We start from the raw sequence: 60,948 nt of genomic DNA, 5'->3' as shown, positions 1-60,948 counted from the left end.
ATTCACAACTCTGGGTGTAAAAATGTTTCCTCATCTCACTCCTAAATGGCCTACCCCTTATTCTTAAACTGTGACCCCTGGTTCTGGACTCCCCCAACATCGGGAACATTTTTCCTGCATCCAGCCTGTCCAATCCTTTATTTCTATAAGATCCCTGGATGGTGGTGGGAGTGGAGGTGCAGGGATGGGTGTTGCACTTCCTGCAGTTGCTGGGAAAAATGTCCAGGATGGGATGAGCGAACCAGCAAGTCATGGAGTGAGTGTTCCCTGTGGAAAGGGGTGGGTAATAATAATACTAATGGATGGGATATATATAGCGCCTTTCTAATACTCAAGGCACTTTACATCGCATTATTCGTTCACTCCTCAGTCACACTCGGTGGTGGTAAGCTACTTCTGTAGCCACAGCTGCCCTGGGGCAGACTGACGGAAGCGTGGCTGCCAATCTGCGCCTACGGCCCCTCCGACCACCACCAATCATTCACACACATTCACACACAGGCAAAGGTGGGTGAAGTGTCTTGCCCAAGGACACAACGACAGTATGCACTCCAAGCGGGATTCGAACCGGCTACCTTCCGGTTGCCAGCCGAACATTTAGCCCATTGTGCCATCTGTCGTCCCAATGGTAGGGGAGATGTGACTGGTGGTAAGATCAGATTGGAGCTGGCAGACATGTTGGTGAATGATGTGCCGGGTATGGAGGCTGACAGGTGAAAGGTACGGGTTGAGAGAGCTCTATCACTGTTCTGTCTGGGGGGAGGCGGGATGAAAGCAATAGTGCAGGATGTAGAGGGGATATTGGTGAAGGCTTGGTCAAGCAATTGATCAACCACAGTGGAGAGGAAACACACCTCCTAAAGACTTTTTTTTGATGCAGGGCCCCAATCTGAATTGCTGCCTGATCATTTGCCTTCACAGATAGTGTATGACCCCTCGGATTCCCCCAGCTGCTCCAAGGTGGCCATTCACAGGTCTGGGCAGCGGGCCATCAGGAGTTCCGTCCAAGCCCACCATCTGCCCTTTTCCTAGGATCCATCCATGGCCGGGTGCGCTGGAGAGGGAGCACACTCTGTCTACTGGTTCCTTGGAGGCAGTCTGAGAACGGTGGCAACTGCAGGGACTGGATGGCATCCTAGACAAAGATGATAATGTTTTAATTGTGTGTATGTTTGTAAAGAATGAACTGCAAATAATGTAAATACATTTAATTTGTAAATTGAACTATTTTTGTAAAATTAACTCTGCAGTAAGATCATTAATGTTTAATCATTGTGCAGAGACTGACCTTCAAGCCTCTTCTCTTGTGGACCTAATTACAAATACCTGTGAGCTAATGAACCCATTAATGTTTCTAGCTGTCCCTGAGAGCATACTGCATTTCACTAAGTATGGGCTTTACGCTGATAGAATCTAGAGACTAAGTTATCGAACTCTGTGCTCACTCACTCAAGGCTGTGATGGAGCCTGGTGATATACCCAGGGGACTTGTGCAAGATCTCTCGCTTTGTGTTATCTCCTTCCATTTCTATTTCAGGCAATTAGAATCATCTCCAGTATTCAAAGGCTTGGGAGCTAACCTCTCCCTCTCTGCTTCCCATTCTTTCAGTTACCAGTTGGCTCCTGCTGAATTCTGCAGTACCTCGGCCCTAATTTAGGAATGAGAGCCCACGGAAAGATCAGCTTGGATTCGAATGACAGCCACAAGGAGGGTTCAAGGGGTGGAAGCGTGAGTAGAACCCAGCACTTTCTCTCCGGCTCTTACCCTTCAAATCTTTAAGAACTTTGTTGACACATCGGGTTTTGTTGGGTTTTGAACGCAAACAGTTTCTTAATTTTAAAAGCTCAGATGGTTTTAGAATCACCCTTTGAAATACATTCTAGCTGCTGAGGGAGCAATTGTTACAGCAGCCCATGATTAGTCTGTGAATGGAGAGAGAGTTCACACGTTTGACTCTCAGTTTTCTCAGCTAGGCCACTGCCTCGGCCCCTGGTTTCCAGCAGTGCACCCCCATCTCCCTTACTGTGCTTCATAAACCCGTCCCAAACCCTCCTTCCCTGCTGGGTGTCCCGTTCAGTAGTTCCAGCAATGTTGGCACTGGCGCTGTGGAATTATTAGCCTCCTGTATTGTACAGTTCTGTGATTCAGGGTGATATTGAGTTTATTGTATGTGTACAGGTACAATAGAAATCTTACTTGCAGCAGCATCGCAGGCACATAGACTTAGATAATAACACACAACAACATAAATTACACATAAATGCTTCAAGATGGTAAGAAAAAGACTGACAAAAAAAACAAGAAATTGCAACAAAAATGCACAATTAGAAAACAAATCCACGGTAGTGTAAGAGGCGCTTCATAGTCTTCTGTTGCCGAGGTAGGAGTAAAGTTGTGCAGGTCAATTCAAGAATCGGATAGTTTTACAAAAGTAGCTGAACCTGGTGGTGTGGAACTCCTGTGCAACAATAGCAGGAAGAGGTGGGCATAATCCATATGGTGGCGATCCTTGATGGCAGATGCCACCTCCTCGAGGCAGAGCCTCATGTAGATTTGTTTGGTGGTGGGGAGGGCTGTGCCTGTGATGGACCAGTTTTATTTCCAAAACTTCCAGTGGATTGATTAAGAAAAATCCATTTAATTTCAGGTTCGAGCCCGTCCAGTTCCAGTGGCAGGCGTTTATCTGTTGATGGATTGTGGGTGTCACAGAAGTTGAGGAAGTGGTTAAAAAGATGCACGGGATCCTTGGGGCTTGATAACATGGAGGCTGAGAAAAGCATGGTGAATCTTTCTAAAAACTGGCCTGGGCACAGTTGGTGCATTGTATCCATTTCTGGGCATTCTCAAGAAGAGATGTAAAGCCTTTAGAGAGAGTGCAGAGGAGAGTTAAGAAATGATTCTGGGGTGATAGTCTCTAGTAATATGGACGGACAGGAGAAGCTTGGTTGGTCTCAGAACAAGGGAGGTCGAGAGGAGATCTAATGGAGGTATTTAAAATCAGGAGGAATATCGGTGAGAAATTGGATGGCAGTCAAGAGCATATGAAGGTGATTGGCAAATGAATGGAAAGTGACACGATGTAGCAAGTGGTTGAGGTCGCCAATTATCTGCTGTGGAGACCAGTAGAAGCAGATTTAATTATAGTGATCAAATGAGAGCTGGATACACAGGCCAGGCCAGAGGCCGGGTGTCCTGCAATGAGTGAGTCGTCTCCTAACTCCCCAGTGCCTTTCCATCATCTACAAGCCGCAAGGCAGGAATGTGATGGAACACCCTCCACTTGCCTGGACGAGTGCAGCTCCTTGAACTCTGAGGAAGCTCGACACCATCCAGGGGAAGGTTTAATTGGCACCACATCCATCACCTTAAATACTCCCTCCCTCCACCAAAGATGCACAATTGTTGCAGTGTGTACATGACGCACTGAGATTTTTGCCTGTCCTAGTTTTTTTTTTAGTTTTAAGTTACAGCATGAAGCAGACACTTCTACCACCAGGTCCACATTGACCATTGATTACCTGTATGCACTAGGTCAATCTAATGTCACTTTATCATCCATTCCCTGAATTTCAGGCACAATTTACAGAGACCAATTAACTTACATACCTACAGACTGGAATGTGGGAGGAAACTGGTCACCTGGAAGAAACCCGCGCAATTGCAGGGAGAACGTGCAAACTCCACATAGGCAGCCCCCGAGGTCAGGATCATACCCAGGTCTCTAGTTCTGGTCTCTACCAGCTGCCCCACTGTGCCACTACTCCAACAGCAGCTCCAAAAACCCTGATCTTGGCAACTAAGAAGGCCAAGCACACCAGCTGCAAGGGAACACTTCCACCCTTTTACCACACGCTGTCCTGACTTGGTAATATTTCCCTGGTCATGAAGTTCTCTCCTCAACAGCATGTGGGTGCACCTTCACCAGGGCAACAGCAGTTCAAACAGGCAGCTCACCCCCACCTTCTCCTGGACTGTAATTATCATTAACTGAAGGTTGTGAACGTTTAGAATTATCTCTTTCAGTAACAGGGGAATGTCAACAGTTTAAAGTGTTCATGTTTGAGAATAGCAACACACCAAGAGAACTATGAGACCTGAGTATCAATAGGAAAGCTGTAAAAATTCTGATAGGGCCAGCATAAAATAAAGACAGGTCAGGGGTCTAAATCCCCTGTTTGTGCTGTTGCATCTTATGCTACTTAGGGCAGGGCAGCTGCATTTCCCTTCTCCTCAAGTCCACCAGTGTGGTGACAAGCTACATTGTTCTTACTGTGCAATCACAGCACAACAGCCATCTTAACTGTGACGGGAAGAGGATAAGCAGGGTATTTGGAGGTTACATTTGAAAGCAATTTCCATCTAATTTAAGAATCTAGGGTCCAGGAAAGATCGATTAATGAGAAATACCAAGTCCCAAGGTAGCTTTACTGGTCTATCAGGATAATTGAGCCGTTACCATAATGCATTTAGTTTCTCACTCTGCAGCACTTAACGTCGTATCTTTATGCACTTTAATAATTAATCAGATCTGATTTGTGAGTGATGTTTGTGTGAGAGTATAGTTTCCATTGCCCCACTGTAGTTTTCTCCAGGGTTGTACTAGCTGGGGCTTTGCTCATCTCACTACATTCGGGAAGGCTGCAGTGGCCATCTGGCATCAACCTGCCCTCTACCCTGTGAGAAAGTTGCTACTATCTGGAATCACAGTTAGAGAAATCTTATTCTGCCCATTGGCCTGGTAACAGATCGTTGAAAGAGCTGGTTGGCTGGTTCCACTCTTCTAGGACTCTTCTCCCCAGAATTTCCACATCAGAGCCCAGCATTGTAGAGGTGTAGTGATGCCAGACAAGGCTAAAGTAGAGCATGATCAATGGGGATGATTTTGAAGTTACTCTTTTGAAAGTTCCTACTGAATCTGCCCCTTTCTGGTTATTAGATGCACATCACTACAAACCTTTCTCCTTGTCTCCTTGTCTCCTTGTCTCCTCTCCCATTTCCCTTCATTCTGTTTTCTCTGGTCACTAATGCTCCTGCTTTGGAATTAGACTCCCCTGATTGGCTCTGTCTAAGCCTTCCCTTTTCACAGGAGAACATAGTCTATCACAACTTATCTCGTCCAACCCTTCAATACCCTCTTGGCATTCATCGCAGTCAAGTCGGGGAGTGGGCTTGCTTGAATCAGCTACCCCCAGGAAACCACAACTCCTCCTTCCCCAGGACCTTCAGCTCATTGCCAGAGACCATGTAAGCAGGAGAGACATCACAAGTCACCTCACCAAACCTCAGTAAGTTGATGATCTCCGTCACCCATTTAGAATCCTAAAGGGATTCAATTCGTGAGCCAGTCAAATGCACAAGGCCAAGACCTTGTGGAAGTGACCTACCCCTGGTTATTTCAACACAAGACTTTCCTCTTTCAAACAGCTTGCCCTGCCAAACGTCAATCTTTACCCCATAAATATATATACATCAATCATTTTTACTTAAAACGGTGCTGCACAGGAACAGGACCTTCTGTGCCGGCCATGATGCCAATCTAACTGATCCCATCTGCTTTGGCCCGTATCCATTAATTCCCTGCCTTAGGCAGTCCCACAGCTTTGAGGAAGACTCCATTGTAAGGGCAGTAAAGTGGCTAGTGGACTCTCCCATTTGGACTTGGGGTGGTTAGTTTAGGTTTAGGAGACAGCACTTCATGTTTACACTGAGCTTTCATGTGTTTTCCCAACGGATGGACTCAATGTTCTTCATGCCATCACGGATGCTCCTTCTCCTACTCGAGTGACCACGTGGGCATCCTGAGGGGAGTCCACCCGATAATCCCTTCTTATGACAAATCCTGTTGTTATTCCCAAATTGGCCAGAGAAGAACTGTAGTAACAGATTCACAACTCGTCCCTCACATGTGGCATGTGGTGAGAGAGGACTTGCCAGACATGATGTAATTGTCATCATCTTCCCAAAAAGTTGAAACAGTATAAGGCAGGCAAACGTAATGCTAGCATTTATTTCAAGAGGACTAGAATACAAAAACAGGGGTGTAATGTTAAGGCTCTATAAGGCACTAGTCAGGCCGCAGTTGGAGTATTATGAGCAGTTTTGGGCCCCATATCTGAGGAAGAACGTACTTGCTCTGGAGAGAGCCCCGAGGAGGTTTACGAGAATGATCCTAGGAATGAGTGGGTTAACATATGATGAGCTATTGATGTCATGGGGCTCCACTCGCTGGACATTAGAAGGATCATAGAAACTTACCGAATAGTGAAAAACCTAGATAGAGTGGAGGTGGAGAGGATGTTTCCACTAGTTGGTGAGTCTAGGACCAGAGGTCATAGCCTCAGAATTAAAAGATGCTCCTTAGGATGAGGAGGAATTTCTTTAGTCAGACAGTGGTGAAACCGTGGAATTCATTGCCACAGACGGCTGTTGAGGCCATCAATGGAAATTTTTAAGGCAGAGATAAATAGATTCTTGATTAATACGGGTGTCAGGGGAAATGGGGAGAAGGCAGGAGAAGTAATGCCCTCTAGTCTTTTACATTTCCACCCTGGAAAAATTGTTCTGACTCTCTCTATGTATCTCATCATTTTATAGAACTGATTCCCTCTCTCTCTTTATGTTTAGAAATTGCTCTTTCCTGCCACTCGTGTGTGTTTTTGATGCCAGACATGCTGTGAAGGTACAGGCTTCACACTGTATTTTATGACTCACAAACACAATCGATTAAGGATGCCTGTAAAAACAGAACCCACTTGTTACCCAGGGACAGCCTGTAAATAATTCATGCCCGCTGCATTTGACCTCTCAAAGGGAAGTAGGTGCGTGGAGGCGCAAGAACTGCAAAGGCTGGAATCTTGAGCAAACTGCTGGAGGGAACTTAGTGAGTCAGGCAGCATCTGTGGAGAGAAATGGACAGAGAATATTTTGGGTCAGAACCCTTCTTTGGAGCGAGTTCTTTCTATCTATACAGTGTTGGACACCATCATTGTATACATCCCAATTGTCCTCCCTCAGTCCCCTTTGATGCAAAGAAAATTCATATTATCCAATATTTCCTCATGGCTAGGGCTTTCCAGTCTTGATAACATCCTAGTAAATCTCTTCCCCATCTCTAATATAATCACTTATTTCTACATTTACATAATATATAAGTACAAACAGTAAATGCTGAAAATCTTTGTCAGCTTACTTAGCAATGGAGACTGAACCAGAAATAACATTTTGGGGAAAAGACCTGGGAATGGATTTTGAATGTCTATGAGTTATTTTTGGCCTATTTTTGATGTTCTGCTTCTTCCTGCTTTTGGTGAAAAGAAACTGATTTCATCTCATGAGTGTGGTAGCTTTTTGGGTTGAGACATCACAAAGACAAGGGAAGTGGTTGTGGAGATGGTGCGCAGAGTCCTGGTGACAGGAGTTAGCAAAAGTACATTGATAATTGATTCATCACAGCAGCAGGACTGTGGCAAACGGAGGCTGATTAAAGGGGAGCAGAGGAGGCAGCTGTACCTAGTGCCTGGTTCAAACTGTTGATTGAGAATCAAATGGCCATCAGTACCACTCTGCCGATGAGGACAGGAGCGTTTTTCCTCAAGGTAGGAGAAACCAATTCTGTTTGTTAGAATTGTGCTTGAAAGAAAGCTGGACCTTTGGGAAGTGAGATCCATATCTGTGGCTGTGGATATTCCACATTACTGCGGCACAGACAGGGAGTCAGTCAGCACGGTATGGATAGATGGGGTCAGGCTTTCTCCAACAGCTGGAGAGTTAGTAACAAGAGGACACGGATTGGAAAGATTAACACTGGGGAGAGCAAGAGACAAGGAACTGCAGATGCTGGCTGCCTTTTTGAGGCAGCACCTCCTGTAGATCCCTTCGATGGTGGAGAGGTGATGAACTGGGCAGTATTCACCATTTTTTTGCATTCTTCTTCATTCCTGGGCATTTGAGTTGCCAAACCATGCTGTGACGCAACCAGTCAATAGGTTCTCTACCTGTAGAGGCCCAAGAGAATATTCGTCAACATACCCAATCTCCTTCGTCTTCTAATGAAGTAGAGGCGTTAATGGGCTTTCATTATGATTGCATCAATGTCCAGGACAGATCTTCAGAGATATGCACACGCAGGAATTTGTTGTTTTTGGACATTCTTCACCACCGTCCCGTCAATGAAAACAGGTTTGTGGATCCTCCACCTCCTCTTCCAAAGTCAACAATCAGTTCCTTGGTTTTACTTGCGTTGAGAGCAAGGTTGTTGTTCCGGCACCATTCGGTCAGTCGATCGACCTCCCTCCTATACTCTGACTCACCGTCATCTGTAATTTGTCCAATAATGGTGGTGTCATCGGCAAATTTGAAGATGGAGTTGGAACCATGTCCAGTTATGTAGTCATGAGTATTGTGTGGGTAGAGCAGGGGCCTGAGCACGCAGTCTTGTGGTGCTCCTGTGCTGATGGTTATCGAAGAGGAAGTATTGCTGCCACTTCATACTAATTGTGATCAGTTGATGAGGAAGCCGAGGATCCAGTTGAAGAGGAATGTGCAGAGACCAAGTTCTGTGAGCTTGGTAACTTCTTCTTTAGATTTCAGCTGGGTCTCTATCCCTTCCCCATCCCAGATGCTTCCTGACCCGCTGAGTTCAGCACTTTGTGTTTTGCTCAACATTCCAGCATCTGCAGCCTCTTGTGTCAGATTTATACATTTCTTTTTTTATAATGTGTTTTCTGAACTATTTTCTTGTTGGCTTCTTACATAACTCTGTTTTATATAAGCGGAGAAATCATGTATCAAAACAACCGTGAGAGAGTTTGACATAATTTATTTGTGAATAGTGAGTTATAAACAAGAATTAATGGGATACTGTTATAAGCTGGTTTGCTGAAGGGCATGTCACGAAACAAGCCTTTATACAAAAGCCATTATTCATCCAAATTACATCAATTTTCACACATTCAATATCACCATATAATTCCTTGCTGGATATTTGTCATGTCAAGTAGAGTTTATTGTCATATGTTCAAACGCGGTGAGGTACAGATATATTTGGCTGTGAACTGCTTTGCACATCCTGCAGTTATGAAAGGTGCTGCAGGATGGGTAAAGCAGGATCTCTTTTAATGCTTTCTGCTGGATTTGAACTCAGAGAATGACAATGAACTAAAGGTGATTGTATCCTGTGCAGGGAGGGTTTGTCAGGTGGAATTCTCTGCCTCAGAGGGAGGTGGAGGCAGGTTCTCTGGATGCTTTCAAGAGAGAGCTAGATAGGGCTCTTGAAAATTGCGGAGTCAGGGGATACGGGAAGAAGGCAGGAACGGGGTACTGATTGGGGATGATCAGCCATGATCACATTGAATGGAGGTGCTGGCTCGAAGGGCCAAATGGCCTACTTCTGCACCTATTGTCTATTGTCTATTGTCTTTGGCCTTCATAGAGTCACACAGCATGGAAACAAGCCCTTTGGCCCAACACATGCCTTCCCATCTAAGATAGTTCCATTTGCCTGTGTTTGATCCATATCCCTCTCAACGTTCCCTATGCATGTACATGTCCAAATGTTGTTTTAATGTTGTTATTGTACATGCCTCAACCACTTCCTCTGGAAGCTCAGTAAAATCAGCTGCAGTCCCTTTTTTATGGATACTGAAAGTCACTGAAAGTAAGCATGCAGGTACAGCAGGCAGTGAAGAAAGCTAATGGCATGTTGGCCTTCATAATAAATTGGAGTTGAGTATAGGAGCAAAGAGGTCCTCCTGCAGTTGTACAGGGCCCTAGTGAGACCACACCTGGAGTATTGTGTGCAGTTTTGGTCTCCAAATTTGAGGAAGGACATTCTTGCTATTGAGGGAGTGTAGCGTAGGTTCACAAGGTTAATTCCCGGGATGGCGGGACTGTCATATGTTGATATAATGGAGCGGTTGGGCTTGTATACTCTGGAATTAGGTAGGACAAGAGGGGGGCTTATTGAAACATGTTAGATTATTAAGGGATTGGACACACTAGAGGCAGGAAACATATTCAGGATGTTGGGGGAATCCAGAACCAGGGGCCACAGTTTAAGAATTAGGGGTAGGCCATTTAGAACGGAGATGAGGAAAAACTTTTTCACCCAGAGAGTTGTGAATCTGTGGAATTCTCTGCCTCAGAAGGCAGTGGAGGCCAATTCTCTGGATGTTTTCAAGAGAGAGTTAGATAGAGCTCTTAAAGATAGCGGAGTCAGGGGATATGGCGAGAAGGCAGGAATGGGGTACTGATTATTGATGATCAGCTGGCTCAAAGAGCCGAATGGCTTACTCCTGCACCTATTGTCTATTGTCTATTGATACATGGAGCCCTAGTTGTGGTATTAATGTGCATAATCCCTGCCCTGATTTAAGTTCCCACAAGATTGTATGTCTGTTTTATTTTGGACAGACTTACTAAATTCTACCAGCTTTATAGGACGATGCCTCAACCCTTTGGGGATTCTCACGGTGCCCGTTCTGCAATCAGTTTCTCATTGACTCAGAGCAACACGCAAAGAACAAAAGCTTCACTTATACCAGAATCACGAGTGCAACCTTCACCCTGCCATCTCTCACCACGGACTGCTCCTTTAAAACCCTCTGTTAAGCTCGCACTTGGACCAAGTTTCCGATGAGCACTGTTCCACCAAGTCTGACTGCTGCTCTCTCTTGCTGTTGACTGGATGTTATTGAAATACGGGGTATATTTGTCTAGATCTTGTTGTCTGTAATATGCGCCTCAGTGTTTGGGAGATTTGGTGACAACTTCAGCTCATTTAAAATAAAATGCACATGGGAGACGGAGAAGGTGTGTTGGCCCTGGAGGAATGAGGAACTGCAGATGCTGAAATGTTAAACAAAACCCAAAGTGCTGGAGGAACTCAGCGATCAGCATGTGTGGAAGGAACAAATGAGCAACATTTCGGGTTGGGACCCATCTGAAACAGGGTCAGACTGAAGAAGAGTCCCAACACAAAACACCACCTACCCATTCCCTCCACAGATGCTGCCTGACCACAGAATTCCTCCAGCACTTTGTGTTGTTAATGACATGGTGTAATGATAAATGCACATAAAGACATTCATAGATAAAATGTACTGTGTGTTGTTGAGTTTTAATTCTCCTTGATGGGTTATAATTGGATTTATTTTTCCCTTGCAGAACATTTGAGGTTTGCCACCACAGGTCTCCCTTACTCTCCCTTGAACAGTTCCATGCCTGGGTGGGCTTGCGGAGCAGAGATGAGACGGTTACCGAGTGAGGATGAGAGTCAGCTCGAGGTCACTGTTGAAGTTACCTTGAGTGCCGACACGGACGAGGTTTTCACTGAGGATGAGGACCTGGGCAATTACAACTGCACCCTTGGCCACTCTGTGCTGGCCAAGGGCCCTGCCCCTTCTACACCCAAACATCAGAAGAGGACACCGCATCAATATTACTTCCGCGAAGCCGACGGCTCGAAAAGCAAGGCGCCCATGGACACCTTCTACCCAAAAGGTTATCAACTGTCTCAGAATTCAAACACCCCATCGCCTAAGGAGAAGGAAAAGTAAGTGGACAGGTTGAGAGTGTGATGCAGCGGGTAGAGCTGCTGCCTCACTGCTCCAGAGACCCGGGTTCGAACCTGACCTCAGGTGCTGTCTGTATGGAGTTTGCACTTTCTCCCTGTGACCGCGTGAGTTTGAAGAGCCTGATAGTTGATGGGAAGAAGTTGTTCTTCAAACTGCTGGTCATGGTTTTCAGGTTCCTGTACCTTCTTCCTGGTGGTAAGATAGAGATGAGAGCGTGGCCGGGGTGGTGTGGGTCTTTGACGGCATTGGCTGCCTTTTTGAAGCAGCGCCTCCCGTAGATCCCTCCAATGGGGGGGGGGAGGTCAGTATCTGTGATCGACCGGGTAGCACCTAGCACTCTTGTAATCGCCTTCACGAATCCTGAATGCTCGAGGTGTATAAAGTTACTACAAGATGCAACAATTAATTAATTTCTCTGCTGTTTAACAAAAAAAAAACTATTGTAAAGCAAAAAGCTCCAGTGAATAATAGGGGTACTGTACACGGTAAGTCTCTGTCAGAGTGAGCGGGGGGGGGGGGGGGGGGGGGAAGAGAGAGAGAGAGAGAGAGAGAGAGCAAGAGACGGGGAGACCAGGCAGGGATTGAAAAGTGAGAGCAATATTTTAATAGCGGGGGGGCTGCAGGATTGGAGCCCAGTTTTGTAAAGAATCGCTTGTTGTTTCCAGGAGGCAGTCCCTGGATTCGTTTAGAAGCAGTGAGAAGAATTATCTGCCCCAGCTGTACGAGCGCCAGTGGCTGTTTGAGGTGGTGTCCAAAGGCAATGCGTGCAAGTTAGATGGATTCCTGCAGCACCTGATCCGGAGCAACAAACGCCTCACTGACTGGGAATTCAGAGGTATGCACCCCACCCACCTCCTCCCATGGCTACTCTTCCCGCCTGCGTACAGACCAAGTGTCAAGGTGAACAGTCTCTGCAACACAAATCTTCCTTTTATCTCCCACCTTTCACATCCTTAGAATCTCCCAAGTTGCTTCAACACCAATAAACTAAACTTCTGATGTTTGTTCTCTGATATGATGTGTCCACCATGTCCAGCTCCTCTGTCAGAGTGGAGTTTGCTCATCCCTGCTGCTCTCGACAGTGCAGAACTGTCACTCCCACAGTGCGGCGCTCCCTCACCGCCCCTCCCACACTACTGTACATAATGGTGATTGGCCAAGACCATGCAGTTGAAGTGTTAAATTTACAAATTTCGGAGCTGGGAGAGGTCCCACAGCGACCTGGATACCCTCTCTCCTTCCTTCACTGTGGAGAGCCTCACTGAAGGGCGGTGACTGTGTCAAGGACATGGAGACTGATGTGTAATGCCTGCAATGGGAAGTGGGTGGGTGGGGGTATGGGGGGGGGGGGGTGGTGTGGAACATGCTTTGTTAAGGACAATTGCTGCACCATGCAGACAATTTGTAGAGTTAGCTGTTGCTTAGTATAGCTCAGTGCACCAGGAATGGCAGTGCCTGAGTTGGCTCCTCTCGGTTTAATGGTGCCAGTCTCAAGCTCAGTCGGTCCACACTGGGAGGAACTAGTTGGTCTTTGGATCCTTTTTCTGAAGCTGTCAGTGTCTGGGAAGTAAGACCAGGGCCTCACACTGAGTAATGCTCCACAACTAAGCTCCACTGGAAGCCTCCCTTCTCCTGGGGCCTGTTCCCCTCGCCAGCTCCACCTCGATCAGCTTCCTGTTGATCCTGCAAGCCCTGTCTGTCACATGCCCTCACCGAGCAGTGGTCTGACCTCAAATCATCATCCTCACTCCTAGTTCTGCAGAGTTTGAGTTTCGTTATTAGTACAAACTGCTTCCAATCACGATAGCTGAAAGGAGGGCAAGTGTTCCAGTTGTCCATCGGGATACAATTAATCTGGACCTAAGTCTCCCCTCGCCCCTTCACCTCCCATCATAGATGGCCCATTCAACCTTAAAATATCGCAACAATTTCAAAATACAGTTCAAAAATAGGCCATTCTGTGATGCAGCCATCTCCATTGGAGCAGCCCTGATCTTCCTGAGGGGTGGGTCAAGCTCAAGGGGCTGAACCTTGAGCTTCTGGTTCTATATCCTAATAGATTATGTTCTCAGTGGTAAGAGTCAAGAGTGTTTCATTGTCATATGCACCAGCAACAAAGCAATGAAATTCTTACTTGCTGCAGCTCTTTACATCATTAAAGCAACAATACAACAAATACATATATAAAACAACAGTAAATTATCAGGTAAGCTAGCGAACCAGAGCATAAGCTGACGTGTGTAGCGCAATCTTACAGGCCATTGTAGTTTGGTGCTGAGATATGGTTGTGTAGGGTGGGTCAAGAACCTAATGGTTGTTGGGCAGAAGCTGGTCTTGAACCTGGATGTCATGGTTCTCAGGTTCTTGTACCTTCTGATGGGGGACAGGATTTCAGGGTGGCACAGCGGTAGAGTTGCTGCCTTACAACGGTAGCGACCAGGGTTTGATCCTAACTTGTCTTGTCTTGAACGGAGTTTGTACGTTCTCCCCGTGACCTTGCGTGGGTTTTCTCCAGGATCTCCGGTTGCCTCCCACACTCCAAAGACGTACAGGTTTGTAGGCTAATTAGCTTGGTATTGTTGTAAATATATCACTAGTGTGTGTAGGATAGTGTTAGTGTGCAGGGATCACTGGTCAGCACGGACTCGGTGGGCCGAAGGGCCTGTTTCCGCGCTGTATCTGTAAACTAAACTAAAGGATTGAATGTAACCAAGGAAAGAGCCGATGGGAATGGAAGAGAACTGTTTCCGTAGCCGGTTGAGTTACTGTAACTGCTACAGGATCCTTATGCAGATCATCTTGTGTGCTTCGCAGACCCTGACACAGGGAAAACCGCCTTGCTGAAGGCTCTGCTGAACTTGAGCAGCCATCGCAATGACACCATCCCTGTGCTGCTAGAAATTGCGGAGAAAACAGATGACCTGAAGCTGTTCATCAATGCAGCCTACATGGACAGTTACTACAAGGGTACGGACATGCAGGGACACACGGCAATGGTGCTCACCCTGCGGGTTACGCTGCAGCTTCAGGGAATTCCAGAGTCTGGGAGTAAAGCGAGGTGGGGTGGGATGGAGAGAGGTCAGTGGGATGGGATGGAGTCGGGTGGGATGGAATAGGGTGAGTGGGAGTGAAGTGTGGTGTGGTGGAATTTGGGGAGTGGGTTTGGAGCTGAGCGATGGGATGGGCAGGAGTTTGTGGATGGGGTGAGTGAAATGAGATAGACAGTTGGGGGAGATGGGGATTCGGGCAGCTGGGGTGTGGCAGAATTTAGGGAGGGGGATTGGAGGAAGGTGATGGGATGGGATGGGATGGGATACGTTGGGATTTGGGGAGGGATTCGGCACGCGATGGGATGGAGATGGTGGGATATATGGGGGTGCAGTGGGATCTGGGGAGTGGGTTTGGAGGAGAGCGATGGGGTGGGCTAGGTGGAATTCAGTGGAAGTTGGGCAGTTAGTCGGGGAGGGATTTGGATGGGATGGGGTTGGTGGAAGATGGTGGGTGCAGTGGGCTCGGTTGTAATGGCAACCTGTGCTGGCGGTGGGAGTTTCACTTTGTAGACTATCTGGAGGAAGCGGTGTGTGCCCTGGCCCAGCTTCTCATTCTGCCACCCATCTTGTCGTGCCTGGCTGATGACTAACCCTGTCTCCATCCCCCCCACCCCCAGGCCAAACGGCACTGCACATCGCCATCGAACGCCGCTGCCTGCACTACATGGCGCTCCTGATCCGTAACGGTGCCGACGTCCATGCCAAGGCCAACGGCTTGTTCTTCAAGGACAGAGAGGGGCAGCCCGGATTCTACTTCGGTAGGGAGAGCAGCGACTGTGGAAGTAGGGAATGAGGGAGCTGAGGAATGGGAGCACAGAGTGGAGGACACCAGTGGGAACTGTTACATGTGCACACGCACACACACAAACGCACGCGCCCACACACACACGTGCGCACACACACGCACACACGCGCACAAACACACACACGCACACACACACTCCCTCTCAGTTCTACCCACACACACACGCGCACGCACACACGCGCACAAACACACACACGCACACACACACTCACACGCACACTCCCTCTCAGTTCTACCCACACACACACACACACACTCTCAGCTACACACATTCTATAAGCTACACACACATCACACTGTGTCTCTAAGCCACATGCACACTCTCTACCTGCTACACATATAGACAGCGCCAACACAGTACGTTCCATGTGGTTTTTTAACTTAGCAGGGTTAGGTGAGGTATTTCCTCCCTGACCCCTCTGCACCACTATCCTGAGAAGGGTCTCAATCCGAAACGTCACCCATTCCTTCTCTGCAGATGCTGCCTGTCCCGCTGAGTTACTCCATCTTTTTGTGTCTATCTTCGGTTTAAACCAGCATCTGCAGTTCCTTCCTGCACCAGTGTAAGAGATGCCAGGTTGTAGCATACAGCTCTATGATCTTTGGGTTGTATAACGTGAGACCAGCAGAGTGTCATTAGTCAGAGTCTTGTGATGTGTGGTGAGTCTGCTGGCTGAGGGCCTTGGGTTACATGCAGCGTGGGAACAGCACCGAGGTTGTTCATGCCGTCCTGCCTGAGGCTACACCATCACACTCCGTCTGCACACTGGATAGTTGCCAAGGACCTTGTATTTTGGGGATCTGGATGTTCCTCTTGGGTAGAGAATGGGTGCGAGATCTGTTAACCTGCAGCCGCCGATCTCTGCGATCCATGTCTCTCCACTCCCTGTACATACATGTGCCTCCACTTCAACCTCTCCTTTCCATGTTTCTCCCCCCTACTACAATCTGTCTGAAAATGTCCAAAGGAAATGTGCGGGGCAGGTTTTTTCATAAAGAGGATGGTGTGTGCCTGGAACGTGCTGCCAGGGGTGGGGGATGGAGACAGACACAATGATGGCACACATAGAAGTGCAGAGAATGGTGGGATACTGATCACGTGCAGACGGAGGAGATTAGTTTTTCTTGGCATCATGTTCACGCAGACATTATTGGCCGAAGGGCCTGTTCCTGTGCTGTTCTATGCTCTAACTGCTTGTGGGAGTTAACATACTGGGCGGCACAGTGGCACAGCAGTAGAGTTGCTACCTTACAGCGCCAGAGACCCGGGTTTGATCCTGACTATGGTTGCTGTTTACATGGAGTTGTACGTTCTCCCTGTGACTCTGTGAGTTTTCTCAAGGTGCTCCAGTTTCTTCCCACACTCCAAAGACGTACAGGTTTGTAGGTTAATTTACTTTGGCTTATTGTAAATCCAACTTAAAGTGTAAGATAGTGCTAGTGTAGAATGATTACTGGTCGGCACAGACTCAATGGGCCGATGGGCCTGTTTTCATGCTGTATCTCTAACATGTAAAAGTTTCATCCTAACAGGGGAACTGCCTCTCTCACTCGCTGCCTGCACCAACCAGCCAGAGTTGGTGAACCATCTGCTGGAAAACCCCTACGAGCAGGCACAGATCGAGGCAGTGGATTCGAAGGGCAACAATGTGCTCCACGCACTGGTATCCATCTCCGACAACAGCCGGGAGAACACCAGGTTCGTCACCGAGATGTACGACCTTCTCCTCAGGCTCGGCGTGAAGCTCCAACCTCAACTCAGCCTGGAGAGCGTGCGGAATAAGAAGGGGCTCACTCCCCTCAAGCTGGCCGCCAAGATGGGAAAGATTGAGGTGGGTGCCAGGGCTGGGGATGGGAGGGCAGGTCCCCTGCTTGTGGGCTGCACACACTCCTCACCTCTGCCTTGCTGCCAGTAGCCAGGCTGCTCCTCCACTTTCACAGCCAGTCACCAGGAGCTCAGACAGATAGGGTTAAATGTGTTCTGTGCAGATAGGTTTGTGGAGGGAGAGTCTGACAGAGGTCAGGAGAGAGAGTAGCGGGTCAGAGAGGGAGGGTGACAGAGGGTAGAGTGTAACAGAGAGGGGTGTGTGATAGAGAGTAGTGGTGTGTGTGTGTGTGAGGACAGAACAGGGTGTGTGCCAAAAAATATAGAGATTTTTTTTAATTAATATTAAAAAAATATATAGATATAAAAAATATACCTATACTTTTGAACTGTTTTAATGATGTCATGTCTATGTCTGTAGTTAGCCAGTCCGCGTTGACCCTAGTTGGCCGCAGGGAGCCCGGCTGTTGTATATTCATTCTGATCAGCCAAACTGCACTTAGAGCATGGCACTCCCTCACCACCCCTCCCACAGCGCGGCGCTCGCTCACCGCCCCTCCCACAGCGCGGCGCTCCCTCAGCCTGGTGTGGGATGGATCCCGTTGCCCAGGTCTCTGGAGTAATGGGTTGAACACTGGCCTGAGTGACTGACACACCCCTCAACACCACAGACTACAAGCTTCTGTTCCTTGGGTGTAAATGCAGGGTGATGTCTCCTCAGGTGCTGAAATACATCATTGGGAGAGATATCCAGGAGGAGGGGTGCCGGCATCTGTCCAGGAAGTTCCGGGAGTGGGCCTACGGGCCGGTGCACTCCTCATTGTACGACCTCTCCGAACTGGACACGCACGAGAAAACCTCCGTGTTGGAGATCATCGCCTACAGCAGCCAGACTCCGGTAAGTACCTAGCCCAGGCCGGGCCCTGCACACAGAGGTCTCCCTCAGCCAGGGGAACCATCCCTCCGCACTGCCATCATCTAGGAATGGGCAGGCAACATGCCCCACCCCTCACCCCGCCTCTCACTCCCCAACCTTCACCCCCCCACTCACTCCTCACCCCAGTCCTAACTCCTCACCCCAGCCACCCACTCCCCACCACTCACTCCCCACTCCCCACCCCTCACACTCACACCCATCCTCACCCACACCCTCATTCTCACCCTCAGCCCATGCCTCCACTACCCACCCCAGCCCCATCACCCCTCCACCATTTTGCCCCTTAACCTTCACCCCTCGCACCTTTTCATCACCTCCCACCCCAACATCCCACCAGCCACCTCCACCACTCACTCTCAGCCCCCCATCCCAATCCCAGTGCTAGAAAACAGTCTTGTTTTTTTCATTACTCTGCGTTTGTAATTAGTTGAATAAAAGCTCCTTGTTAAAGTAAAAAAAAGGGTCAGATGCAGAGTGAAGCTCCCTCTACACCGTCCCATCACACATTCCCCAGGGTCAGACACAGAATGAAGCTCCAGATACAGGGTTGTGGTGTGTAATAAATATATGAGTTGGTTCACGGACTCGCCAGCCTCCTGTCATTTCTGCGGTGAGGAAGAGACCGTGTTCCACGTGTATATGGAGTGTGAGAGGTTGCAGCCCCTGTATGGATACCTGAAGGGGCTGCTCCTCACGTTTTGGTTGCATTTTTGTCCCACGATTCTGGTATTTGGGCACAAGGCAGGGAGTGGGGAGGGTCGATGGGGAGGGTGGGATTGTACTCCCTGTTGGTCTGCTCCTGGGCCTGGCCAAGATGGCCATTCGTGGGTCTGGGCAGCGGGTAGTCGATTACTGCACCAGGGTCGGCTGCCTGCCCCTTTTCCGGGCCTATGTCCGTGCCCGCGTGTCCTTGGAGAGGGAACACGCGGTGTCCACGGGGACTCTGGAGGCCTTTCCGTGAACGCTGGCTTGATAAAGTTGGCGATATATTAATTTGATGACTTTGTTTGTAAACTGCCAATATAGGCAACCTTTGATTGTGCTAATACTCTGTATATTTGTTTGTGTTTTCTGAATAAAAGTATTTGTAAAAAAAAAGGTTGTGTGTAGTCACTGTGGGCTGGAGCGCCCTCTGCTGTGCTCACGCGGTACCTTCGAGACCTGCAGGCGACACACTCTGTCTATTCCACCGCAGATTCTGCCTGACCTGCGGAGTTCCTCCAGCACTTTGTTTTACAATATATTCAAGATTCCCGCAGATGCTGTTTCTTGGTGTCTCCGTCAGCCCAGCCCTCTTAACACTGTGTTCACCCGTCAGAACCGACACGAGATGCTGCTGCTGGAGCCTCTCAACCATCTGCTGCAGGAGAAGTGGAACAGCTTTGCCAGGTTCATCTTCTACTTCAAGTTTATCGTCTACCTGTGCTATATGATTGTCTTCACCATCACCGCCTACAACAGGATCGAGGATAGGAAGGTGTGGCAGAGGTCTCTGTAATCAGCCGTTGGGTCACAGAAGTGGAGGAGTCACATAAGCTGTGGGAGGGGCGGTGAGGGAGCGCCGTGCTGTGGGGGGGGCGGTGAGGGAGCGCCGTGCTGTGGGGGGGGGGGCGGTGAGGGAGCGCCGTGCTGTGGGGGGGGGGGCGGTGAGGGAGCGCCGTGCTGTGGGAGGGGCGGTGAGGGAGCGCTGTGCTGTGGGAGGGGCGGTGAGGGAGTGCCGTGCTGTGGGAGGGGCGGTGAGGGAGTGCCGTGCTGTGGGTGGGGCGGTGAGGGATCGCCGTGCTGTGGGGGGGGGGGCGGTGCGGGCGCGCCGTGCTGTGGGTGGGGCGGTGAGGGAGCGCCGTGCTGTGGGGGGGGGGCGGTGAGGGAGTGCCGTGCTGTGGGTGGGGCGGTGAGGGAGCGCCGTGCTGTGGGGGGGGCGGTGAGGGAGCGCCGTGCTGTGGGAGGGGCGGTGAGGGAGCGCCGTGCTGTGGGAGGGGCTGTGAGGGAGCGCCGTGCTGTGGGAGGGGCGGTGAGGGAGCGCCGTGCTGTGGGAGGGGCGGTGAGGGAGCGCCGTGCTGTGGGGGGGGGGGCGGTGAGGGAGCGCCGTGCTGTGGGGGGGGCGGTGAGGGAGTGCCGTGCTGTGGGGGGGGCGGTGAGGGAGTGCCGTGCTGTGGGCGGGGCGGTGAGGGAACACCGCACTGTGGGAGGGGCGGTGAGGGAGCGCCGTGCTGTGAGAGGGGGCGGTGAGGGAACACCGCACTGTGGGGGGGGCATTGCCAAATAACGTAGCACCTTTACTCGGTGGTACGGAATGGGCTGGGGTGTGAGCTCCACTCCATTGTTTCACTGCAAACGCTTGTCCACTTTCTTCCCTCTTCAGCCTCCATTCGCACTGGAGTACACAGTGGCCGGCTACCTGCGTGTGGCCGGACAGAGCATTATGGTCCTCGGGGCCATCTACCTCTTCTTCCAGGGGGTGAGCATCTTCACTGTCACCTCTCCCACAGTCACCAAGGACAGCTAGAGGGGGGAGTGAGGCAAGCCATGCAGCCCCTCTCTAGCCTGCTATACTTGGCCAGCATCAGACTGTTCAGCCCCTCTCTGGTCTGCTACACTAGGCCAGCAGGCCTTACAGGCTCTCTCCTGTTGTACTGGACCTAGTCTCTCTCCCTCCGTTAAGCAGGAACAAGATCAGGCTGTTCCTCTCCCTAGCCTTTTACACATTGCCGTGAGTAGGCCATTCAGCCTCTCTAACTAGCCTGTTACACAGGGCCAGGAGCAGGACATTCAGCCACTCTATTTGCCCCTGTGCTGAATGGCAGGTTACTGAACTCAGAAGCGGAAGGCGGAGCAGACCACTCGGCCCATCGACACGACCCCACCATTCTCGCCCAGGACAGCAACCGTTTCACCCAGCATCTCTGCTCCGCGAGGTGTCTGGTTTAAGAGGAGGTGTGGGGGTTAAGTTGTGATGACTGGCTCACTGAGTGATGGTGTTTCCCTCCCCAGGTGCAAGAGGTTTTCCTGCGGCGGCAGCGCACTCCGAAGTCCATCTCCATCGATGGCTACTGTGACATCCTCTTGTGAGTCCCAAACCCACGTCACCTACAGCACTCTCGCTGCGCACCCAGAATAAGTGGCATTGGTTTATTGTCATGTACCGAGATACAGTGAAAAACAATCCAGGCAGATCATACTGTGGCATGTTGGCCTTCATAGCTAGAGTATAGAAGCAAGGATGTCTTACAGCGGTTGTACAGGGCCCAGGTGAGATCACATCTGGAATATTAAGTGCAGTTTTGGTCTCCTAATTGGAGGAAGGACATTCATGCTATTGAGGGAGTGCAGCGTAGGTTCGCCAGGTTAATTCCTGGGATGGCAGGACTGACATATGATGAAAGAATGCATCGACTGGGCTTGTATTCACTGGAATTTAGGATGAGAGGGGATCTAATAGAAGCATGTAAAATTCTTAAGGGATTAGACAGGCTAGGTGCAGGAAAAATGTTCTTGATGTTGGGGGACTCCAGAACCAGGGGTCACAGTCTAAGAATAAGCGGTAGTCCATTTAGGACTGAGATGAGGAAAAAACTTTTTTACCCAGAGAGTTGTGTATCTGTGGAATTCTCTGCCACCGAAGGAAGTGGAGACCAATTCACTGGATGTTTTCAAGAGATGTTTTCAAAAGAGGGCAAACAGAATCAAAGGACATGGGGAGAAAGCCAGTGGAGTAATGATTTTGGATGATCAGCTGTGATCATATTGAATGGCAGTGCTGGCTCGAAGGGCTGAATGGCCTTCTGCTGCACCTATTTTCTATGTTTCTGCATGAGTGCAACAGGTAGGGGAAAAGGAAACAGTGCAGACTTTCGTGTTACTGCGACAGCATAAGTACTTATTAAAAAAAAAAGGGCAGAGGCTACAACTAGATTCAGTTTAGAGATACAGCGTGGAAACAGGCCCGTCGGCTTACCGAGTCCGTACTGACCAGCGATCCCCGTACACTAGCACTATTCCACACACACACGGGACAATTTATAATTATACCAATCCAATTAGCCTACAAACCTGAACGTCTTTAGAGTGTGGGAGGAAACTGGAGATCCCGGAGAAAACCCTCGCAGGTCACAGAGAGAATGTACAAACTTCGTACTGACAAGCCCCCATAGTCAGGATCGAACCTGTGTCTAGGGCGCTGTAAGGCAGCAACTCTACCACTGCACCACCCATGCTGGTAGGTAGATCAGATAGATCGGGTAATTGGGAATACATCCTTAGCTTATGAGAGGCCCATTCAAGACTCTGATAATAGCGGGGAAGAAGCTGTTCCTGAATCTGGTGGTATGTGCTTTCCGGTTTTTATATATTCTGCCCAATGGGAGAAGGGAGAAGAGGGAATGACCGGGGTGTGAGTGGTCCTTGATCATGATGTTTCCCAAAGCAGCAGGAAGTGTAAATACTGATTAATAGGGAGGAGGTTGTGAAGGACTGGGCTGCGTTCACAATTACCTGCTACTTCTTGCTGTCTTGTGTAGAGCTGTTGCCAAACCAAGCTGTTATTCATTTCAATTTGGAGCTTTCCATGTTGCATCTGTAGGAATTGATAAGAGTCATTACAGACATGCTTCATTACCTGAGCCTTCTGAGGGGTTTCCTTAGTCTTCTGAAACAACAATAGAAACTCAGCAGGTAAGGCAGCCTCTGTGGAGAGAGAAACTCATCAAGCCCTGCAGCATGGAAACAGGCCATTCGGTCCACCACCTCTACAGCAGTGGGCACCCACCCACATTAGATCCTATCCTCCATCGATGATCTCCAGCCTTCTACACACCTGGGAGATACACAGGCGTCCAGACACATCCTAAACGCTGCTGGATGACTCTGCATCAACCACTTTTTCTGGCAGTGTATCCAGGTTCTGACAAACTGAAACACTATCTATCTATCTATCTATCTATCTATCTATCTATCTATCTATCTATCTATCTATCTGGAACGACCCAAGCAGTCGTTCCAGGTGCGACAAAGGTTCACCTGTATCTCCTCCAACCTCATCTACTGCATCCGCTGCTCTAGATGTCAGCTGATTTACATCGGGGAGACTAAGCGGATGTTGGGCGATCGTTTCGCCGAACACCTCCGCTCAGTCTGCAATAACCTACCTGAACTCCCGGTGGCTCAGCACTTCAACTCCCCCTCCCATTCCCAATCCGACCTCTCTGTCCTGGGTCTCCTCCATTGCCAGAGTGAGCAACACCGGAAATTGGAGGAACAGCACCTCATATTCCGCCTGGGTTGCTTGCGTCCGGTGGGCATGAACATTGAATTCTTCCAATTTTGCTAGCCCTTGCTGTCTCCTCCCCTTCCTTAACCCTCGAGCTGTCTCCTCCGACCCCCCTGCCCTCGGGCTCCTCCTCCTCCCTTTTTCCTTCCTTCTCCCCCCCACCCCCCATCAGTCTGAAGAAGGGTTTCGGCCCGAAACGTCGCCTATTTCCTTTGCTCCATAGATGCTGCTGCACCCGCTGAGTTTCTCCAGCATTTTTGTGTACCCACTATCTATCTATCTCTCTCTCTCTCTCCAGACACTGCCTGAGCTGCTGAGTATTTCCACCCATTTGCTGATTTTATCCCTGATTTCTAGCATCTGCAGGTATTTTTTAAACTTTCATTTCCTGTCGGTTTATTGCAGTTTTGTTCAGGCTTTGCTGCTCCTGTCATCAACCGCACTGTACGTTGCCGGACGGGAGGAGTATGTGGGCTTCATGGTGATTTCACTGGCGATTGGCTGGATCAATACACTGTACTACACCCGGGGCTTCCAGCAAATGGGCATCTACAGTGTGATGATGCAGAAAGTAAGTGGGCAAACGCAGCACGGCCCTCCCGCACACCTTACTGTAACCATGAACGGATCTGGGATGAGGGGATAATGGGCAGAGTATAGTGGGAGAAGGACAGTAAATGGAATAACATAGAACTAATGTGAATGGGTGATCGATGGCCGGCGTGGACTCGATGGGCTGAAGGGCCTGTTTCGATGCTGTATCTTTAAACTTAAACTAAACTAAGCACTCACCTCACCACTTTGGGGATTGAGCCTTTTACATGTTGCTTGCAGATCTTCCTGACGGATCTGATGAGCTTCCTTCTCGTCTACGCCGTGTTCCTCTTCGGATTCGGAGCTGGTGAGTTACATTGTATGCCTCACATGGACAAACGGAGCCATGAGACCCTTGAACCTGCTCACTCTTCATGACCCCACGGCAGACATGACCTCTCTCTGTCGATCTGCCTTTCTTAGTACCCATGAAGACATTGAGTCATACAGCAGTGAAACAGGCCCTTCCGCAACCCCATGTCCATTGTATTTACCCAAACATTCCCATTTACCCGCTTTGAGTCCACAAGGACGCCTAAATGGCACAAATCAAAGGTTGCCTCATCAATAGTCGTAAGAGACGTTTCAATCTCCACACCCTCTGCACCAACTTTCCCTTAGTTGGGAATGAAGCTACAGAGATGCCAACCACTTTCTGAGTGGAAAAACATTCCCCTTTTATCGTATCCAAACTTTGTTCCTCTCATGTTAAGTTACGCCTGCCAGGGGGAAAAGATTCTCACTGTCCACCCTATCAATGCCTCTATAATTTTATATACTTCTAACAGGCCTGCCCTCAGCTTCCTTTACTCCAGGGAAAACAAGCCAAGCCTGTCCAATCTCTTCCTATAACTAAGGACCCCAATCCAGGCAACATCTGAATGTCGGTGCCTGCATGTGCTGCCCTGGTTACAAAAGGACTCCGTCCCTGAGAACTGTTCGTGACCCGAACTGTTCACAGGTCGTAAATGAATGAGCACAGTATGCTGGCAAGGATCGCAGGTGAGGAGAGTAAAGGGCCTGTCCCACTGTCCCGAGCTGCTCACGAATTCTCCAGAGTTTTCCCATTGATTCAAACTCGGAGAATGTTCGTAACGGGGCCATAGGAAGCCGTAGGAGTCCGTAGATATATCGTAGCGGCTCGTTATGTCAGCCGTAGGTACTCGGGGCATCAGATAAGTCGGGACGTTTTTTCCAGCATGACAAAAATGTAGTCGGGAGAAAAATTGCAACATTTAATGCCCCGAGTACCTATGGCTGACATAACGAGCCGCTACGATATATCTATGGACTCCTACGGACCTGTTACGAACATTCTCCCAGCTCACCTCGGCTCCAGCCACTCCGGTTGTTGCTGCCCTGCAGTAGCTGGCAAATCCATCCCGCCAGCCTCCCAAACATTTGTTTCTATGTGTGGGCTGTCCATACTTCACCAACCCAGGGAGGAGTGTATACTGTGTAGGAAGAAACTGCAGATCGTGGTTTACACTGAAGATAGACACAAAATGCTTGAGTAACTCAACGGGCCAGGCAGCATCTCTGGAGAGAAGGAATAGATGACTTTGGGGCCAGTCTGATGAAGGATCTCAACCCGAAACATCATCCAGAGATGCTGCCTGTTCTGCTGAGTTACTCCAGCATTTTGTGTCTATCTTCTCAGGAGTGTATACTGTTATCCCAGGGAGGGGAAGTGGAGGTGAGGAGGAAATGGCATCAGTGGTACGGTTGTCTCAAGCGTGCCCTCACAACCCGCTGCCTTCCCTCTGCAGCGTTGGTGGTGCTAATTGAGGACGGTGTCTACAACAACACCAAACCTGGTTGCAAAAAGGACACCACCTACAAGAACTTTGGGACAACCTCCTTGGAGCTGTTCCGATTCACTATCGGCATGGGAGACCTGGAGTTCACCGAGAACTACAAATTCAAGAAGGTTTTCATCTTCCTGCTAATATCGTACGTCATCCTTACCTACATCCTTCTGCTCAACATGCTGATTGCCCGGATGAGTAAAACAGTGGAAGAGATTTCCAAGGACAGTAAAAGTCTCTGGAAACTTCAGGTAAATGTTCTTTAAGCTATCTGTCTGTTCTGCTTCATCCAGACACTCCATTGTCCTGTCAAACACAGGGCAGAATAGCATAGGTTGGACATAGAGTGAATCTCCCTCCACACTGCCCTGTCACACACTCCCAGGGCACGGGTTAGACCCAGAGTGAAGCTCCCTCTGTTGCTCCACACACTACCAGGGAAAGGACAGCACAGATTTGACAGTGGGGATATCTTATTTTACCTCAGTACCAATAAATGGAGAACCCCAATATACCTGCATTTATCAGGTAACATTTTATGGTCAAAGTTTGGCAATATTTATTTTAATTTATGATGCATTTTAGGAACATCAATAGGTTCAATATCAATTGTTCATCGTTCAATATGGTTGTGGTTGAAGTTAAATCTCAGGGCCACTTGCCTGCACTAACCCTTAATGTCCAAATATCTACAAATCACTATTGAATAAACTTGGCAACAAAGCTTCCAAGGAAGTAGGGAATTCCAAAGATTCACTCTCCTCTCCGTGAAGAAATCCTTTCCCTCTCTCCTGATTGGCAAACTCCTTGCTTTAAAACTATGATGTCTGGTTGCAGACAGTCATATCAACCTGTATGAACTTTGGCATTCTAATATTATTAATAATAATAATAATAATAATAACATAATATATCTTTATTGTCATTGTACACGAACAACGAGATTAAGATTGCAAAGTCTGTATCGATGCTGTAAAATAAATAACTAAAGTAAAAGTATAAATAGGCCCCTGTACACTGATAAAAATTTACAGCAGCTGTCACTGTTGAGATAAGTCAGTTGTGCCAGTTGATTATCGCGGCAAAGACAGATTAAGGGGGATGCTTAGCAGTCTGATTCAGTGCAGTTATAACTAGGTATATTCTGCTACACCATGGAGAGAATTGATAATTTATGTCATTATTGGAAAATCGTTTCCATCCCAGAATCCAACCAGTGAATCCTGCTGCACTCCCTCCATTACAGCACCTCGCCCGGATTTGAACGCCCGACTTATGAACGGCCTGTAAATACAGTACGAGCGAGCGTTTGGCACATACACAGGATGGACTGCAGGGATGCAGGCATCTCCTGCTGTGTGGGAACTCAGCTTACAATACTATCCAAATGGTTTAGTTAAACGCACAAGTTTATACACGTTGCCCTTGGTTGGCCAATGCTTTTATGTAAATACATGGATAGGTGGCTGCATTTCTGCCTTGCGAACTGTTCGGGTTACGAGCGGTTCTCGGGAAGATAACCCTGTCCTGATCTGAGGAGGACCTGTGCTCCCTCCTTGAGTTGAGAGGCCAGATGTAAGCATGTCTAGATCATTTCTCCCGGGGGTCCCACATCATTGCAGAAAGGTGTTGTTACCCTCCCCGTGGAGCCAGTGTACCGCTTGTTTCTGGTTTCCCCCTCTTCCCTGTCAGTCTGTAACGCCAGCTCTGTGTCTTTGCCAGCGAGCCATCACCATTCTGGACCTGGAGAAGAGCATCCCGCGATGCCTGAGAGCCAGGTTCCGGTCGGGAGAGCTTGTGATGGTCGGGCTTACATTTGATGGGCAGGAGGATCAAAGGTGGTGTTTCAGGTAAAGAGAAATCGGGCCAAGGAACACCTCTCCATCTCCCGCGTCCGACTTAGAGCGCGAAATGAGATACCGGGCTCGCTTCCCTGAGGTCAGCCATCCATCCATCTTTGGGATGTGGACGAGATACAGACATGGTCTCAGCACCAGTGGTCAGAATTGAAGCTGGTCCTCTGGCACTGTGAGGAAGTGGCTGTGTCACTGTGCTATGCCTTGTCCCTGAGTCGGGAGCCTCCCCGTGGAATGCAGGCTGGGACTTTGTGGATTGGAGGCTGGGGGAGGCTTCAGGAAGACAGTGTGTCTGGGGCGGGACACCGGGAGGAGCGGGTGGCAGGGAGTGGGGCTTCAGGGGGTGGGGATTGGGGTGTTGGAATAGTTGGATGTCCCAAGGGTTGGGATGTTTGACAGCACCCAGGACTCTGGTACCGAGGGGTAATGTACCTGTCCTGTGCCGTACCATGCCGTGCAGGGTGGATGAAGTTAACTGGAGCAGGTGGAACACTGACCTCGGCCTCATCAACGAGGAACCAGGAAACTCTGAGCTGCTGAGGAGGAACTCAACCTTTACCAGCAAGATAACCCGTGGAGGTAAGGGGCAACTAAGGTCAGAATGTCACACTCCTCTGCCCCAATCCACCTCCACAGAGCCACACACCATCTCCCACTTGTTTGACCCACCTTCAGGTGAACGGCAGAGTTTGCTACTTTGCTGCAGACCTTTCCCAGTGCCTGTGCTGGGGTTTCTGTTCCACGCTGGCCTCCTCCTCCCCCCCTGCCCTCCTCGTCCTCTCTCCCATGAGTTTATCCTGCCCACCCAACCCCCCCCCCCCCCCCCCCCCCCCCCCAACACGTGTTGCCAGCATCGTGTCAAAGGCCACACTCTATAAGGAGATCGTCAGTCGACTCAGGGTAATGAGGAAGGGGCTTAATGTCATCACATTCAGGGTGGGCTTCACTGGGTTAGTGGGTGAGTGGAAGGGATTCACTGGGTTAGTATGTGGAGCGAGGGGAGTTACTGGGTGAGTGGAGGGAGAGGATGTGCTTGGTTAGTGTGTGGAGGGAGGGGATTCACTGGGTCAGGGTGTGAGTGGAGGGAGGGGGTATGTTGGGTTCCTTTTGGGGAAGGGGCTATCGTTTCTGTCCAACCAGACACCTCCCCTCCACTCCATCTATCTATGTGCCTCCACTGTGTCCCTACCCCTTACCGCCCCTTCCACCTTCAATCCCTCCTTCCCCCTCTTCCACCACCACATCTCTTCCCATCTGCCACTCCCACCATCCTTGTCCCAGTCTGTTTTATTTTTTAATGCTCTGCTTATTCAGCTTTCTCCTGTTTGGTTCTGCCACTCTCCACCTCCGACCTCTTCCCCCATCCACTTCTACCCTGTTAAGCTCTCCTTCCAATCACTCCATTCTCCCATCTCCACCACCCCCCTTACCGCACCCTCCGTCTCTTCCCCTCCATCACTCCCTTCCACCCAAATCCTTCTCCACCCTCTACTCTCCCCAGTCTCCCTCTCCTCCCTTCTCCTTTCCCTGTGCTTTGTACGACCAGCCTTCCCAGCCTTGCCATATGCCTTGCGCCAACCTGTGCATTCAGACTGCAGGAGCCGCCCCTGTTTTAACCCTTGATGTATGTGCCCATCAGAGCGGAGCTGGCGTTCCATGCTGCCCCTGTTGAAAGAAATTAAATCTGAGACGCAGGACGATGCGATGACTCTGGCAGAGTTGAACAGCAACCCATCGAGACAGCCCCACAGACGACCACGCCGACCACGCACTACCATTGCCAAGGTGGTCTGATGTCGGAGGTCAGTAGTGGGCTGGGACACTCTTCCAGATGGACACTCGCACCCTTAGCGTCCTCCGTAACTGGCTCCCCAACTTCCAGAGTGTCCTGCAGTGTTCTGATGGAAAACCAGCCCCCAGATCACTGCTGGATGCAAGGCGCAGCAGAAGTGTCATCGGAAATGTAAGGGTTGCTTCAATTTATGGAAAAGATATTAGTTTATTACTTGTGTAAAAAAAATATTGGAGATGGAAAGAGAATATTATTGAAGACTTTCCATTTTCCATTTGGCCGTGTCATGGCAATGGACATGTTGGGTGATCAATGGTGGGAGAGTTGAGGTGGCCAAGATGAGAGGTCAGGTGATGATACTTCCAGCCAGTGTTGCCGGCTCTTCACTAGTCACTAGAGTGTACAGTCATTGCCACCCACCATTGGTGTTAGAGTAGAATGGGTGCTTTTGGATTAGGTCCATCATTGGGCCACTGACACCAGAGCTGTCCTTGTTATCCCCAACTCACATCTGGTTACTGAGAGAGTGGGAACAGGAGCTAGTCTGTGGAACAAGTCATCCTCTGTTCATTGCTGTGACATTGGCTGTCACATTATAGAGTCGTACAGCACAACCCGTCCATGCCAACCGTTATGTTTATCCACACTAATCGCATTTGCCTGAATCAGGCTCATATCCCTCCACTCCTTTCCCATCCAAGTACCTGTCTAATTGTCTTCGAAATGTTAAAATACCATCTGCATCTACCCCTTTCTCTGGCACTTCATTTCAGATAACCACCACCTCCTGTGTGGAAAAAATGTGCCCAACATATATCTCCTTTAAATTTCTCCCCTCTTGCCTTAAACCTGTGCCCTCTAGCTTTAGAAACCCCTGCCCTTGGAAAAATACTCAGTCCATCTACCCTATATTCATGATCTAAGGATGAATTCCCAATCTACCTCGTTGCAGTGCTTGAACTTTTTATTTTTTATCGGCACTTTCGCCGTGGCAATAGCACTATATTCTCCACTTTGTTATTTTTCTTTTTTGCATGACCATGATGTGCTTGTGAACGTGCATGGTATAATTAGCCTGGATAGCATGCAAAACAATTTACACTATCAAAGTACACATAATAATAAAACAATAGCAATCTATGCCTCTCTCATTTTATAAACCTCTATTAGATCACCCCTCACTCAGCCTTCTATGTTCTTCCCACCCCCACCCGAGAATTGTGGAGGCAGAGGGTAACGAGACTGCAGCCGCTACAGTGATCTAGGAGGATTGTTGCACCAGTAGTCAATACAAATCGATTAGAGAGGCCACATTAGCTATACAATTACAGAAAAATAAAACTCAGCAGGTCGGCAGCATCTGTGGAGTGAGAAACAGTCAATGTTTCAAATCTGCAACCACTCATCAGAACTCAGTCACAGACCCGAAATGTTAACTGGGGAGTAACGTAGAACAGTGAAGGGCCTGTCCCACTTGGCGATTTTTTTCGGTGACTGCCGGCATCATATCAGGGTCTCCAAAAGATTTTGAACTTTTCAAAATCCAGGGGCGACAAAAAAAATGTTGCGACACTTAAGGAAACACGTCATCACGCTGCATCACGCCGCAACTTTTTCGGTGACCTGATACGTCAGTCAATGATGCTGGCCGTCGCCGAAAAAATCGGCAAGTAGGACAGGCCCTTGAGACCTTGGCGGCACATAGTTCCCTGAAAGTGGAGACACAGGTAGAAACATAGAAACATAGAAAATAGGTGCAGGAGTAGGCCATTCGGCCCTTCGAGCCTGCACCGCCATTCAATATGATCATGGCTGATCATCCAACTCAGTATCCTGTACCTGCCTTCTCTCCATACCCCCTGATCCCTTTAGCCACAAGGGCCATATCTAACTCCCTCTTAAATATAGCCAATGAACTGGCCTCAACTACCTTCAGTGGCAGAGAATTCCAGAGATTCACCACTCTCTGTGTGAAAAATGTTTTCCTCATCTCGGTCCTAAAAGATTTCCCCCTTATCCTTAAACTGTGACCCCTTGTTCTGGACTTCCCCAACATCGGGAACAATCTTCCTGCATCTAGCCTGTCCAACCCCTTAAGAATTTTGTAAGTTTCTATAAGATCCGCTCTCAATCTTCTAAATTCTAGCGAGTACAAACCGAGTCTATCCAGTCTTTCTTCATATGAAAGTCCTGACATCCCAGGAATCAGTCTGGTGAACCTTCTCTGTACTCCCTCTATGGCAAAAATGTCCTTCAACAGATTAGGAGACCAAAACTGTACGCAATACTCCAGGTGTGGTCTCACCAAGACCTTGTACAACTGCAGTAGAACCTCCCTGCTCCTATACTCAAATCCTTTTGCTATGAAAGGGTGGTGAGGAAGCCTATGGAATGCTTGCCTTCATCAGAGGGATCATTGAGTACAGGAGTTGGGAGGCCATGTTGCTGTTGGACAAAAGGTTAGTCTGGCCATGGTTAGAGTATTGCATACAGTTCTCGCCACCACTCTTACAGGAAAGATGTGATTAACCGAGAGAGGGAGTAGAAAAAATTCAAAGGAATGGCTTGAGTTATAAGGAGGGACTGGATAGGTTAGGACTGTTTCAAGTCAAGTTTATTTCATTTGTGCCAGTAAGGCAAGGTGCAGGTACAATGAAAATCTAAATTGCTGCAGCATCACAGATACATAGACTCAGACAACACACAATAACAGAACATTATGCATAAATTATATATAACTTAGACAAATTCTACAAGGCAGGGAAAAGATAATCAAAGCCATGCAAAAATACACGATTAGACGCAAGTCTGTGCAAGAGGTAGTGCAGAATGTTCTGATGTTACGGTAGGATTAAGATTGCGCATGTTGGTTCAAGCCCCTGATAGTTGTAGGAAAGTAGAAACAAGGAACTCTCAAACAGAGACCCAATTGATTTCACTTTACTAACGCTCCCCTCCGCCTGACGGTACTTGTCCTCACCCTCACAAATTCACTTTTGATTCCTCCCACTTTCACCAAATGGAAGGTGTAGCCATGGGCAATTGCATGGACCCTAGCTATGCCTGCCTTTTTGTTGGTGACATTGAACAATCTTGTTTCAGGCGTACTCTGGCACCATCCCCCCAACTTTCTCCGCTACATCAACGATTGCATTGGGGCTTCCTCCTGCAACCCTTAGAGAAATATGTGCCAAATGCAAGCAAATGGAATGAGTGCAGATAGCCACCATGGTCAGCATGAACAAGTTGGGTTGCAGGGGTCATTTCCATGCTGTATACCTATGAATCTTTGAAACCTCTCCCCTGATTTGCTAGTGTGATACTCTCCCCCCATTGGTTGTCTGACACATGGGGTCAATTCATTGATGCCCCCACCCTCATGTACCTGCCTTCCCAAAGGCAACTCTGATTGGATGATTTGTCGTATGTCACTATATCATGTTACCACTAATTTTATAAATAATAAAGGTAGAAGTGAAATCAGACGGTGTTGGTCCTGAGGTTTGTTGCTTGATGTTGTGGACTATTGTGTCTGGAATCTCCTGGGCTGGCCCGGAGAGTGGGCACACCGGCAGCCGGCTGGTAAACTTCGAGAATCCACTACCCAGACATTTGGAACTCCCGATGATTGGACATTGGGATCACCAGATCATGTTTGCCACACTCCCCACCCCTTCACCGGGCACAGCTTCCCACTCATGCCTTGCATTGCTCAGTTCTGGTAAAATGCATTACAATACATTGTAACATTTAGAAAAATGTCAAGTAAAGATGTTGGGACACTAAAAGAAATAGCATTCAATGGTCGGGAAAATTCACTCTATCCGGCGCCTCCAACGTCCAAAGCTCTCCGTATTATCGGGGTTTTATCGTTGTGGTGGAGAATACAAGATACTGACGATGCTGCAGCAACTCAGCGGTTCAGTGGATCTCTGGAGGCAGAAGGATGGTCGACATTTTGGATCAGAACCCTGCATCAGGATTGAGCGTGGAGGAGAGTTACCAGTGTAAAGAGGTGAGAGGGAGTGATGGGTCGGGAGCTGGTGGGCAGATGCACTCTGTTTGCTTTCTCTTTTGCACTGCCTGTTGCACCCTTGTGATATGATTTGACCGGAGAGCGCGCAAACTTTTTTTCATTGTAGCAGTCACGGGGAGAACGTGCACACTCCACACCGACAGCATCAGAGGACAGATTGAACCTGGGCACAGTTCCGCTGTGAGGCAGAAGCACTACCTGCCACATCACTGACTCACCCCTGATATTGCCAAACTGTGTTCTGACATGGCTTAAATGAAAATCAACTGCAAATGCTGGAAGTCTGAAAAAAGGTCAGAAATTGTTGGAAACATGCAGCAGGTCAGGCAGCTTCTGTGGAGAGAGAAACATTACATGACTGCGATCCTTCATCGGAAAGGGAGAGATGCAAGTTAGTTTTCAGTCGGAGGAAAGTGGTGAATGAGTTTGTAGACCAAAGGGAATATCTGTGATAGGATGAATGCAGATGGTTTAATGGGAGCCGTTACCAGCATGTGAAGCTCCCTCCCCTGCCTTCTCTCCTGGAAAAATAACAGGCATCTTTCTCATGTCTGATGAAGAATCGCAGTTCCATAATGTTGGACTCACTCCATTGATACTGCCTGGCTTGCTGAATGTTTCCAGCATTTTCTAACACTACGCTGTGATCCATAGTCATAGCGTCATATGGCATACAAACAGGCCCTTCAGCCCAACTTGTCCATGCTGACCAAAATGCCCCATCTACACTAAACCAACCTGCCTGTTTGTCGGCCCATATCACTCTCAACCTTTCTTATCCATGTACCTATCAAAGTGTCTTTTAAATGTTGTTATAGTACCTGTCCCAACTACCTCCTCCAGCAGCTCATTCCATATACCCACCACCCTCATGTGAAAAATTCAATGCACCTCAAATTCCTATTAAATCCCCCCACCCCACCTCCCCCCAACTTAAAGCTACGTCTGGTTGTTGATTCCCCTACTCTGGGTAAAATAGTGTACATTAACAGTATCTATTCCTCTTATGATTTTATACACTTCCAGGTTATCTCCCCTCAGCCCCCTGCGCTCCAAAGAATAAAGTCCTCATCTGCCCAACCTCTCCCTATAGCTCAGACCTCAAATGCTGGCAACATCCTTGAACGTATTCTCTGCACTCTTTCCAGCTTAATGACATCCTTCCTGTAGCAGGGTGACCAAAACTGAACACAATACTCCAAACTTGGCCTCGCCAACATGTAGACAAAACATCCCAACTTCAATACGCAATACCCTGAATAATGAAGGCCAATGTGCCAAATGCCTTCTTGACCACTCTATCTATATGTGACGCCACTTTCAGGGAACTATGTACCTGCACTCCTAGATCCCTCCACTTTACAACATTCCTCAAGGCCCTGCCATTCACTGTGAAGTTCCTGCCTTGGTTTGACTTCCCTAAATGCAACACCTTGCTGGTGTGGATGAGGAGCTGCTATTGTATAGAAATACCTTTTTATTCACCAATTATTTTTTCTTTCTGCATATAACTTGCAGGTAGCACAAAAATTGGTGGAACTGTAGACAGTGAAGAAGGTTGTCGAAATATACAACAAGATGTCGATCAGTTGGAAAAACTTGGCAGGAGAAATGGCAGATGGAGCTTAATCCCAACAAGTTTGAGGTCATGCATTTTGCGAGATTAAATGTAAGAGGAAAGAATATAGTATTCCTGGAAGCATTGATGAACAGGAAAATCCTGGTTTGCAAGTCCATAACTACCTGTAAGTGACAACACAAATGGATAGAGTGGTAAAGAGTTCGGTGCGTTTAGTATAAAAGTTGGGAAGTCGTGTTGCACCTGCATTAAACTGTGGTTCGGTCACAATTGCAGTGCTGCTTGCCGCATTACAGGAAGGATGTGAAGGCTTTGGAGAGGGTGCAGAAGTTCACCAACATGTCATTTGGATTAGAGAGTTGCAGCTACAGGAAGAGGTTAGACAAACCGGTATTGTTTTCTCTGGGGCATCTGCGGAGAGACCTTATGACAGAAGTTCATGAAATTATAAGTGGCATAGATAGGGTAGACAGTCAGAATCATTTATCCAGGGTGGAAATATCAGACTAGATGTCACTTAAAGTGAGTGGGGCAAAGTTTAAAGGAGATGTGTTTAAGAAGGAACTGCAGATGCTGGAAAATCGAAGGTACACAAAAATGCTGGAGAAACTCAGCGGGTGCAGCAGCATCTATGGAGCGAAGGAAATAGGCAACGTTTCGGGTCTGAATAAAGGTTTCGGCCCGAAACGTTGCCTTTCCTTCGCTCCATAGATGCTGCTGCACCCGCTGAGTTTCTCCAGCATTTCTGTGTACCTTTAAAGGAGATGTGTTGGACACGTTTTTTTACAGACTAGTCGGTGAGTGGTATGCACTGCCAAGGGGTGGTGATGGAAGGTGTTAAGATAGTGGCAGTTGAGAGGCGTTTAGATAGGCACATGGATGTGCAGGGAATGGAGGGATGTGGATCAGGTGCAGGCAGGTGGGATTAGATTGGCATCGTGGTCGGTACAGCCACGGTCGGCGGATCGTGTGTTGTTGGAGTCTGCAGCGGTCGGCTGTGGGCCTGGAGCTGAGCTTGGAACTCGTGTGAGGTTCTCGCCAGAGATGCTGCCTGTCCTGCTGAGCTACTCCAGCATTTCGTGTCTATCTTCGGTGTGAACCGGCATCTGCAGTTCCTTCCTACACTGTCCTATCCTATTCCTACGTTAATTAGCACTGGCCCTGGTGGATGTTCTCTCTGAACCAACCACAGGTCCATTGAGTCCGCCGGGTCAAGGTGCGCGTCGGACCACCGGGTCAAGTGTTTCCACACAAGCGGACGCTGCTCTTTGAGTAATCTTTCCTGTGCGTGTAGTGGTGGAGTTTCCAACTTCTCCTTTCCCCCCCATCCCCCATTTCGCAACTTGGTGGCGATGGGCGGTTCCTCCCACCGCCTGGACCATCAACCCGCCCGGGGTGACCCAGCCCGCCAGCAAGTAAGTAGCAACCCACCCGCCCGGGGCAGCGGTGGCAACCAGGGCACAGTGCAGAGTGGAGGTTGCAGGCGGTAGGAAGGTGAGGTGTGGCCGGGGTTGGAGATGCGCTTGGGGCGGGGTTGGGCCACTGGGACTGCAGTGGGGATGGACGAGGTTTGCGGCAGGTGGTGCCTCCGTCTCCACACTGACCCGGGGAGGGGGTACTCGCTGGCGGGTGGGTCAGACCCCCGGGAGAGCGGGTATCTCGTGTCCCGGGGGAGAGACCGGGCCCTGGGGAGAGGGGGTTCACAGCGGTTGGGAAATGAAGGGAAGATTTGCAGCTCAGCGGCACTACCGCCTCTCATCCACCCTCCACCCACCCCGCCCATTCCTCACTCTACCCACTCCGACCACCCCCACCCCACCACACATACCCCAACCCCCCTCCACACCCCGACCATCCCTTCCCCAATCCACCTCGGCAATTCCGCTCCTTCCGCAGGCGCTGTCCGACCCACTGAGTTTCCCAGCAGTTGGTCCTTGTTCATCCCGCAGCAACTGAGGGAGATTATCTCGCCGCAATGAAAGAGCAAAACTCAAATTGCTGGAGGAACTCGGCCGGTCGGGCAGCATCTGTGGAGGGTCTACAGTGTCTACAGACCGTTGGGATTAGTGGGTGGGGGGGAGAAGCTGCAGAGCCACTGTGAGTGGGTGACTGTTCTGCTGGGAGAGAGGTTCACTGGTGGGACTGAGCTGGGATTGTGTCAGGACTCTGCCAGGACATTGCCTGAACCCCTCCGTGCTGGGAGAGTGCCCTGTAGGTGTGAGGAGGCCAGGGTGGGGGCAGGGGTTTGTCTGGGTGCCACCATTCACTGGAACTGTTTTCCCATTGCAGGCACCAGGTGGGGAGTGATGGAGGAAGAATCTCTCTACACCAACTCCCTGGATGTTCAGGATCTTCTCGGTACCATGAACCTGCTCCTGACCTCCCAGCAGCCAACGGCAAGTGGGTGAGTGAGAGTTGTCTGATGTACGATGTAGCGCCGCGCTGTGGGAGGGGCGGTGAGGGAGCGCCAAACCTTGAGAGTGTTAGTGAAACCATCCCACATCCATTGGAATGAAATTGATACCTGGGATAGCCAGCTGGCCAGGCAGTGTCTGCGGGGCAATGCTGTGAAACTTTGCCTGAGTCGGCACCGAACAATCAGAACCAGTGTCCTCTCGGCCTTCCTGCTGCTGTACCAGTTCCTGAGATCCTGCCTTGTCCCGCTCTCGTACCTGTTGTCGCTGACACCACCTCTATCCATCTCCGCTCTGGGACACACTCACGATTCACGTCCACATCTCTCCACAGCTGGGACTTCCTCCAATTCACCTCCCTGTGAGGGAAGAACATCCTGGTCTCCATCCAAAATGGACCACCCTAGGACAAGCAGGGGTCCTGGAAACCTTCTGCACTTGGTCCTAGATGCCCCCCCACCGGGGAGGGTGGTGGAAGGGAAGCATCCATGATTGCTCTTCTCCTTTGGGAATGGGGGAACCAGCTCCAAGGGAAGACGGGAGGGTCAGCCAGGATGACTTTGGCAAAGCACGGTGACAATTTTTAACTGTTTTTATTGAGAAAATAGCATATAAAATCAAAATGTTAGACATTGTAGTAGAACCTATTGCAGCAGTTGCGTCATCAGCCAAGCCACCCAGTAGATCCAGTCCAGTAGATAGAAGCAGAGCCAGGTGATACAGGCAATCGCCAACCGTGACTGGTAAACAATGATGTCCGGTAGGACGTAGGCAAAGAGCATGGTGTACCTGAAGAACCATGACGATTGGCCAATGGTGACATCCAGCAGGCAGTAGGCGAGGTTGAGGAAGGCCTTGATGAGCAGGTAGAGGGCCCAGATGGTGTACTCGCCTGCTACGTAGAGAAGCCAGGTGACCAGGTCGCCCAGCCCCTTCGAGACGCTGCCCGCTCCCTCCTGGCCCAGCCAGAGCGCGTAGTCCTGAAGCCTGTAGGTCTGCCAGCTGATGTAGTTGCCCAGCGCGTAGCTGAGCCACAGGGCCCTCTCCTCCACCACGTACCACAGACACACGCTGGCTTCCCGCAGCACGTACACGGTCCATGTGAAGTAGCGCAGGTCCGCCATGCACAGCCAGGTCAAGTCTACGGGCAGCAGGAAGGACACCCACTTGGCGTGGCCCAGCAGGCTCTGGGAGATGTAGATGGCCGTGTCCAGGAGCTGGTAGGAGGCGTAGAGGCTCTGGTTCAGGATGGTGTAGGATACCAGCAGGCTGTACTCCTTCAGCATGTACACCTGCCACCTCAGGAAGTCAGCCCACAGGTACTCCAGCCACAGGGTGCAGCGGGCATACAGGTAGGAGCAGGTGGCAGAGAGGCCCGTCACGGTGTTATTCAGCCAGCGGATGTAGTCATAGGCCACGTACAGAGCCCAGTTGGTCTGGTCGGATGCCCGGTAGAGCAGCCACAGGTTGGTGTCCAGCACCATGTAGGACAGCCACATGTTGAGCCTCCAGAGCAGGTGCAGCCCCCACAGGCATGTCGTGTTGTCTATCATCACAAAGAGGCCCCAAGCCAGCCAGTCCAGCAGCCTCCCAGTCAGCCACAGGCCGGAGTCCAGCAGGCCACTGGACAGCCACAGCCAGCCCTGCAGCAGCAGGCGCGAGAGCCAGGCGGTCGTGAGCAGCAGCAAGCCCGTCAGGGGCATGGCGGGCGAACTAGTGCAGCGGGTGCACTGTCCAGAGGCAGGGCGAGGAATGGGCGCGGGGAGGGGCAGAGGAACTGGGCTCCAGGGCCCCAGGACTGGGGGCAGGACAGGGCATGGTGCCAGGGGGCCTTGGCAGGCCCAGGAAGAGAAAACTGCTTCTGGGAACCTCCTGCAGGGATAAGAAGAGGGCGGAGGTGAATCCCCCCACCAGCTCGGCACAGCCCCTCACCCCACCCAGAGGCCCCACCACCTGCTATCCTTCCAGCTGATTAGTGTCCTTCACAATTGGCCTCTGAGAGAACAATCGGGCAGCTGGCCAATAGCGACGGGTACAGGGAGGAGTTGGGGGCCATTGAGTTGCTCCCAGGGCCCTGCCCCACCTTAAAGGGGTTCCATCACCTCTCTGGGGCATTGGGAGCCACGCTGGCAGGGGATAGAATTGCAGGGGATCATTTAGCCCCTCCTACCGACAAATCCAGGCCCATCATTCACAGATCTGTGGGGGGGGGGGGGGTGAGGGGGCCCCCCGCTGTGGGTGGGGTCTGCACTGATGTATAATTTGAGGAACTGTTCCCCAAGAGTCGGCACCTTCAAGTGATATGGGGATGAATCCAGTTGGGTCCGGTTTGGAAGACGCATCGCTTCAGTGTTGCTGCAACTGAAGGTCTACCCGGTGATGGAGCGGAGACCTTGGCCTGCGGGTGGTGACGGCCCTGGCAGCCCTGTGGCCCAGCCTTGCTCCTCCATGCCCCCTCTCCTCCCTGTGACCTCAGCGGGCTCGATTGTTCCATCAACAGAGGTTCTCGGCTCACATTCCAGACCTGCCCAACCACCAGAGACCCACCGGCCTACCCCAGCCCACTTTACAACCAGGCCTGAAGCTCTCTCAGCCCTGCCCGTTACACCCCCTGGACCGAGCCATGCTCCCCCCACCATGCCTGGCCCAAGTCTCCTGGCCTGGCCTATCTCCCCAAGCCCTCCCTTGCCTCCCCAGGTCTCTCTTCCCCAGACCCCGCATGACCAGCGATGGGCTGCTTCACACATGAGACGGACATAGATGTAACACCAGCTCTTTCGTCCCCCTCTCCACTCCAATCCCTGCCCGAAATCGGATCCAGAACCGGGGGAGCAGAGGCAAGGAGACTGAAGTGCGAGTGGGTTTGAGGGGCAGGCCAGAAGAAGGGGAAGGGAGGGGAGTGGGCAGAAGGAAGGAGGTGACCACTGGGAGAAGGGGTCCCAGTTTAGTATCCGTAGCTATGTCCCCACAAGGGGCAGGGAGCAGTGTTGTCGGTCTGGGCCTCCCTGGTAACTAATCCTCTGAGGCTACAGAGCAATCCCGAGCTCTCGCCCCATAAACAGAGCGCTGAGGTCGGGGGGCCCGTGAGCATGTGTCAGAGGCCAGGTGCAAATCCCCAGGGCCCCTACACCAGGTGTACATCCCTGATCCAGTTACTGACAACATTTAGAAGACATTCGGACAGGGACATGGGCAGGAGCAGGATATGTTTAGAGGGATACCAGCAGCAAATTGGATTAGCTCGCATGGGGCATCTTGTCAGCATGGATGAGTTGGGCTGGAGGATCTATTGTGCTCTACTGAGATGACTCGCTGGTCTTGTCAGGCCTATGTTATTCCTGGTTTGCCCTCTGGTGGAGGAGCGGGGAGGTGAAATTCTTGCAGCTGGAGACAATAGCTGGATCTGTGTCCCACCTGAGACTTCTCTGGTGGATCGTTCAGGCCCCTGTATCTAGCAATGTTACAAAATTTTGAGATTTTAAAAATCAAGTCTGCAATTTATCCCATCAGATAAAGCATAAAAATAAGTTTAATTTGACACCTAATTCACTTTCATACCTCAAGTATTTAAAAAGTTATGGCCATTTTCATACTCGGAAATTAGCATCTTGTTCCCTATGGATTTTCTATGGACATAACAAAAAAGCTGTGATCGTGGACAGTCAAAAGCCCATAACATTCTTAAAAATTAAGAGAACTGAATGAAATTTTCAGTTATCATAGATTGAAGCATTCTGAAACAAATATAAAATAATCTTACTTGGATGACCTGAAATTAAAGCATATAATTAGTTAGTTACCTAATTGTAGCTAATTTCAAACTTCAATTACTAGATCTAAACATCTATCCATTAATTTCTTAATTTAGTGTTTAATTGCTGTAAATTAAAGTCCATTTAAATCAGCTTTCTAGTGGGATCCTGTGAACGCACTGGTTTAGAACGTTCACATTGCGGTAGATTTGTGCCCTCAAATGCCCAGAAAAATACTGTGGGATATAATGGGCCCAAAATTAGCTACTCGCAACATTAAACTTTGTATAAAGGGATCTTAAGAAGCCCTTTTTAACGTAAAAATAAACAGCTTACCTTCTATTGTCCCCTGTATGAGATCCGGCCGATTGCCGGCGGTCGGGGGTTTAGAGGTTAATTTTTAACCTACTATAACAATTTAATAAAGCCCTTAAAAATAATAATAGCTCAAGCGAGGGAATCTTCCAGCGATTTTTCGTTAATAATTAACTAGGCTGAAAAACCTAGATTTGAACAGCCTAGGGAAAATCGCATATTAAACCCGCCCCCCCTCTAAACGGAGCCAAAATCGCGCACACGGGCTGGGACAGATTTTCAGCGACGCTTCAGGTACGTTTTGCAACATACCTACTGTATCCAGCACATCTCAGGGTCTAGGGTCTCCATCTCCAGAGCTGCTGTGGTCTTCAATGGACCACCCACTCCTGGACCTGTTTCCATAGGGAAGCAAGTGGGGCTACTTACTGTCCATGGGGTATAGATCCGAGGTCCATCGCGAGCATCTTGTAGACTGGTTGCATTTGTGGAAAATGTTACGTTGTACCAGCACCTGACCTGCACGGGGTTGGTTTAGTCGGGCCAGTTTAACTAGTTAACGTACCACAGTGACTGGACTTGCAAAGCTCCCCTGCTGAGCTTGGGGTGGTCGGGGGGGGGGGGGGGGGTGTCGAGATGTGAACTCACTCTTCTTGCTCACTTCTGTTATCCGCTTCAATTTTCCTTGACAGGTCAGTGGACCCCACCGAGGTGCTGGACGAGTTTCTGACCAGCCCCAGCCTCAGTGAGCCTTTCCTATTCCAAGATGATGTCTCTCCCAGAACCAGGTATTGTCTCTTCCCTAGTTTCCTAGTCCTCCTCTCCTCCCCCTCCCCAAGGCACCAACTCCTATGTCAGGCCAGCAAGCATTGCCAGCAGAGAATGTGTATAGGTTTCAGTGTTGCTTTAAGAACAGGACAGCACAGGAATAGGCCCATCAGTCTATAATATCTGTGTTGAACAAGATGCTGGATAAACTAATCTCATCTGTCTGCACATGATCCGTATCCTGCTGAGTTATTCCAGCACGTTCTGTCCTTCTGTTAAACTAAACCCCTCTGTCTGCACATGATCCATATCTGTCCATTCTCTCCAAATCCATGTGCCTATCCAAAAGCCTCTTAAATGTCACTTTCGTATCTACCTCCACCACCACCACTGGTAGTGCGTTCCAGGAACTCGCCACCCTCCGTAAAAAACAAACAAAATACCCTATACATACATACATCCATCCACCTATTACTAAAACTCTCATCTTGTGTGTGAGTTTGCGTGTTTGTTTGTGAGCGTGCTTTACACGACAAAATGGTACATGATAACCCTACAATTTTTGCACCATCTTAGTCACCATTGTCCTGTGGTGTAGTGTATCAAGTTTTGTTCAGATTGATGTTATATTTTATAAGGTATTCACATTTTTGCATTTACAAAACCCCAATTGAGAAAAATGTCTTCCCTCTGCACTTACAGCTGACATCACAGTGGGATTGTAGTCCTGCTCGCTACAATGTTGCTATCCAGGACACTGAGTCCTGCCAGCCCAAGCAAGTGCAATTGCATTTGTTAAAGTTTAAAATGAGGGAGGGTGAATAAGGCGAAATGAGTAGCCTGTGCAGTTGGGGACTATGGGTGAGGGGTAGAATATTGCATTGGGGGAACGGGTGAGTGGTGGAATATTGTTTTGCTGAATGGGTTGAGTTGGGGAACCAGGTCTCCCATGAGGGCTATGGGTGAGTGGTCGACTATTGCGTTGGGGAACAGGTTGCGTTGGGGGACCAGGCCTCCCGTGTTGGGGAATGGGTGAGTGGTGGAATATTGCGTTGGGAATGGGTTGCGTTGGGGGACCAGGCCTCCTGTGGGGGCTATGGGTGAGTGGTTGAATATTGCGTTGGGGGAACGGGTTGCATTGGGGGACCAGGCCTCCCGTGTGACAGGGACCCAATGGGTCCCACTTGGTCTAGTATATTACTAAAACTCTCATCTTGTTTGTTTTTCTGTGTGTGTGCGTGTCTGTGATCTCTGATTCGGTGATGTCCTCAAATTACGCCAAAACGGTACACGATAGCACTACAATTTTTGGACCACCTTACAATTGTCATGTGGTGGTTTGTATCATGTTTCGTTCATATTGATGTTATATTTTACAAGTTATCATATCTTCTATATACTTTTAAAACTCTGTGTGTGTGTGTGTGTGTGTGTGTGTGTGTGTGTGTGTGTGTGTGTGTGTGTGTGTGTGTGTGTGTGTGTGTGTGCGCGCGCGCTCGTGCACGCAGAATTCTGCCTTTGCTACGTATCTCCTCGAAAACCAGACGCAAAAACACGGACATTTTTACAATTTCGGTAGCGATTTATCTTATGAAGGCCAAGCAAGCCCCTTCTGGTAGGAGGGACTATAAGACCCAGAAGTGTGGGCGTGGCTCAGTCTCTGCAAGATGGGGGAGGGAGAGGTCACGACTCGCTGTCTTTAGTGGCCTTGCACCCTGCTTGAAATGGTATGAAACTGCACTTGAATTTGGTGGCCTTGCACGTGCTTGAAATGGAATTTCAAGGAATAGCTATGAGTCAACTGCCAGCCCACCGGCCGTGAGTGAGTGAGCTGCCAGCACAACAGGCTTGAGAGTCACTTGAGCCACCAGCCCAATAATCCATTCGGCCCACAATATCCATACTAGCCCTCTGGAAACCAGTCCCTTCAGCCCAAAACACCCATACTAGCGCTTCAGAAAGCCCCCCCACTGGCCATCAATATTGGAATTGGTGGAGAGGTGGAATATTGCGCTGGGGACCAGCCCTCCCGTATGATGCTGGGACCCAACGGGTCCCACTTGGTCTAGTATATTACTAAAACTATCATCTCGTTTGTTTGTGATTCTGCCTTGTCTGTCCGTCTGTGATTGAGGGATGCCTGGAACTACGCCAAAACGATACACGATAGTGCTAGAATTTTTGGACCATCTTTCTCGAAATTGTCCCGTGGTGTGTTTTTACCAACCTTTGTTCAGATTGATGTTATATTTTACAAGTTATTCACATTTTTAACTTTACAACATCCCACTTTGAGAAAAAGCTTTTATCTGCATCTGGCAGTTAACAGGGAGTGGAGGAGGAGAGGGGAAAGAAGGGGAAATGAGCCGCCCCTGCGCAGTTGGGGGGCTATGGTGAGTGGTGGAATATTGCGTGGGGGAACGGGTTGCTTTGGGGGCCAGGCCTCCCGTGTGACAGGGACCCAACGGGACCCACTTGGTCTAGTCTCTTTTACATTTTGCCCCTCTCACCGTAAAGCTATGCTTGCTAGTCCTTGATATTTCTACCCTGGGGGGAAAAAGGTTCTGACTACCTTATAAATACCTCTCTTATTTACTTCTATCTTTGTCACATCCCTCTCGCCCATCTATAAGGCACGTCAAGCCTGTGAAGGAAGACTCCACTCGCCTGGGTCAGTGCTGCTCCAACACTCAAGCTCAGCACCATTCAGCACAAAGGAGCCTGATCGATCGGCACCCCATCCACTGCCCTAAACTCCCCCTCCCTTCACCACCAGTGCGCAGTGAGAGCAGTGAGTGTCATCTACAAAACTCACCACCATTTCTTGCCCAGGCTACTCCAACAACACCTCACAAACCTACACCCTCATCAAGCAGAAAGGTGACGGGCAGCTGGGCCAGGGGAGCACCACCTTCTCAAGTTGCGCACCACCCCAACCTATAGATAAATCACTCTACCTTCATTGTCATTGGGTTTAGACCCTGGGACTCCCTTCTCCCTAACGCCTTCCCCACTAAGGCAGCTCACCACCCCCTTCACACGGGCAGTTCCCAAGGCCCATATCCCTCTAAACCTTTTTCACACAGAGAGTAGTAAATCTCTGGAACTCTCTGCCACAGAAGGTAGTTGAGGCCAGTTCATTGTCTATATTTAAGAGGGAGTTAGATGTGGCCCTTGTGGCTAAAGGGATCAGGGGGTATGGAGAGAAGGCAGGTACAGGATACTGAGTTGGATGATCAGCCATGATCATATTGAATGGTGGTGCAGGCTCGAAGGGCCGAATGGCCTACTCCTGCACCGATTTTCTATGTCTCTATGTTTTCCTGTCATGCCCCTGTCCAAATGTCTTTTAAATCTTGCTGTAGTATCTCCCTTAACTTCTTCCTCTGGCAGCTCATTCTATATACCCTCCACCCTTTGTGTGGTAAAGGTTGCCTCTCAGGTACCTAATAATCTTTTTCCCTCTCACCTTAAACCAACGTTCTCTAGTTCTTGATTTCCTGACCCTGGAGGAAAAGGCTGTGTGCGTTCACCCTATCAATACCTCAGGAGGGAATTGGAAGGGTGTGGTTGCAGGGTGGAGCGACTGATTGGTGATAGCAGAGCTCGATGGGCCAAAAAGCTGTTTTCCTTCTGTAGGCTGAGTCACCCCTGTCCTTAGCCACACTGATTATGTGTTAAAGGTGTGAAGGTGATGGGAGATGTTCTGACTGCATTGAATTTGAATTTGCAGAACGGAGGAGTGTCAGGACGCCATTGAGTCCATCACGGACGAGAGTATTTACGAGTGCTTCCCCTTTCAAATGGACAAAAATGAGAATATCAGGTATGTACCTCGTGTAGACACAAAGAACTGCAGATGCTGATTTATACCATAGATAGACACAAAGTGCTGGAGTAACTCGGCCTGTCAGGCAGCATCTCTGGAGAAAAAGCATGGGTGACATTCCGGGTCGGGACTCTTCTTCAGACTGAAGAACCTGGTGCGTGGTCTACACCAGTGACTGGATTGCAAAGCAGGAGCACGGTGGGTGGTGTTACTGGGCTGGGGTCCATAACCCATAGGGTCTGGGGTCCCTGCTCTGGGAGGTGGCAGTGAGAAGCTGGAAGGTCCATCAACATTTTGCTTTTCTACAGTGCCCTGAGTTAGAGGGAAACATGGCAGTGGTGTCCGACATTATCCCTATAGACAGTGACCGAGCCCTTTCACACCCCCTCGGCTGCCAGCTCTCCGAGATCCCACTGTGGTCTGGGCGGGGGGGGGGGGGGGGGGGGGGGGGGGGGGTGTAACCTGAGCTGAAGGTCAGGGATATCTTACTAATACATCCAACCAGAATTACAAACATTTCCTCACCAGGGGGACAAGGGGGAGGGAGAGGAGTGGGAGGGGATGACATATAGGAAGGAAGGGACTGGCGATGAGGGATCCAAGTAGAAGCACATAGGGAGGTAGGGGGAAGAAGAGGTTATGTGGGGGAGGGAGATAGGAGGAGAGGGGGTGGGAGGGATATGGGAGGAAGAGAGGTTGGGAAGGGAGGATAGGGGTGAGGGTATGGATGGAAGGAGAGGGAGAGAGACCTCTTGGGGGGGATCGAGAGAGGGAGAGTGGAACAGAGTGTCCCTGCCTCCCCCGACACTCAGTCATTTACTGTTTCATCTCCGACTTCACTACACCTGCAACTTCTTGGCCGTCATTACTTCTGGTTTGTGCGTTCCCTGGATTATTTTTCACTCCTAATTTTCACCTACTCGTGGGAATGCTACAAGTTGTGGAAATGTTCACAATGACGAAGACACCGTTAACCACGGAACACCACCAGTACCTGCGCTGGAAGATCCAGCCAGTACAACGTTAGAGGCAGAGTCCATGCGCGTCACTGGGCAACCAACATCCGATCACTTTTGTTTTCACAGTTCAAGCAGATCAATGGCAGAAGTGGGAATGGCGAAAGATTCATGTGGCCTTCCGCCCTGTCAGCTGAACGCAGATAATACCGTCAGGTACTTACAACATGTATTTCTGTTCCAGTAAACCCGTGCTTCAATATTTACCTCTGCTGGGGTTTTGTTTGTCTGAATGTACTTGATTCATGTATTGGTTTCATTGAGTTCACTGGATCATCCACATCTATTGAGTAGGAAGGAACTGCAGATTCAGTTTAGTTTAGTGATACAGCGCGGAAACAGGTCGTTCAGCCCACTGAATCTGCACCGACCAGCGATCCCCGCACATTAACATTACCCTATACACACTCGGGACAATTTACATTTATACCAAGCCAATTAACCTACAAACCTGTATGTCTTTGCAGCTGCTGGTTTAAAATGAAGATAGACACAAAAAGCTGGATTAACTCAGCGGGTCAGGCCGCATCTCTGGAGAAAAGGAATAGGTGACGTTTTGTGTCGAGACCTTTCTCCAGACAGAGTCAGGGGAAAGGGAAACTTGAGGTATAGATGATGGTATAGACAATGATGTCTATCTATCTATATTACTAAAACTCTGATCTTGACCGCTTTTGGCCCACTGTGCTGCGATTTCCGACAGAACGCCGCCACCCACGGCCGTCATTTTTGGCCACCTCGCTCAGAGCTCCCCTCCGCCTTACGGGTGCGGAGGATTTTTCCCATCGATGACAAATCAGAGATATATTAATGTTTTTTAAAAATTCACCATTCCCTCTGCTGCCCCTGCTGGAGGGAGGGGGAGGGACTATAAAACCAGGAAGTGGTGTGCCTCACCCAGTCTCTGCAAGATGGATGAAGCCAAGGGTCACGTCTCTCTGAGCTCTGAATAACACTGAACAAATGACTACACAACTGTGAGTCCCCTTAATGTGGTTTGAAAATGAAAATATGGTTTGTTTGAAGTAAAAAGGCACAGCCTGCAAATGGTGACTTTGGTGCTTTGGCTTGAAGTTGAAAGGAACTACTTACTGCAAATGGTGGCTTGGGTGCTTTGGCTTGAAGTTGAAAGGCACTACTTACTGCAAATGGTGGCTTGGGTGCTTTGGCTTGAAGTTGAAAGGCACTACTTACTGCAAGTGATGGCGTGGGTGCATTGGCTTGAAGTTGAAAGACACTACTTACTGCAAATGGTGGCATGAAGTTGAAAGGTACTACTTACTGCAAATGGTGACGGGTGCTTTGGCTTGAAGTTGAAAGGCACTACTTACTGAAAATGGTGGCATGAGTTGAAAGGCACTACTTACTGCAAATGGAGGGAGAGGGAGGGATTATAAAACCAGGAAGTGGTGTGCCTCACCCAGTCTCTGCAAGATGGATAAAGCCAAGGGTCACGTCTCTCTGAGCTCTGAATAACACTGAACAAATGTCTACACAACTGTGAGTCCCCTTAATGTGGTTTGAAAAATAAAATATGGTTTGTTTAAAGTAAAAAGGCACTGCCTTGAAATGGTGGCTTGGGTGCTTTGGTTTGAAGTTGAAAGGCACTACTCACTGAAAATGGTGGCTTGGGTGCTTTGGCTTGAAGTTGAAAGGCACTACTTACTGCAAATGGTGGATTGGGAGCTTTGGTTTGAAGTTGAAAGGCACTACTTACTGCAAATGGTGGCTTGGGAGCTTTGGCTTGAAGTTGAAAGTCACTACTTACTGCAAATGGCAGCTTGGGTGCTTTGGCTTGAAGCTAAAAGGCACTACTGCAATTGTACTTACTTCCTGTTTGCACTGTATATTGATTTTAGATAAAACGCTACCATTTACGGCTGTGATTTTTGGCCATCTTACTCAGTCCCCCTCCGCTGAGCAGGTGCAGAGAATTCTTCCCATCAATGAAAAATAAAAGTGTTATTAGTGTTTAAAAAATGTTGAGAATCTCTCGCCTGTCAATCACGCCATGAAAGCCGCACATTTTACGGTGGGAGGAGGAGGGGTTATAAAATCCGGAAGTGCGGGTGTGGCTCAGTCTCTGCATGATGGGGGAGGGGGAGGTCATGACTGTCTGAGCTGTGAATCAACTGAACACACTGAATGTCTACTGAACTGTGAGTTTGGTGTTTTGTGTGGTTTTATGGTGGTTTCACCCTGCATGAAATGGTATGAAGCTGCATTTGAATTTGGTGGCCTTGCACCCTGCTTGAAGTGGTAGGAAACTGCACTCGAATTTGGTGGCCTTGCACCCTGCTCAAAGTGGTAAGAAACTGCACTTGAATTTGGTGGCCCATCACCCTGCTTGAAATGGTAGGAACATGGATTTGAATTTGGTGGCCTTGCACCCTGCTTGAAAAGGAATTTCAAGGAATAGTCATGAGTTAACTGCCAGACCACCAGCCGTAAGTGAGCTGCCAGCAGATCAGGCTTGAGGGACTGAGCTGCCACCCCAAGAACCCATACCAGCACTCCAGAAAGCCCCCCCACTGACCACCAATATTGGAATTGGTGGATAGGTGGAATATTGTGTCGGGGGAACAGCCCTCCCGTGTGAACATGGGACCCAACGGGTCCCACTTAGTCTAGTACTTAACTAAAACTCTCATCTTGTCCTCTTCCAGTTTGTGTTGTTTTTACATTTGCCCAAAAACGGTACCCGATAGCGCTACAATGTTTCGCCATCTGACTCGCCATTCTCCTGTGCTGCAAGTGCACTAAGTTTTGTTCCAATCGGTGAAAAATTACAAAAGTTATTGGTCTTCTCTCCTGTCATTTGCCGGGACGGCGACGCCCCTTCCGGCACCTGCTGTCAATCACCGGCGGCGAGAATAAAGCTGAAGGAGCGGAGTGAGCAGAGTATGGGCAGGGGCTGTGTTCCGCGGGCGGAGGCGTGCGTCTGCGGGCAGAGGCGTGTTTGCGGGCAGAGGCGACCACCACCACGACGAGCCAGGAGCAGCTGCGTGCGGCCAGAGCCGGTAGCCGTCTGACTGAGTGCAGCAGGAGCCGTGGATGGGAGCCTCTGAGTGAGTCGGGTGCCGAGTCCGGGAGCGGCTGAGTGCGGCAGGTGCCAGGGACGGATCCTCGCTGAGTGAGGCCGGGAGCCGTTGAGTGAGGCTGGAGCTGGTGAGTGCGGTCGGAGTGGGGCCCGGAGCTGCTGAAGGGGGGGGGGGGGGGGGGGGGGGTTGAGGGAGGATAGAGTGCGTGGGGCGTGAGAGGAGGAAGGGGGGGGGATCAAGGGCATCACAACGGGAGCCCGTCAACCGCGCCTGCGCAGTTGGGGGCTATGCGTGAGTAGTGGAATATTGCGTTGGGAGACCAGGCCTCCCGTGTGAGAATTGGACCCAACGGGTCCCACTTAGTCTAGTAGAGAGCTAGAGTTCAAGTGAATGAAAGATATGCACAAAGTAATGATGATCAAGAAAAGGTGAGGCCCACAATGGACCATTGTTGGTGTTAACGAGTTAGTTTCACTGTCTGTATAACTCATTAACACCTAACCCACAGCTAACATTGTGGTCTCCATCTCTCCTTGATCATTGTATATCTATCATTAATTTGTTCTATATCTCTCAATATCACCGTCTACACCTCTCGTTTCCCTTTCCCCTGACTCTCAGTCGAAAAAAGGTCTTGATCCAAAACATCATCTGTTCCTTTTCTCCAGAGATGTCGGCCTGACCCGCCGAGTTACTCCAGCCTTTTGTGTCTACCCACATCTATTAGTTCTGTCAGGCTCTGCAGGTTAATACCTCTTGCTAGGTGGTGGCCCTACAGTTTACAGCTCTCCTGTTATTCCTCAAAGTACTTTGTTCTTCGCCTCTATCAGTCTCTGTCTGTCTGGACTGCGTTCCATCGAAGTCTTTGGGCTTCCATTGGATTCCTCCTACAGGGAAGTGTTAGAGTCGAGTGCTGTCTGTCCCCTGGGCTCTTTCTGTGCATCTCCACATGCTGGACTCGACAGACCCACTCCGTCTGCTCATCTCGTCCGTGGTCTATCCCGGCTCCCTTTGCACCAGTTCCATCATTGACCGATGGCGGAGACTTTTTTCCAAGAGTTTGCTGACCTGATCTTCAATTCCCTTTCAGTCTGTGGAAGAATATTGAATCTTACATTTTCCTTAATCCCATGGCCAGATTGGACAGCAGGGATGGTCCACCGGCTGCTCAGGATGAAGACACGAGTCCTGGAGCTGAGAGGTGAGATCCCTCCCTCTGTTCATACTCAGTGGGTGCAAGGGGGACAACACCAGTGGGGACAAGGAAACAGGTCTCAAATGAGTGCAGGAACAATGCAGTCTCTGTATCTTCAGTGATCCTAGGTATCTTGCAGCCAGTGACTATACTTTTGACGTGTAGGCAGCATGATAGAGCAAGAACCATGGCCTCCATTTGTACAGAGCAAGATTTCACAAATGTCTTTGAGGCAAAAGACCAAACCATATGGGTTATTTTTGAGTTGAACTAATTTGCAGTTGTACAAGATTTTGGCAGGCCGTACATGGAGGATTTTGTTTTATTTTGGTCACCGTGCTATGTGAAAGATGCCATTAAGCTGGAAAGGGTGCTGAGAAGATTTACAAGGATGTTGCCAGGACTTGAGGGTTTGAACTGCAGGAATAGATTGGACAGGCTAGGATTTTATTCCTTGAAGTGCAGGAAGCTGAAGTGTGATCTTATCGAGATGTATAAAATCATGAGGGGAGTGGGAAAGGTGAATGCACAGAGTCTTTTAACCAGGCTGGAGAATCAAAAACTAGAGAACATCGGTTTAAGGTGCAAATGGAAAAATTGAATGGGAACCTGAGAGGCAATGTTTTCACATGGATAGTGGGTGTGTGAAACGAGCTGCCAGAGGAGGTAGTTGATGCAGGTGCAATAACAAACTATTTTAAATAAAAGGTTAATTTTAAGAAGACATTTGGAAAGGTACATGGATAGGAAATGTTTAGCGGGATTTGGACCAAACACTGGCAACTGGGACTATCTTAGATGGGGCATCTTGGTTGGCACGGCATAGGAGATTTGTTCACTCTACACATGCTGGACGTGATAATGAGCCTGTCAAGTTGCCGGCAGCCCATAATACCAATGCTAAACATGCCAAGTTAAACTATTCTCTGCACCCACGTGATTCATTTCCCTCCACTCTCTGCATATCCTTCAACCTATCTAAAATCCTCTTAAATGCAACTATTGTATCTGCCTCCACCTGCACTCCTGGCAGCACATTCCTGGGTAAAACTCTCTGGGTAAAAAAACTTCCCTTGCACATCTCCTTTGAACTGTCCTTCTCTTACTCAAAGATATACACTCTCGTCTTTGACATTTACACCCTGGGATAAAGTTCTGATTGTCTACCGTATCTATGCCTCTCATAATTTTATATACTTCCATCAGGTCTCCCCTCAACTTCTCATGCTCCAGAGAAAAGAATACAAATGTGTCCAATCTTTTCTCATAGCTAATACTCTCTAATGCAGGCAGCATACTGGTAAATCTCGTCTGCACCCTCTCCAAAGCCTCCACATCCACAACCAGAAGTGTACACAATACTCTAAATGTGGCCCAACCAAAGTTCTGAAGAAGGGTCTCCACCCAAAACGTCACCTGTTGCTTTTCCCCGGAGATGCTGCCTGACCTGCTGAGTTACTCTATTCTTTTGTGTCTGTCTCAAAGTTTTATAAAGCTGCAACATGATTTCCTGATTCTTATACTCAATGCCCCAACTGATGAAGGCAAGCAGACCATATGCTTTCTTTACCACTGTATCTACCTGCTTGTGTTGCTATCTACTTTTTCCAATAACTTGGTCAAACATGATTTCTATTCACCAACGTTTGAACAGGCAACCTCCACAGCCTTGGTCTTGACACATCAGCAGCAACAGGGTCCACATCAGACCTTCCTCTGCTGCAAACAGCAGCAAAGATGTTACATCCTAACAGAGATCTGCTCCTCTCTTTTGTCAAGGAATCTTTGCGATCTCAACTCGTTCAGGCTCCAACTCTTCGGCGCAATATATAAAGGCAACCTGGAGATGATTGACAGCCTCTTGAAGAAGATGGAGGCTTCAGACTGGAACCTCTCGCACCCTGCGCTCAGAGGTAAGAGTCAAGAGAGAGAGGTGGAGACTTTACCCGACCCTGCACCGTGTCTGCTGAGTACCTCCCTCCACCTCCAACAACTTGTCGGTGTGTGTGGAGAGGATGTACTGATGATCTTGGAGGCAGTTCGAGGCATGGGAGCACAGGGTACGTCGAAAACCAGAGAGCTGCTACCTCACAGCTCCAGCGACCTGGGTTCCATCCTGGCCGCCAGTGCTGTCGATGCACGTTTTTTTACGGGCAGCATCCATGGAGGGAAATGGACAAAGTGCAGTTTCTCCTATTATTTCGCTCCCTGTTTTCCCCATTACCTTCTTCCTACATCCTCTGGTTTCTCTGGAATTCTCTGCCACAGGGTCTGTGGAATTTTCAGCCACAGAAGGCAGTGGAGGCCAATTCACTGGATGTATTCAGGAGGGAGAGTTAGATGTAGCTCTTGGGGCTAACGGAATCAAGGGATATGGGAAAGAATCAACGGTGCACTGATTTTGGATGATCAGCCATGATCATATTGAATGGCGGTACTGGCTCAAAAGGCCGAATGGCCTATTCCTGCACCTATTTTCTATGTTTCTGTTTCTCAATTCACTTCTCTCCTATTGTCTTTCACCTTTGTTTACCCATCTGCCAATCAACTCCCCTCACTGTCTCTACCTATCACGCCTGTCTCTGCCCAGCCTCCACCACTCTTCCAGCTTTCTCCCCCCTTACTACAATCAGTCTGAAGAAGGGTCCCAACCTGTAATGTCACCAATCCATGTTCTCCAGAAATGCTGCTTGACCTAATGAGTTACTCCAGCACTTTGTGGTTTTTGCTCAATATTCCAGTACCTGCAATTTATTGTGTTAATGTTCTAGTTTTATAATCATCTATCCTGGTCAAAAAGACTTTCACATTATCCATTTCCCCTCATGATCTTGTACACCTCAATGAGAACACTCCTCAGCCTCCAACGATGCAAAGGAATAAGTCCCAGTCTACCCATTTTTTCCTTATATCGCAAGCCCATTGTGTTCTTGCCTCGCCTCTCTTTTCCAACTTCTCCCTCCCACACCATCAGTCTGTAGAAGGGTCCAGACCTGAAACGGTACCTGTCCATTCCCTCCCCAGATGCCATCTGACCCATAGAGTTCCTCCAGCTTCAGTGTGTTGCTTCAGCGCCTGCACTGTCCCTCACCGATGCTCTCTTTCCGAAATCTTCCGCAGACCCCAACACGGGCCAGACGTGCCTGATGAAGGCCCTGCTGAAGATCACCAACAAGGTGGAGGAGCAGTACCAGGACAGCGTGATGGTGCAGGTCGTCAGGAAGCTCATCTCCTTCTCGCGGAGCCGCGGAGACCTGTCGCAGTTCGTCAACGCCGCCTACACGGACAAGATCTACCGGGGTAGGGCGTCGCTCGCCGCCGCTCCATGCCGCCGGCCCCCGCTCCCGCCCATGTTCACTGTCTGTCTTGTTTCCAGGGCAGACGGCTCTGCACATCGCGGTGGAGCGCCGGCGCTGTGACCTCGTCCGGCTCCTGATGCAGAGCGGAGCCACCGTCGACCCCATGGCTAAGGGCAGCTTCTTCCGCAACAAAAGACATGAGCAGTGCTCCTTCTACTTCGGTGGGTGGGGGCAAGGCAGAGCCGCATGCACCGGCTGGTGTACACAGATGTGTGCAAGGACCGGCCACTCATGGTGGCATCCAAAGATCATAGAGCGGAGCATGATCTTTGGTGGCACCTGCACAGTGGTGGGGACAAAACACCAGCTTCACACAGGGGCGTGTACATTGAGGTGGGGGCAAGGTGGTAGCCATACACTGGAGACATGTACTCGGTTGCCATGGCAAGCACTGGCCACGCACAGGAGACATGTACACAGGGGTGGGGGAAAGGCACTGACCACATATACAGGGTGGTGCTTGCACAGTCGGGGGCACACTCGGGGGAGTGCAAGGAACACATACCCAGACGTGCAGTCAAGCACGCAGGGTCACATGCACCGAGACGGGCGCAAGACACAGGCCACAGACGGAGGATGTGCACACAAAGATGCACAGTGATCTGCAAGCCAGTGCGCCAGTGTATATTTGCATTTATTTATCAGCGTATTTCAGTGTGAGCAGGCCAGTATATACTATATCTCTGTGTTCATCTCTGTGTATTCATCTCTGTGTTCATCTTTGCCTATGTCATTGTTTCCCAGCTAAAACCAATGCACACATGGATATACTCAAGACAAACACACATATACTGTGGCCAATTCATATGTACACGGGTTAAAACACACACTTTGACGTTGATATATAGATGGGCCAATGCAATGAGGTATATTCTGACTACAATATACAGGCTGTGAATTTGTGTGTATATTTTTGTAACGTTTTGTATATTTGTGTATTTGCAGCTAAAACATACATAGATGTACACTGATACATTGGCCATTACACGGAAACAGTCCCTGCAGTCCAACACGTCTAGGCCAACCAAGGTGCCCCATGCGCTAGTTCCCTTTCATGTGCTTGGCCCACATCCTTCTGAACCTTTCCAATCCATGTACTTGCCACATATCTTTTTAATGTTGTTATTATACCTACCTCATCCTGGTTTTTGTTTTAGAGATACAGCGAGGAAACAGGCCCATCGACTTACCAAGTCTGTGCCTACTAGGCTGTAGGCTGAGGTGCTTTTTCCTTTAAGTTCGTGACCCAAATCACGTAACTACTTGAATTTGTAACATATTGTGTAAAAATATTATAGAAACCTCCAATTTTCCGAGTAGCAATTGTCCAATCAATGCATGTTTGACATTGCGTCGGACGCCAATTGTCCAATCACGCGCTTTGTTTCATGGTAGCTAGGCAGCGAGCACTATGGGATCATGGCTGCATCCTAATTACATCAAAACAATAGCAAGATTTTGAAGGAATAAAGGTAATGTTAACCTTGCTGATAATTTTGTTCTACAATTGATTTATCTTTGTAAAGTTATGATGTGAACTGTTAAATAGAAATGATAAATAACAAATGTAGAGCTAGGGTAGGATTAGGGTCAGTCAGATGGTCAGTCAGAAGTCAGTCAGTCGGTTGGTCGATCAGTCAGTCAGTTAGTCAATTGGTCAGTCAGTTGATCAGTCTGTTGGTCGGGCGGTCGGTAGGCCGGTGGATGCTGTGAAGGGTAGGTCGGGCTGTCGGACCGCTGGTGGGTGCTGCGAGTGGTTGGTCGGGCTGTCGGCCGGCCGGTGTTGCAGTGAGTGAGCATGCAGACTGACGGAGCCGGCGCTATGGGGGTGCTGAAGGCGGCCCGGGCGGCGTGCAGGGCAGTGCTGCTACCCACCATCATCACCATCATGATCCAGAAGGGTACACATACGGAGCCTGCAAGCCGGTCCCAAAATGGCTCCGGCTCTAGCTCCAGCCTTGGGGCAACTCTGGAAGGGGGGGGAGTTAGGGTTAGGCATTTTCCTGTCAGTGGAAGATGCTTTAGCCTTTCACCAGCCTGGTACTGCCCCAGTCCCACTATGGCCGTGACCCCCCACTCTGCACACTGGCAGGCAGTGGGCTTCAGTAAACGGGGGAACCCACAGGAACTGCCCTCACCCATTAATTAGGCTGGTTCAGGAGCCGGACCTCTGCGGCAGTCTCATTCAAAATACGCACTCACAATTTTATTCATTATATTATTTTTATATAATATAATTACAGTCATATTCACGTCATATGGTATAATAATATATGGTTTAAATAGCAGCATGGAATTAGGCTCCTCATGGAGTAATATGAGCATTGAACAATAGATGGCGCGTTCGAGCTTATTGTTTATTAATTAATGTGCAACTTTTGGCACTGACGAGTTATGATTTCCTTCTCAATTATATTTTATCTAAATCTGTGCAAAATATCAAGTAGTTCCCAGACTTGGGTCACGAAGGTTAAATCTAGACACATTTTCGATGCTTGGCACACAGCCTATACCAGCGATCACCCTTACACTAGTTCTATCCTACACACCAGGGACCAATTTTACAGAAACCAGCAACCTACAAACCTGCAGGTCTTTGGGATGTGGGAGGAAACCAGAGCACCCAGAGAAAACCCACGAGGTAGAACATACAAACCACCGCCCAGACACCACCAGTAGTCAGGATCGAACCTGGGTCTCTGGCGCTTTAAGGCAGCAACTCTACCTCTGCGCCATTGTGCCGCAGGTAAATACACACAAATATACCCTAACCTGTACCCAAGTATACAGTGACTGAACACACAGATGTGGACTGGCCATGTACATAAGTATCCAGTTTGCAATGTAAAGACTGTGACGGGTGGAGAAGGAGGGTAAGTAGGGGAGGGGAAGGGGGGGAGAGGAGGGGAGGGGATGACAGGTAGCAGGGACAGAGCCTAGACATACAGCACTGATTGTTCCCGTGGCTTTGCACAGGAGGCTTCCCGCTGGGGCTGGCTGCCTGCACCAACCAGCCGGAGGTGGTGAGTTTCCTGATGGAGCAGGGAGCCGACCCCCGGGCCCAGGACCGGGCGGGCAACACGGTGCTGCACGCCCTGGTGTCCATCGCCGGCGAGACGGCAGAGACTCGCAGCTTTGTCACCACCATGTACGACCTGCTCCTGACCAGGAGCGCGGACCTGGAGCCTCCTGGCAACCTGGAGAAGATCACCAACCGCAAGGGTCTGACCCCGCTAAGGCTCGCTGCCTGCATCGGCAAGATCGAGGTAGGTGCCCGTGGGCCGGGGAGGTGACCGACTCTTTCCTCCGTCTCCGGACCGACACCCAGGCTGCGGCAGGGAATGTCGTGTGGGTCAGCCATGTGTAGACCAGACTGAGATGGAGTCTGAACAAGGGTCTCAACCCGAAACGTCACCTATCCCTTCTATGTAGAGATGTTGCCTGTCCTGAGTTACTGAGGATTTCAGAAACATAGAAATTAGGTGCAGGAGTAGGCCATTCGGCCCTTCGAGCCTGCACCGCCATTCAATATGATCATGGCTGATCATCCAACTCAGTATCCCGTACCTGCCTTCTCTCCATACCCTCTGATCCCCTTAGCCACAAGGGCCACATCTAACTCCCTCTTAAATATAGCCAATGAACTGGCCTCGACTACCCTCTGTGGCAGGGAGTTCCAGAGATTCACCACTCTCTGTGTGAAAAAAGTTCTTCTCATCTCGGTTTTAAAGGATTTCCCCCTTATCCTTAAGCTGTGACCCCTTGTCCTGGACTTCCCCAACATCGGGAGCAATCTTCCTGCATCTAGCCTGTCCAACCCCTTAAGAATTTTGTAAGTTTCTATAAGATCCCCTCTCAATCTCCTAAATTCTAGAGAGTATAAACCAAGTCTATCCAGTCTTTCTTCATAAGACAGTCCTGACATCCCAGGAATCAGTCTGGTGAACCTTCTCTGCACACCCTCTATGGCAATAATGTCCTTCCTCAGATTTGGAGACCAAAACTGTACGCAATACTCCAGGTGTGGTCTCACCAAGACCCTGTACAACTGCAGTAGAACCTCCCTGCTCCTATACTCAAATCCTTTTGCTATGAAGCTAACATACCATTCGCTTTCTTCACTGCCTGCTGCACCTGCATGCCCACTTTCAATGACTGGTGTACCATGACACCCAGGTCTCGCTGCATCTCCCCTTTTCCTAGTCGGCCACCATTTAGATAATAGTCTGCTTTCCTGTTTTTGCCACCAAAATGGATAACCTCACATTTATCCACATTATACTGCATCTGCCAAACATTTGCCCACTCACCCAGCCTATCCAAGTCACCTTGCAGTCTCCTAGCATCCTCCTCACAGCTAACACTGCCCCCCAGCTTAGTGTCATCCGCAAACTGGAGATATTGCCTTCAATTCCCTCATCCAGATCATTAATATATATTGTAAATAGCTGGGGTCCCAGCACTGAGCCTTGCGGTACCCCACTAGTCACTGCCTGCCATTGTGAAAAGGACCCGTTTACCTCCTACCCTTTGCTTCCTGTTTGCCAGCCAGTTCTCTATCCACATCAATACTGAACCCCCAATGCCGTGTGCTTTAAGTTTGTAAACTAATCTCTTATGTGGGACCTTGTCGAAAGCCTTCTGGAAGTCCAGATACACCACATCCACTGGTTCTCCCCTATCCACGCTACTAGTTACATGCTCGAAAAATTCTATAAGATTCGTCAGACATGATTACCTTTTGTAAATCCATGCTGACTTTGTCCAATGATTTCACCACCTCCAAATGTGCTGCTATCCCATCTTTAATAACTGACTAGCAGTTTCCCCACTACCGATGTTAGACTAACTGGTCTGTAATTCCCCGTTTTCTCTCTCCCTCCCTTCTTAAAAAGTGGGGTTAAGTTTGCTACCCGCCAATCCTCAGGAACTACTCCAGAATCTAAAGAGTTTTGAAAGATTATTACTAATCCATCCACTATTTCTGGAGCTACTTCCTTAAGTACTCTGGGATGCAGCCTATCTGGCCCTGTTGATTTATCGGCCTTTAATCCATTCAATTTACCCAACACCACTTCCCGGCTAACCTGGATTTCACTCAATTCCTCCAACTCCCTTGACCCGCGGTCCCCTGCTATTTCCGGCAGATTATTTATGTCTTCCTTAGTGAAGACGGATCCAAAGTAGTTATTCAATTGGTCCGCCATATCCTTGTTCCCCATGATCAACTCACCTGTTTCTGACTGCAAGTGATCTACATTTGTTTTAACTAATCTCTTTCTTTTCACATATCTATAAAAACTTTTGCAGTCAGTTTTTATGTTCCCTGCCAGTTTTCTTTCATAATCTATTTTTCCTTTCCTAATTAAGCCCTTTGTCCTCCTCTGCTGGTCTCTGAATTTCTCCCAGTCCTCCGGTATGCTGCTTTTTCTGGCTAATTTGTACGCATCATCCTTCGCTTTGATACTATCCCTGATTTCCCTTGTTATCCACGGATGCACTACCTTCCCTGATTTATTCTTTTGCCAAACTGGGATGAACAATTTTTGTAGTTCATCCATGCAGTCTTTAAATGTCTTCCATTGCATATCCCCCGTCAACCCTTTTAGAATTAATTGCCAGTCAATCTTGGCCAATTCACGTCTCATACCCTCAAAGTTACCTTTCTTTAAGTTCAGAACCATTGTTTCTGAATTAACAATGTCACTCTCCATCCTAATGAAGAACTCAATCATATTATGGTCACTCTTGCCCAAGGGGGCACGTACAACAAGACTGCTAACTAACCCTTCCTCATTACTCAATACCCAGTCTAAAATAGCCTGCTCTCTCGTTGGTTCCTCTACAGGTTGATTTAGATAACTATCCTGCATACATTCCAAAAAATCCTCTTCCTCAGCACCCCTGCCAATTTGATTCACCCAATCTATATGTAGATTGAAGTCACCCATTATAAACGGTTTTGCCTTGTCGCACCGCATTTCTAATTTCCTGTTTGATACCATCTCAAACTTCACTACTACTGTTAGGTGGCCTGTACACAACACCCACCAGCATTTTCTGCCCCTTAGTGTTTTCCGCAGCTCTACCCATACCGATTCCACAACCTGTAAACTAATGTCTTCCTTTCCATTGCG

General features: G+C 49.2%; 2 protein-coding genes across 3 annotated transcripts in view; both read left to right on the top strand.

Moving 5' to 3' along the window:
• The first annotated feature begins 1,550 nt into the window (after positions 1 to 1,550).
• LOC116988850 (transient receptor potential cation channel subfamily V member 1-like) lies at positions 1,551 to 31,026 on the top strand. 2 transcript variants are annotated; one of them, XM_033045827.1, is made up of 16 exons: positions 1,551 to 1,729; positions 11,165 to 11,552; positions 12,240 to 12,409; positions 14,389 to 14,541; positions 15,242 to 15,382; positions 16,963 to 17,261; positions 17,976 to 18,152; positions 19,510 to 19,668; positions 20,554 to 20,649; positions 21,183 to 21,256; positions 23,863 to 24,028; positions 24,292 to 24,358; positions 25,821 to 26,110; positions 27,582 to 27,709; positions 28,176 to 28,294; positions 29,355 to 31,026. In XM_033045827.1, exons 2-16 carry the CDS (start codon positions 11,218 to 11,220, stop codon positions 29,507 to 29,509), a joined length of 2,529 nt encoding a protein of 842 aa, XP_032901718.1. In that variant the 5' UTR covers positions 1,551 to 1,729; positions 11,165 to 11,217; the 3' UTR covers positions 29,510 to 31,026. The 2 variants fall into 2 exon arrangements, with proteins under 2 accessions (XP_032901718.1, XP_032901719.1); XM_033045828.1 differs by lacking the exon at positions 1,551 to 1,729 and adding an exon at positions 7,468 to 7,596.
• A 5,433-nt stretch (positions 31,027 to 36,459) lies between these two features.
• Positions 36,460 to 60,948, top strand: part of LOC116989143 (transient receptor potential cation channel subfamily V member 4-like) — a 38,603-nt gene continuing 14,114 nt past the window's right edge. Inside the window, exons 1-10 of the mRNA XM_033046370.1 lie at positions 36,460 to 36,537; positions 37,412 to 37,526; positions 42,296 to 42,391; positions 46,105 to 46,197; positions 47,286 to 47,372; positions 51,348 to 51,458; positions 53,232 to 53,365; positions 54,573 to 54,752; positions 54,829 to 54,972; positions 57,788 to 58,077. Of these exons, the coding sequence (XP_032902261.1) occupies positions 37,429 to 37,526; positions 42,296 to 42,391; positions 46,105 to 46,197; positions 47,286 to 47,372; positions 51,348 to 51,458; positions 53,232 to 53,365; positions 54,573 to 54,752; positions 54,829 to 54,972; positions 57,788 to 58,077 (1,233 nt within the window). The 5' untranslated portion in view covers positions 36,460 to 36,537; positions 37,412 to 37,428. The remainder of the gene's footprint in view (positions 36,538 to 37,411; positions 37,527 to 42,295; positions 42,392 to 46,104; positions 46,198 to 47,285; positions 47,373 to 51,347; positions 51,459 to 53,231; positions 53,366 to 54,572; positions 54,753 to 54,828; positions 54,973 to 57,787; positions 58,078 to 60,948) is intronic.

Source organism: Amblyraja radiata, chromosome 28 (assembly GCF_010909765.2).
Source record: "Amblyraja radiata isolate CabotCenter1 chromosome 28, sAmbRad1.1.pri, whole genome shotgun sequence".
In the NCBI taxonomy this organism is placed as follows: Eukaryota; Metazoa; Chordata; class Chondrichthyes; order Rajiformes; family Rajidae; genus Amblyraja; species Amblyraja radiata.
Note: the sequence above shows the minus strand (reverse complement) of the source record. Positions and strands in the feature narration are given on the sequence as shown.

Bases quoted from the DNA above. Each gene is read 5' to 3' on its own strand.
- LOC116988850 (XM_033045827.1), top strand. From the start codon at position 11,218: ATGCCTGGGTGGGCTTGCGGAGCAGAGATGAGACGGTTACCGAGTGAG. The intron at 14,542-15,241 runs GTACGGACATGC...CCCCACCCCCAG, and splicing joins CATGGACAGTTACTACAAGG to GCCAAACGGCACTGCACATC. The intron at 21,257-23,862 runs GTGAGTCCCAAA...GGTTTATTGCAG, and splicing joins GGCTACTGTGACATCCTCTT to TTTTGTTCAGGCTTTGCTGC.